General features: G+C 31.6%; 3 protein-coding genes, 2 non-coding genes and 1 pseudogene across 11 annotated transcripts in view; 2 read left to right on the plus strand and 4 right to left on the minus strand.

The window, feature by feature from the left end:
• Positions 1–7,627: 7,627 nt before the first annotated feature.
• TRNAS-AGA (transfer RNA serine (anticodon AGA)) lies at positions 7,628–7,709 on the minus strand. The gene has a single exon. It is a non-coding gene; the product is annotated as a tRNA-Ser (tRNA).
• An 873-nt stretch (positions 7,710–8,582) lies between these two features.
• Positions 8,583–8,664, minus strand: TRNAS-AGA (transfer RNA serine (anticodon AGA)). The gene has a single exon. It is a non-coding gene; the product is annotated as a tRNA-Ser (tRNA).
• A 4,959-nt stretch (positions 8,665–13,623) lies between these two features.
• Positions 13,624–17,730, minus strand: LOC146880939 (uncharacterized). The gene has a single exon (XM_085668426.1). It carries the CDS (start codon positions 15,534–15,536, stop codon positions 14,385–14,387), a length of 1,152 nt encoding a protein of 383 aa, XP_085524552.1. The 5' UTR covers positions 15,537–17,730; the 3' UTR covers positions 13,624–14,384.
• A 9,605-nt stretch (positions 17,731–27,335) lies between these two features.
• On the minus strand, positions 27,336–39,257 carry LOC114169486 (putative LRR receptor-like serine/threonine-protein kinase At1g56130). Of its 2 annotated transcripts, XM_028054654.2 has the most exons (25): positions 38,962–39,257; positions 37,098–37,281; positions 36,883–36,957; positions 36,367–36,438; positions 36,202–36,273; positions 35,552–35,623; positions 35,118–35,189; positions 34,971–35,042; positions 34,529–34,600; positions 34,363–34,434; positions 34,206–34,277; positions 33,766–33,837; positions 33,604–33,669; positions 33,069–33,134; positions 32,557–32,604; positions 32,190–32,254; positions 31,750–31,863; positions 31,484–31,650; positions 31,158–31,356; positions 30,858–31,019; positions 30,356–30,474; positions 29,327–29,537; positions 28,990–29,218; positions 28,488–28,638; positions 27,336–28,021 (listed from the first exon to the last, which is right to left on the minus strand). In XM_028054654.2, exons 1-25 carry the CDS (start codon positions 39,080–39,082, stop codon positions 27,638–27,640), a joined length of 3,009 nt encoding a protein of 1,002 aa, XP_027910455.1. In that variant the 5' UTR covers positions 39,083–39,257; the 3' UTR covers positions 27,336–27,637. The 2 variants fall into 2 exon arrangements, with proteins under 2 accessions (XP_027910455.1, XP_027910454.1); XM_028054653.2 differs by having other exon boundaries at positions 31,484–31,863; positions 38,962–39,256.
• A 6,276-nt stretch (positions 39,258–45,533) lies between these two features.
• Positions 45,534–46,547, plus strand: LOC146880940 (uncharacterized; annotated as a pseudogene).
• A 12,739-nt stretch (positions 46,548–59,286) lies between these two features.
• AGO6 (Argonaute family protein) overlaps positions 59,287–72,089 on the plus strand; it is a 16,017-nt gene continuing 3,214 nt past the window's right edge. The window contains exons 1-17 of one of the 6 annotated variants that reach the window (XM_028054656.2): positions 59,287–59,476; positions 60,102–60,348; positions 60,423–60,628; positions 60,710–60,922; positions 61,049–61,185; positions 61,269–61,366; positions 61,445–61,542; positions 61,664–61,832; positions 61,956–62,072; positions 62,141–62,248; positions 62,651–62,713; positions 62,808–62,921; positions 63,019–63,184; positions 63,267–63,379; positions 63,485–63,616; positions 63,742–63,872; positions 71,599–71,664. In XM_028054656.2, the coding sequence (XP_027910457.1) occupies positions 60,124–60,348; positions 60,423–60,628; positions 60,710–60,922; positions 61,049–61,185; positions 61,269–61,366; positions 61,445–61,542; positions 61,664–61,832; positions 61,956–62,072; positions 62,141–62,248; positions 62,651–62,713; positions 62,808–62,921; positions 63,019–63,184; positions 63,267–63,379; positions 63,485–63,616; positions 63,742–63,872; positions 71,599–71,664 (2,156 nt within the window). In that variant the 5' untranslated portion in view covers positions 59,287–59,476; positions 60,102–60,123. Of the gene's footprint in view, positions 59,481–59,844; positions 60,023–60,101; positions 60,349–60,422; positions 60,629–60,709; positions 60,923–61,048; positions 61,186–61,268; positions 61,367–61,444; positions 61,543–61,663; positions 61,833–61,955; positions 62,073–62,140; positions 62,249–62,650; positions 62,714–62,807; positions 62,922–63,018; positions 63,185–63,266; positions 63,380–63,484; positions 63,617–63,741; positions 63,873–71,598; positions 71,665–72,089 lie in introns of those variants that run through there. The other 5 variants (XM_028054658.2, XM_028054657.2, XM_085668956.1 and 2 more) reach the window with 5 other exon arrangements.

Consider the following 72,089-nt stretch of genomic DNA (forward strand, 5'->3'; position numbering starts at 1 on the left):
GAGGAAACCAAGGGGAAGATGAACCACAACCCATGGCAATTGAACTTTATAACCCTCCTGAGAACACTGGACCTACATACTCTTAGTTTGAGACAATGGTTCTCTACCAACTTCTAGATCTTGGCACAAAATGCACACCATGCTTATTGCACAACAAGGTTCCAAGACCTGGATGACCAGCTACATAATGTTCATGGCCTTCTCTCCAATGTCTACAACAGGGACAACCCTAGGAATGAGTGAAGGGGATGGCTCATAGGTCATGTATTGCATTTTCGTGCTGCATTTTATGTGTCTATCTGTCTATTCTAGTTTTTCAATCAGCTAAATTCCGATTTCAATCCACTGATTATATCAGTCCTAGCTTCATGATGTATTTTTCATTTTTGTTTTCTTTGTGCTTCGTTTGTATTACATATCAGTTGCTCTAATACAACCTTATGTTACTATTTTAACGAAAATTTCATCTTTCCAAAATGATCCATGCATTTACTTTCATTTGATTAATCCAAAGGGGGAGAAAATTGTGAAATATGAGTAAAATTGTGATAGATTTGGAAAACCTGAAATAAATCTGCTGGAATCATATAATACTGCAAAATTAAGGATAGGGGAGCATATGCATATGTGATATGTATGTATGCTTGTGTGCTTTTACTTGGATGTATGTTTGGTATATTGGTATCTTGTATGCAAAAGCTTTTTCCGGATTCTCTATGGATCTTAGCTCATCAATTCAAATCAAAGGTGTTGGCTTCATCAATTCAAGAGGAGATTGTTGGCACAAGCAAGCTTGAAGAAAAGAATTGATAAATCTATGTACATGAAGATCATAGGTGTTTGATGAAGATTGATGAAGATCCACTTGAAGATTAAGTTTTAGTTTGTTAAATCTGAAAATAACATGTTAAATGTAATGTTTTAGTGTTATATCTTGTTGGTAGGCTATATGACATAGGTTGATTTCCTGTGTTCCCTAGTGTGTCTCTTTTAATCTGTTAAAATTGATTTTAACAGGTTAAAAGGCTTGCTGAATATAGTTTCTGGTATGAATGCACTCAGTCAGTTGAATTATTTTTCAATCGACTGATTTCACTTAAGTCAAGTGAAATCAACTGACTGTACAAAAAATTCAATCAATTGTTTTCACTTAAACCAAACTATATAAGTTGTGTTTTTGCGAGCAGAGGTGTGAATCTGAGTTTTTGAGCACAAAACTGTGTCATTCTTCTCTGGGAAAAGCTCTCTCTCTACAATACACAGTTGTAACTCGTGGTTTGAAGACCTTGGTTGATCTTGGAGGCATTTTGGCTTGTGAGTAGCTTGAAGAACACATGTATGGTTGGCTAGGGATAACGAACATCAGGTTTGGATGTTCTTGTGCCTCTGGTTGGTTTTCCTGATGTGATTTCAGGTCTATAAGTGTGATTCTTGCAGGCTGTACGTCTATATTTTTGTGTGAGTCAAAAATCTTGTGAGTTTCTTTGTTCAAAAGTGTAATCTTGGTGTGTGATTTGTAAAACTTTTGAATATAGTGGAAAACATGTTCAAGTTGTCTTGGTAAACTGGATGTAGCTCTGTGATTGAGTGAATCAATATAAAAACAATTGTGCAATTCTCTCTCCCTCATCTCACTACCTTTGAATCTCTTTAAAAGTTCAAGAAAACCAAGCAATTCGTTCTTTGGTGTGATTTAATGCATTCTTGTGTAATCTGAGGCTTTATACTTGTTATAAATATTGTTTGGAACAAGTCTTGTATGTAAAAGATTGTTGTTTGAGTTAAATTTGTGAATTCTGCATTCTGCATAAATCTTTAGTATTTTAGCCGACTTATTTGTCTTTATAAATGATTGTTTTATAGCTCCAAGAATAAATTAGTCTGCTGTTTTATATTTTAATCGACTAAAAGTGTGTTGGTCTGCTGCATTTACATCCAAACTTTCCAGTCTATTTGATTCAATTGAAAAGAAGTTTAAGCTTTCAAAAAAAAGTTATAAAGCCAATTCAACCCCCTTTCTTTGTTAAAATCACTATTTCAAAACTAACAGTTGTCAATTCTTGTTTTAACTAATTATTTTGAGAGTTTAGCTTTATTTCAAGTCACGCATTGCATTCATAAATTTAGTTTAGCATTCTAAACTCTTTTGAAGTCTTTCAATAGCATCCTAGTTTCTTCCATCTTAGTCATTTTGTATATGTTCAAATTGTGTTGCATTGGATTCATGACAGTGTCTCACATAAAACCACATTGTGATATGTTGGAGTTTCTTTTTGTCATATTAAATTTTGCACCTCTAGCATTTTAATTCCATTGCATCCCCCATCTTTATTGCACAAATATTTTCAATTGTCTACACTAAATCAAAGTACTTGTGGGTTAAGAATTTTGTCTTTGGCAAGTGAATTACACATGAAAATGAGCTGAATTATCTTGCTGATGCAGTTTGAACCTTAATTATGTCCAGAAAATTTGTACCACACACATTGGTTGTGTATGCTAGAATCTCCAACATGATCATTTGACATTCAAAGTTTATTATCACTTCAATCTGGTTTAGTGCATTGTGACAAGTATGCTTGCAATTGATTCTGTGTACATCTCTTAATTGTGGATACTAGTGGCACGTTTTGAATGTATGAATGGATTTATCTTGCCTTGTCATGCTTTGTTCTGAGTTATCTGTGTCATGGTCAGGTTTATACATGAATTATGTTAATGTGTGAAGCATAATCAAATTGGTTACAATTCTCATTTCATCCTAGTATTTTAGAATTGTGCTAATCATGCTAGAAGCATTTTGCATCAGTTTTCTGTATATGCTTATAAAGTTCATTTCATGTTTGCATTGTGTTAGGCCACATCCAACATCTAAGATTAATTTCAATTCTGCATTCATATTTGTAAAGTGACCATGTTGCTACAGTTTATATCTTTGTTCTAATATCATGCCATGCATACTTTCATTTAACTTTATGCAACGTTCATGATTCCCATCCATTCATCTTCATTGTAAACCACTCTAGATCATCTTTGAATCTTCATATTATTGCATTAAATTTTTTTGTTACAATTTTGTATTGAATATAAATGTCTGATGTGAATCTGGCTAATTATGTTGTTGTTATGAGCTGAATTCTGTCTAGAAAAATCCATATTGCATTTTGAAACATCTGGCATATTGGTCTATGTGAAAAACATGGTTGCATCTGACTTAATTTTCAGCTTGGGAACACATGAGTATCATATTTTAATGTCTTATGTAGACTAGTACATGGTTTAGTTCATCCATTCACATGATCATGGACAACATGCATTGTATCACACCTTTCATTTAGACACTTCTTCATTTCATTTAAATTCAGTTTACCATTCCCGTAGGATTTCATGCATTTTTGCATTTAGCGTTAGACGTATATCTCATAATTTAGTTTCAATCATGCATTTAAATTGGTTTAGTTTAATTAATTCTGCACTTTCTTAGTTTTAATTTATTTTCCCTCTTTTAAGTGTTTTATTTTATATTTAACAAGATTTAAATTATGCCAAGTTGAACATAATACGCAACATTTCCTTGGATTCAATACCTAGGGTTTCCCTATACTACATTAGGGGGATTTCGGATTGGTTTGATAAATTCTAGTGGGACAAAAAAGTTTAACATGCACTCTTTCAAGGATGTGAGGGGATAGAGAGATATATCTTTCTATCTGTCGAGTGAATGTTGTAGCATGAGCCAATCAATGTTTTTGTCTCACATTTTGCAGTGGTACTGAAGTATGTTATTTTTTCTTTTTATTTAGCTTGGTAATATGACTCTAAATGCATACAAGTAAAAGAAACCAACATGTGGGACCCACAATCTATTTGAATATTTTGTTTATCATTATTGCATGAAATTGTGTGGGGTCCATGACCTATATGATAACTTGGACTACCATTCCATTAATGTAGCATGAAACTGTGATGAGGGATGTGATCCTCAATTGCAACCATAGAAAATAAATGCAAACACATGCATGTCACTGATATTTAAAAAAGCATATGGGATTTGTACCTGTATATTTTTTCTCTTAAAAATTATTTGCCATATGATATTGACTAATATAAAAAATTCAAATAATCATTTGTTTTAAGTTTAGTATATGCATTGATTATTAGTTGTATCGTACCGAAAATGCATAAATATTTAGATGACAAAAATGGCATGGTAGCAATTGTTGAAAGGCTGACAATAGAACTACTCAACTTGTGATTGAAAGTGGTCTTGAAGGGTAAAGAAATCCATATGATAGATACTTGAGCTCTTATGACTACTTTGTGGAGGTAGAATAAAGTTTTACCTAAGCCTCACGATGGGTGCCAAATGTTCTTACCAGGATTCAAAACGTAGACCTTTGTATAGTGACAAGATTCAAGTGGGACTTGAATGCTCCTCATGGCTGGAATCAAATTCCTCGTTCTCCAAATAGGGAAGATCCACCTGAAAAAGACTCTCTGACGCTCAAATTAGTAAGAGAGTTTGAATCTTCTGAGTAAAGGAGAGTGAGTATCAGAGAATTGTCACTTCAAGAAAAATCACTATTACCTACTTCAAAAATCCGTAGGTAAAGCAGTTTTACCTACGGAAAAAATTCATAGGAAAATTTGTGATAGTTAACATCACCCGTGGAATTATGTGTAGATAATTACTTATTCGTAGGTAACCTATGAATTTATCTATATAGGTAACCTATTGATTTATCCGTAGATTACCTATGAATAAATCCATAGATAATTACATACAGATTTATCTATAGGTAATTACCTATGGATAAATACGTAGGTAATGTGCTTGTTTGCTTTGATAACAATGGTTTTTCTATAATGCTTATACAATCTTAAACATTGAAGTTCATCATAAAAGTTCATAATATTACTACATTGCAAAGAATTTACATAATACCCAAATATGCCAAATTTTAGACGCCTAACATAGGCAATGCAGGAGAAAAATATCCAAATATCTCAACAAGGCAATGCAAAAGAGGATGATTGTAAGAGTTCACTGCCTCCAATTCCAAGACCCATATGAATTAGAATCAATAAAAACAAATATTAAGAAGCATATTAGATAACACTAGTCTACCAACTAAAGAAAAAAGCTCTAATCATTATAAAATAACTATTTAACCTACTATAAATATGTAAATGCCACAAAAACTAGTTACATTCAAATGCCATAAATGAGAGACGAAGCATTACTTAAAACATAATTTATAATTAAAAATGTCTATGTAAATAGACAATGGGATGCTCAATGGGAAGCTCCACAAGCTGATCAATAATTTGACATATTTTTCCAGAGTTCAACTTTTTATCTTCATTTCTGGATATGTAGAAGTTATTGGATGAAGCAATTGTAAGCAAGCCTGAATCTGCAACAAACTCTACTCTAAATAACAATAAGGTGCATAACACCATTATGAAAAATCAAGCAACAAAGAGAGAAATTTTAATATAAGCACCAAGAAAATAACAAAGCATTTGGAGTTGTGCAACTATTTTTAGAATGTTTGAATAAAGTTAGTCTCCGTCCGAAAATACTTTTCGGACCAAAAAGATTTAACAACCCAGGGTAATTCTTAAAATGTGATCCAAATATTATCAAACGAGAAAAAACTTCATTCACAAGCTCCAAGAGATTAGGGTCCTTACTTGGATATTCCAAGCTCGATTATCTAAGTGGAAATTTTAAACATGTTCTGAGATTCTAAATGCAAAGCATAAAAATGTAGAAATTGGAATGAGATTTCCTAATTCTATTTGCATCAAAAAAAGCATATATAATAAAGCAATTATTTGCCTGCAACATTTCTTAAGTTGTCACAAATAATTGAAGTAGCCAGCACATTCATACACACAAAATTGTCATTAGAGCACACACCTTTTTAAGCCATACTTTGAGCTAGCGCAGATCATCCTTATAGCGCTTTGAATGCCAAAAGGCATACATATTACTCAAAAATCACCAGTAGCCCAAAATTGTCTCCACCGGGAGGAAATGCCTCCTCAACCCACTTGATACACCTTCAACATTAAAATAAATTCAATAAACCTTGGATATCGAATCAACATTCAAGTCTAACACAATGTTAAGGTTTAGTTTGAAAAAATCGAAGACGGAGAAAAAACTAGACTGAAAATGAAAACTTAAATCGAAAAGGGAAAGTGTTACTTATGTGGGTGGACGTTTGTAATTGCATGTAAGCAAGCACACGATCGCTTGCCTCCAGAACCTAAACGTTCAAGAATGAGGTGAATGTGACAAATTAAGGTGTATCTTTATGAAAAGAGTAAAACCTAAAATATTTTGGAAGAATGGAAGGTCGAAAAAGGAAATATTCTAACTTGTCTATCAATTTATACATGCAAATTATTTATTATTAATTAAAATATTATTTTTTTCAAATCGTAGGTAATATATTTATGTAAATTTAATTTATCTATAGCTTTTAATAAGTAACTAATATCCATATGTAAAACTCAATTTACCTACGAATTTATATCTGTAGGTAATAATAAGTAAATAAATCATGATTTTCTTATAGTGTGTGTATTTCGTTATGTAATACCATGTGTATTTATAGAGTTTCTACATCTTGTGAGGATTGTTGTAAAAACTCAAAATATTAAGAGAATATCAAATAATAATAATCAACAAATATAATAACTTACCATATGTATGACAATTAGTGGAATATTAACAATAATGTGATACATTACATGATATACCATATATTTTGTCGATATATGGTATTAAAGAATATCAAAATGTAATCAAATTACTAAGATTAAGTCATATATAATGTTAATATATGAATATTGGCACCATCAAATATATCTCAGAATATCGTCAAACCACGTTAGGTTAGTAAAGTTGAATGGACCTTGTTGGACCACATTACGTTGCATATTTGTTATGTCGAGTATGTACGATTATTATTATTATTATTATTATTATTATTATTATTATTATTATTATTATTATTATTATTGTTGTTGTTGTTGTTGTTGTTGTTGTTGTTGTTGTTTTTGTCGGTTGTCGTTGTCATTGTCATTGTCGTTATTATAGTTTTAGAAACTAATTTAGAAACTAATTAAAAAATAGTCAAACAACAAATAGTCAATGTCAAACACATAACACAACCCCTATGACATATAAGTGAATTTCCTTGAGCTAAGGATTCAAAAAAAAAGAACATTTACATACCTAGTCATTTCCTCATAAACCCCAAATAAAATTACTCACATTCAAAAGCTTGCAATCACAATAAGGTTAAAAATGTTTCAACAATAACCGAAACAAAGACAGAATTGTAGTTTCAAGTCTAAAGTATCCCCAATTATGATTTACACATAGAGGAAACATAAAAGAAGAGAAGAGGGAACAATAATTAACCCTAAGAATTTGAAGTTTAGTACAAACAGCGGGCCCAAACCGCACACTATTTCGCGTCGAATGTCCGATGAGTCAGCTTGTGTCGAATGTCCAATAAGATATTTAAAAAATTAATATCTTTTCATCTTTTAAAAAAAGCCCATGAGTTGATCCTGAGCTACAGAACTAAAGAAAAAAACCAAAAAGCGTGAACGGCAGGATTTGAACCTGCGCGAGCAAAGCCCACATGATTTCTAGTCATGCCCGATAACCACTCCGGCACGTCCACTTGATGACATTAACATATGTATGTATTAGAAAACTTTTGAATGTTTGAAAACAAATACAAGTTTTTTTTAACTATTCTGTATCCATATATGATATTAAAGAATATCAAAATGTAATCAAATTACTGAGATTAACTCATATATAATGTTAATATATGAATAATGGCACCAACAAATATATCTCAGAATATCGTCAAACCACGTTAGGTTAGTAAAGTTGAATGGACCTTGTTGGACCACATCACGTAGCATATTTGTTGTGCCGGGTATGTACGATTATTATTATTATTATTATTATTATTATTATTATTGTTGTTGTTGTTGTTGTTGTTGTCGTCTTTGTCGATTGTCGTTGTCGTTATTATAGTTTTAGAAATCAATTTAGAAACTAATAAAAAATAGTCAAACAACAAATAGTCAGTGTCAAACACATAACACAACCCCTATGGCATATAAATGAATTTCCTTGAGCTAAGGATTAAAAAGAAACATTTACATACCTAGCCATTTCCTAGTAAACCCCAAATATTAATACTCACATTCAAAAGCTTCCAATCACATCAAGGATAAAAAAGTTTCAACAATAACTGAAACAAAAATAGAACTGAAGTTTCAAGTCTAAAGTATCCCCAATTATGATTTGCACATAGAGGAAACATAAAAGAAGAGAAGAGAGAACAACAATTAACCCTAAGAATTTGAAGTTTAATACAAAAAACGGGCCCAGATCGCAGACTAATTCGCACCGAATGTCCGATGAGAGAGCTTGTGTCGAATGTCTAATAAGATATTTAAAAAATTAATATCTTTTCATCTTTTAAAAAAAGCCCATGAGCTAACTTTAACCTACATAACTGAAGAAAAAAACCAAAAAGCATGAACGGCAGGATTCGAACCTGGGCGGGCAAAGCCCACATGATTTCTAGTCATGCCCGATAACCACTCCAGCACGTCCACTTGATGACATCAACGTATGCATGTAGTGAAAAACTTTTGAATGTTTGAAAACAAATACAAGTTTTTTTTAACTATTCTGTGTCCATATATGGTATTAAAGAATATCAAAATGTAATCAAATTACTGAGATTAAGTCATATATAATGTTAATATATGAATATTGGTACCAATAAATATATCTCATAATATTGTCAAACCACGTTAGGTTAGTAAAATTGAATGGACCTTGTTGGACCACATCACGTAGCATATTTGTTGTGTAGGGTATGTACGATTATTATTATTATTATTATTATTATTATTATTATTATTATTGTTGTTGTTGTTGTTGTCGTCGTCATCTTTGTCGATTGTCGTTGTCATTGTCACTGTCATTATTATAGTTTTAGAAACCAATTTAGAAACTAATAAAAAAATAGTCAAAAAACAAATTGTCAGTGTCAAACACATAACACAATCCCTATGGCATATAAGTGAATTTCCTTGAGCTAAGGATTAAAAAAAACATTTACATACCTAGTCATTTCCTAGTAAACCCAGAATAAAAATACTCACATTCAAAAGCTTGCAATCTTCATCAAGGTAAAAAAAGTTTCAACAATAATCGAAACAAAGATAGAATTGTAGTTTCAAGTCTAAAGTATCCCCAATTATGATTTGCAATAGAAGGAACATAAAAGAAGAGAAGATAGAACAATAATTAACCTTAGGAATTTGAAGTTTAGTACAAACAGCGGGCCCAGACCGAAGACTATTTCGCGTTGAATGTCCAATGAGTCAGCTTGTGTCGAATGTCCAATAAGATATTTAAAAAATTAATATCTTTTCATCTTTTAAAAAAAGTCCATTAGTTGATCCTTACCTATAAAACTGAAGAAAAAACCAAAAAAGTGAATGGCAAGATTTGAACCTGCGCAGGCAAAGCCCACATGATTTCTAGTCATGTCCAATAACCACTCTGGCACGTCCACTTAATGACATCAACATATGTATGTACTGGAGAACTTTTGAATGTCTGAAAACAAATACAAGTTTTTTTTTTAATTATTCTTTGGATAGTAAGAAACATACATAGTACAAAAAGATAAGATAATAACTTAAAATATAATGGAAATAATATAAATTATAATTATATTCCCTGTTTTAATGATTTTTCACTAAAATTATATATGTGTAATAATGAAAATCGCGGTTAACATAAATTGAAGATGATCATTTATGCTTTAGTCAAACCATGTAACTTTGTGTGTTGATCTTGTTTTTACATTTACTTTATACTAATCTTTTGCTATGTTTTTCTCTTATTAGCTTGGTGTTTATGTAGTAGATGGTCTTGCATTGAATAATTTTTACAAGTTAATTATTCATATTGATAGCATGCAAAAATTCAATTTCACTAAAATAAAAAAGGTTTGGATTGAGAAATAAAAGAATAGAAAAAGACCCTATGTTAGCCTCATGTTCATTGTTTAAGCTACTCCATATAAATAAGTTTGTCTTATGTCATTATGAACCACTAATGTAACAACAAAATACAAAAAGTAATTCTTAGTTACAACTCAACATGGAGCATGAAATTTTCAATTGCAGTGAGACCATAACCATAACCACAATTATTACTCATAAAACTCTTATTGAATTTAGCAACATAGATTCTTTTCAAGTGAATTTTCCCTTTGTGACTTAGAACTCGACCATATGTCAATCCCCACCTCGGAGATTGTTCTACCAAACCCAGTAAGAATAGCAATGAATGAGAAGCACTTAATTATGTGCAAAATATTTTATCTTAATAGTATAAACAAAAAACTTCTCCATTTAATTTTGTTAACTAGTATGTGATCAATTTTCCATACAAAGCGGATAACTAATACTATCAAATCTGAAATCAATTTTGTAATCTTATTTATAGTAAAGTTTTTCATGAAAGTTATCAAAATAATTTTATTAATCCTTTATGTTAATTAAAAACTTAATAACTTACTTGATTGTCGCATTGTTTTTTTAAACTCCATTTTATATAATTAATTGTATTAAAGGACAAACAATCATATTTATTTAAGTACATTAAGTCTATATTAATACATCACAATGGCATCTTATCAAAAATATATTCATACATCAGAAAAACATTTTATAAAAAAGCAAGTTTTGCAACTTCCAACTTATATTTATTGAAAAATAATTTTACTATCATTCATAACAAAAAAAACAATACTACAGGAATATAACACTACAGTGCCAATCAAAAATAGATAGGACAAGGAAAAAATTGTCAGCGTCTCTATTTTTCAGTATTTTACTCGACTATTTTTCTGATTCAATCGATTGATTATACTAGTACAGTATCTGTCTAGTAAAATCAATCGACTAACTCTGTTTTTAATTGATTGAAAGTATATTGTCCAGAGATTTTTGCATCCAAACTTGGTGATCGAATTGATTTAATTAAAGATAGTTTTTAGACTTTAAAGATTTCCTAATTTTTTAACAAGCCAATTCAACCCACCCACCCACCCCCCCCTCTCCCTTTTTGGCCTTTCAACCATTTCAAAACTTACAAGCAGGACATCCAGATCCTCTGGAAAAATATTTTAGATCATCCTCAGCTTCCTGATATAAAATAAAATAAAATAAACCATCAAGACATTTTATTTGTTAAATCAGGGGATACTATTCATGAATAGTATATAATTTGAACAAATAGAGAACACAAAAAACTGATCAATTGTACCTAAATCATTTTTTTTCTTAAATCAAGAGTTGATATTCCAATTTTATTGTTGTAGTCTGGATCCCACATGACAAAATTGACCAAACCACTTTTATCCATGCAAAAAAAGACAAAAAAAACACAAAAAATAAACAAATTAATCAATTAATATGGCATTTAATCGATTAAGACAGAACCTACAACACATTACAATGCTTCAAGAAGAACAAACGAATGTGAACCAAAATTTAAAGACATGACGAAACAAATGTATCTCTCAACACAAAATAATATATAGATGTGTAAGGAAAATAGTAAACAACACGAAATTGGATCAAGATCACTTATCTCTCGAAGAACCATCACTCTGATACCAAATGATGGAAAGTGACTTCGTGAACTTGAAGTTTCTCCATGTTGAACTACAGAATTGAAGAAGAACAAGATTGATGGAAGTGGAAGCAACATGGATGAAGAATTAGATGTGTTTGAAGAGTGGATTGGAGTGTTTTCTTGAGAGAGGTTCAACAAACTCTCAAGGAAAAGTTATAGGAAGGGAGTCTGGAAGAAAGACTATCAATTTAAGATTGTCTAAAATACAAAGCAAAGAAAATAACATTGGCCCTTGCCATTGGCCCATGTTGCAGCTTCTTGGATGGGTTTCCATCCATTTTCGTGGTCATACATATGCTTGCAATCAAGAGCCATATGCCTAAGCTTCCCACAAATTTGGCACTGAACACAACTAGATAGGCTTGCAATCGATTATTGTTTCTATATGAGCCTCTGAAATTTCTGGTTTGAAAATTCCTGAACCTTTCACCTATGTGATCTATAGAGTTTTCGTGAGGATTTTTTGTTAGTGGCAGCAACATTTGCTAGAATGATTTGTCGTTCTTGAAGCCTGTGTTGTTCAAATTTTTCTTTTTAGTCTAAAAGTAGAGCTTCAACACCTAAATACCTTGTAGGATGAGAAGAGAGAAGGAACTAATTTTCATATTAGGAAAAGAGAAAATAAAACGACTTTTTCTATTTTAATTATAAATAATTTAATCATCTCATATTTGGAGTGCAAAAAGAAAGGACGGTTTCAATTTTCTAGTAATTTTTGTTGTCATTCTTCTACTGATACTACAAGAAAATTTCTAAAGAGTGACCATCTTTAGTGACCAATAATTAGTAGTAACTATAGTGACCAATAATTATTAGTAATTATAGTTACCAATTTAGATACCAACTTATAAAACTAAAAGTTATTGGTTACTAAAATAGTCACTATTATAAATAAAAAATTATAATTGGTCACTAAATTGGTCTTTAAAATTAGTTACCATGGTTTTAGATACCAAAGGAATTTGATCACTAAAAATTAGCTAACTAGAATTTTGTTACCAAAATGAATTAGTTTTTAAATTAGTCTCTAATTAATTAGTGACCAATTTAGTTACTAATTATAACTTTTTATTTATAATAATGACTATTTTAGTAATCGATAATTTTTAATTTTGTAAATTGGTATCTAAATTAGTCAATATAGTTATTAAGTATTTTTGGTTTCTAAAATTGGTTTCTAATTGAGAATTTTCTTGTAGTGTGAACTTCAATTTAGTTCATGGGATTTTAAGATGCATCGCCTTATGTCCACACCAAGCAAATGGGAGCTCTAAATAATTACGTTGAAGTTTTATTTTTTTAACCATGAAAGATTTTTCTATATTTTCTGGAAAGTGAATAACAAATTTAGTTTCTTTCCCTTTTAGAGCTAAAATTAGTGAAACATGTCTTCAAATGGTGTGCCACAAAAGGGTCTTATGGTTATGGTCTTACTTAGAGTTTCATATATAGTACATTGCCAGTAATGGTTATGGTCTAATTGTAGTTGAAATTTTCAAGCTCCATGTTGAGTTGTAACTAAGAATTACTTGTTGTATTAGGTTCTTACATTAGTGGTTTAGTGATGAGTCCATCTTCAAGAGTAAGGAAGCCAAGGAGAAGCCATGCGGAATTGATGGAGCTTCTATGGAGAAGGATGAAGGTGCGAAAGCTAGAAAGGGAGAGGAGAAGTGGTGCGACAATGGTGTTTGGAGAAGCTCTCAAGTGAGGTTGGGCCAACACTCAAGGAAGGAGGCTAGAGGAAACCAAGAAGGAGAACTCTAGCCTAAGTTGATTCAGAAAAAGAGAGGAGTCTGGAGTCATCTCAACAGAATTTCTCTATTATATTCATGAATGAAAATACAAGGGTCCTAAGCTCTCTATTTATAGGCTAAAATGAGATCAAGGAGTCTCCAAAAAGTGGAGGGAAAAAGGAGTCTAGAAATTTGAATTTTGGAGCCAAAAAGGAGCATGTGGGAGGTGTGACTTGCCACCTAAGCAAGTCACACTTGTCTTGCCATGGGAAGCTAACTCTCATCCTTGGAGAGCAAGTTTGAGAAGCTTCTGGGCTTTTCTAGAGTAGATACACTACTCTTGGCCCATTTGGCCCAATTCCCCTTTTTGGTCCAAAATTACTTCTAAAGCCCAATTTCCTCTAAGGCCCAATACATGGCCTAAAGAAAACCCTGTTCTACTAGGCCCAAAATACAAAGCCCAAAAATAAACCGTATTCTAATATTTACAAACAAAGAGTTTTAGGCTAGGTCTTCACATCTTCCTTGGCCCATGTAAAGTTCATCTTGGGCCTTGTATGTGCATTGGAGGCCCATTCCTCTTGTATCCTCCTAGCCATTGCTCTTTTTGTGGGTCCCTTGGTTAGAGGCATCTCATCATCCCCTCCCTCTTGAGAAGGATTTGTCCTTAAATCTGAAATTTCTGCCTCATCATCTGTACCACTCAAATATTGGGTTGATTCTCTTTACACGTTCAACTAGCTTAAGCAAGCTACTGGATACAATGAATCCACACTAAGAACATTAGTAGGCTACTGGCAGATATTGTAGTCTAGGCCCAAATACACTGCATAATAAAGCCCATTTATTAGACTAAAATTAAATCATTCAAAAATATGTATTTATTTAATGACAAAGAAAAAACTAAATTGGCCAGGCCATTGGCCCAAGCTGAAAAGCCCTGTAGGGTGATATTCATCATCCCCTCCCTCTTGAAGAAGATTTGTCCTCAGATCTAGAGGATTCTTTAAGGCCCATAGCTTCGAAAGCTTTATTCCTCCCGGATCAAAAACACATCTACAAAAATCATCAAATAAATTTTCATTAAAATTATGGACATCATGTAGACTATGTTTTCCGAAGACACATGACAATGGGATTTTATGTTTGGAAATATTTTCAATGAAACCCACTTCACTAAAACATTGATTTTCACTTTGACCTAATTGAGTCCAAAAAGGTAATTCTAGGTCAGAGATTGACTCTTGCAAATCTCTTGAGGAATATGGAATGATGCGTGAAGATGGAAAAACAATTTTAGGGAGAGTTAAAACAAAAGTATTAATGATTAATAAAGAAGAGTTGAAAGATGGAATTACTCCCTTGAAGTCTATGCAAGGAGCCGTAGGATGTTGTTCCCTAAGCATTATTTCTTTCCTCTCAATCTCTTCCTCATTTCTTTTAAACTCTGCCTCTTGTCTTACTCTCTTTTCCTCTTCATATTTTATTCTCTTTTCTTCCTCCTTTTGTTTTCTCAACTTTTCCTCTTCTTCTCTCAATTCTTGCTCAAATTTCTCTCTTTCTTTTTGCTCTCTTTTCTGAATTCTTATTTTTTCTTTTTCTTCCAACTCCCTCATCTCTCTTAAGAGTATTGTGAGTTTTTCCTCCTTCCTTCTTGCTATCTCAATTTTGTTTTTCTCTATCTCACGATCAAAATCAAAGGAAGGTGGTATGAATGTTTTTCTCATGCATGCTCTCAACTCACTCCAATTTTGAATGGGAGATTTTCTTCCTTTTTCCACTCTAAACTGCCTATAATCCCACCACTCTCTTGCATGTCCTACAAAACTAGAAATGCACAAAGTAAGAAAGTAGTATTTACTATGTCTAAGATGGAATGATTGCACCAAATCATCTATTTCCCTCTCCCAAGATATGTATGATAATGCACTTATGTCCTCACCAAAGAAAGGGAATGTACTCTCATGTGTATGATGCATTTTATCTTCACTATGACTACCTAAATGTAATCTATTGTACAAACGATAACTCATTTTGGAATACACTTTTGAAACACTTATCTAAACAAATTTTCACAAAGAAACTTTAGGAATTTTAAAGAGAATATAAAGGAAAAGATTTCTAGAGATGTTCCCAGGAAAGGGAGGTGAGTCTCATGGACAGGCTTAGAAACCAAACCTTTCCTAGCCAGAAATCTCTAAATTTCTTTCACAAAAATTCTCAATAAAATTTCCCAACAAGACAGATCTTAATTGTGAAAAACAACTTCCAAAGTGTGTGAAATCTTATGACCAAAGAAAGGTCAACTAAGTGTTTAAAGATTTGCACCTAGATATCACGGTGACCTAAAACATAGAAGCAATCATACAAATTACATAAAACCTGGACATTTAAAACATAAAGGCAAAAAATGTAAAAACTGAAAACATAAACTAGACGAAAATCCTAAGTGAAAATTCAAGTGGCCTTTGGAACCCCTTGAACCTCACACTACACCTTAAACTATTACAATTAAATGCTAAGGATGGGATTGCTCTAAAGCATTTTCCCACCTAAGCCAAATGAAAGGAGAAAACTGAAAGGAAGAAAATTACACAAAATCTGTGACATCAAAACAACAAAAACCAAAATAAAACTATGCTATGCCAAGCTATGTCTCTCAAACTCTTGGTCCAGCCTCCAAAATGTGTCTCCCTCAAGTGTTTGCTTTGAATTTTCTCCTTTGTGAACTTCACTTGTAGCTTGGAGTTCCACTTTGGTTTCCACCTCCTAGGATGCTACCTTGAGTATTTGGTTACCTCCAAAGAAATCTTCCACCAAGAATGTAACACCAAACCAAAGAAGCCAATAAGGAAATACAAGAAAAGCTTAAATGAAAGAAGAGCTAAACTCAAGTGGAATATACATGAAACATACTCAAATATTTAACAAAGAAAGACAAACTAGAAATAAGGCAAAGAAACAAGTTAAGCACTCAAATGAATTACCTAAAGAATGACACTAGAATTGAAGAGAAAATCTGAAAAAGAAGTGCTCAAACATGAAGCTTATAGTACTCATTGCAACAGTGCCAAATGAAGGGAAGAATCCACTTGAAATTAAGGCAACTCAAGGCAATATAGAGCACACACCTAAGCCAAGAATTATATCAACAAAGAGCACTTAAAACACAGTAAAACGCACACAAAACAGCACTGAAAATGAATTTTTCAGAAACTGACAATCCAGAAAACGCTGATTGATGTCTCAACTTCACAGATTTTTCATATTTTTTGTACTCAACATTTTTTAGTGATTATTTTTTTTTTATTTTCGTCTATCTCTCTTCTTTAAGAGGAAAAATCATAAAGTTTTTTTTTTTGAACCATGTGTTCAGGATAAATCACAAACAGTATGTGTGTGTGCAGTAAAAACTGAAAACAGAGACTAGAGCATAGTTGCTCACGGAAATTGAGAAGATGTTCTATGAAATTCAAGTAGAATGAACTTGATTATGATCTAGAATCAAGCATGAATCATAGAAGAACATCTAGAACACACAAAAGCAAGAATCCAATTGGTGAAATGGATCAAAAACAGTGAGAACATGTCTTACACATCCACAAGCATCACTTTGATGTTCATTGCTCTTTTGTGTGGTGTAGGACTTGGTTCTCATCAAGAAAATGCAGAAAATAGCAAATGAAACGAAAATGGAGATGAAACAAAACACTTAAACATGACTTAAGACAAAACACAAGATGATAAATTGAAAATAAATGGAAACAACCGAATGAAAATGAAGAACACTAGGAAGTAAAGAAAATGTTGCTGGAAAAATAAATGGAACTTAAGAACAAATGCGAACCAAAAATCATGGAGATCTACCATTTGAATCCATAGAATTCATGTAGACTCATAGATGTTCGGTTGATTTGAAGGAAACTTGAAGAAAACTCAAAGAAAATGGAAGAACAACACAAAAAATGAAAGAACACAAAGAAAAATGGATGAACAACACGAAAATTGAAAGAAAAACCACAAGGAAGATGAACTTATCTCTTGACATCAAGCTTGATCAACCAAGGCTCTAGATACCACATGATGAGTCCATCTTCAAGAGTAAAGAAGTCAAGGAGAAGCCATGCGGAATTGATAGGGCTTCCATGGAGAAGAATGAAGGTGCGAAAGCTAGAAAAGGAGAGGAGAAGTAGTGCGGCAATGGTGTTTGGAGAAGCTCTCAAATGAGGTTGGGCCAACACTCAAGGAAGGAGGCTAGAGGAAACCAAGAAGGAGAACTCTAGCCTAAGTTGATTCAGAAAAAGAGAGGAGTCTGGAGCCATCTCAACATAATTTCTCTACTATATTCATGAATGAAAATACAAGGGTCCTAAGCTCTCTATTTATAGGCTAAAATGAGATCAAGGAGTCTCCAAAAAGTGGAGGGAAAAAGGAGTCTAGAAATTTGAATTTTGGAGCCAAAAAGGAGCATGTGGGAGGTGTGACTTGCCACCTAAGCAAGTCACACTTGTCTTGCCATGGGAAGCTAACTCTCATCCTTGGAGAGCAAGTTTGAGAAGCTTCTAGGCTTTTCTAGAGTAGATACACTACTCTTGGCCCATTTGGCCCAATTCCCCTTTTTGGTCCAAAATTACTTCTAAAGCCCAATTTCCTCTAAGGCCTAATACATGGCCTAAAGAAAACCCTGTTCTACTAGGCCCAAAATACAAAGCCCAAAAATAAACCGTATTCTAATATTTACAAACAAAGAGTTTTAGGCTAGGTCTTCACATCTTCCTTTGCCCATGTAAAGTTCATCTTGGGCCTTGTATGTGCATTGGAGGCCCATTCCTCTTGTATCCTCCTAGCCATTGCTCTTTTTGTGGGTCCCTTGGTTAGAGGCATCTAATCATCTAGCATATAACACAAATTTATTTATATGGGGTAGCTTAGACAATGAACACGAGGCCAACATAGGGTCATCTTCTATGCTTCTATTTGTGAATCCAAACATTCCTTTATTTTAGTCCAATTGAATTATTGCAAGTTATTATTGATACGATCCTATCCAGGAAAGAGTATGATCGTTTCTGAATTTGAATCCTCAAGAGGCACAACATGAATAAATCATAGAAGAACGCGGAATAAGACAAAGATGGAGGATGCCACAATCTAGTAGATTGATAAGTCAAGTGAAGATTCGCCACAAAGATATTAATCTTTGATAAGAACCAGAGGCCTAAGCCAAGAACAAAGAGAATCCTCTCTTTAATGAAATCAAATTCAATATATGACTAAAAGTGTCTACATTGTTTTTGGTACCTCTATATATAGGCACATAAGTTTAAGAAAACTTGAGAACCCTACAATAAGGCCCAAGCCCAAAACATAAAAACATAAACTAATTTATAAAAGAAAGTTTAAAGCCCAAAAACATAGAACATAACTAATTTCTAAGAGGAAACCCAAAGTCTAAAAACATAAACTAATTTTCCTAAAAAATATTCTTCAAATGTGCTTCAAGTCATGATCTTCATATTCTTTGAATTTCAGATTGCTTGTAGCATCAGGAGCCTTGAATAGTTTTGATCTTTCAATCTCTTGGTCATTGCCCTTGTCATAGGTCATTTAAATTGTAAAGGTTCACCTTCAAGTTCTTTTTGTATGGAATCTTGGGATAGTCCTCTATCATTCTATCCTTTTTTAAGAGAATTTGTCCTCAAATTTGTACCACTCGAAGTTTAGGAGATAGTCCCCTATCATACCCTCCTTCTTAAAATGAATTTGTCCTCAAATTCGTCTCACTTGAAGATTTCTTGTCAATTATTATGGATAAATAACTTTTAAAATTTATTCACTACAAGGCCATGTACTACATAAACACCAAGCTAAAGGGAATATAATTATAATATTGTATTATATGTTATTAGTTTTTTTTTTTACAATGTTCTTACTATCTAAATTTGTTCTAAACTTGAAACATTTTACTACATATATATATGCACATGTCATGAAGTGGACTTGTCGGAGTGGTTATCGGGCATGACTAGAAATCATGTGGGCTTTGCTTGTGTAGGTTCGAATCATGTCGTTCACGTTTTTTGGTTTTTTTCTTCTAAATATGATTAATTAATTCTATAATATATATATATATAGTATTTTTTTGGTTTAATTTCTCATATGTTCTCACTTTGGTATGTGTGTGTCAATTTGGTATTCGCTCTTAAAAAAATGTCAATTTTTATGTCTCAACATTTGAAAAGTGTCTCAATTAGGTTTCTTTTAGAAAAAAATTATTAATGTCATTCGAGTAATTAAACCTTTTTTTATATTTTTAAGACATTCTTCATTACTCTTTTGTAATATATTAAGGAAATTTTGACTGTTTATTTTACAGTAATAGGTATATATAGTTTTCTTTTATTGGTTAAAAAGTTTTATTGCATGCAAAATTAGTTTTTTTTTTCTTTCAAGAAAATGAGACTATACCTTCTAACAAATAACTAATTCAATACAATACAAATCTATATTGGTTTAGGTTTATACAAGCTCAAAGGTTACATCCATATTTGAGGATCGCAAAAAAAATTAATTTATAATTATCTAAATCCATATTACTTTTAAGTTCAATTTATTTAATTGAATTTGAATTGGATATAGACGGGCGAATTTTTTAGATTTTGAAAATCCTAAAATTAAGTTGAGTCTAAGTGAGTTCAAGTTATGAAATGTAGGTCAAGTCATATCAGGAAAGGCAAGATTAAGTTAGATTGGGCCTAACTCATGGAAGTTCAGTTGGGCTAGGCAAAGTCATGCAAAATCGATTGGACCAAGCCCAATACAAATTGGATCATGTCCCACCAAAGTCAAGCTAGGCTAGAAAAATCTAGGTTAGGTTGGGTTAACCAAACACACGTCAAGCTGGATCAGGTTGGGCCTAACTTCAAATTGGGTAAAACATAAGTCAAGTCAAGTCAGACCCAATTAAGTTGGTCTAGGCCATACATAAACTAGTCTTGGTTAGATTGAGCCTAAGTCTAATTAGGTTAGGCAAAATCCATGTTAATTGGTCGAGTTGAACTGAATCCAAGTCAAGTAAAGTTAGCTCGTGTCCAAATTAGGTCAACCATGTTAAGCTGATTTAAGGCTAATCCATATAAGGCTAATTTAGGTCGAGATTTGGTCAAGCCAGGTAAATAAGGCCTTGATCGACTTGATAACAATCCAATTGAGTTGAGCCAAGTCCACGTCGAGCTAAGTATGCCTGGGCCTAATCCACTTAAGATAGAATTGATGCAAAACCATGTTAGGCCAAGTCGGGTCAAACACAAGGAATGAATTTTCCCTACAACATAGAATAAGCCTATAGATATTTGGGAAGTACGATGTTAGCTTAAACTTATGTGCATATCATTTGAGCATATTAATGCTTAGCTAACGTAAAAATAAGACTACATAAAGTTATATTGTTTCACAAACAAAACACTTACACCTTTCATGATCTATTATTTAAACAAAATTTGTGTCTTAAAATGAAGAATGACCATGTCTAATGCTTTCTCGTTTTTAGCATTTAGTAAAAATCATGGGTATTGGTTGACCTATCAATTTGGCTCACCCCATAGGGCATGGCTCTGGCTCACGTGGACTATGGACAAAAGAATCCCTCATTTAAAAAGCTCAAATGGCCAAAATACACACAAAATTCATGTGAGTCAAGACCAACTCATAAGATTTTTTAAAAGATTAAAAAAACATTAATTTTTAAATACCTTATTGGACATTCGGCACGGGCTAACTCGTTCGCAACATTCGACTAGGGACGGCCCGTCTCGACCTTCGGCACGGGCCGACCCGTCTCAACCTTTTGTACAAACTAGCCTGGTACAAACTGGCCCATTTCAATCTTTGGCCTTGAACGACTTCTCTCGACCTTCGGCGTAGGTCGTTCCATCTTAACCTTTCGTGTGTGCTAGCATGTGCTGAAACGTCTTGACCTTTAGCCTTGATCGATCCATCTCAACATTCAACCCAGGTTTTCTAGCTCAAGCTTTGAACCAGGTCAGCTCGTCTCGACCTTCAGGACGTGTTGACCTGTCTCAACCTTAGGCCCGAACTGACCAGTCTCGACCTTCGACACAGGTTGTCATGTCTCTCGACCTATGACTCAGGCCAACACGTCTTAACCTCTAGCCTGTGGCGTATAGTATGGACTTTCAACCAAAATTGGTTCTATGAACCTAGCCTAGATTGTGCTATATTGACCTTCGGCCTGGGTTGACCCATCTTGACTTTCGGCCAAGGTAGCCTCGTCTCTACTTTCGTCCTGATCCAACTGGTCTCAACCATTCAGTTTGGGCCAGGTTGTCTCAACCTTTGGCCTAGGCTTGCTTGTCTCGACTTTCGACTTGTTCCAGCCGGTGTCGACTTTCAGTCTAGTTCGTCCTGTCTCGATCTTCAGGCTGACACGCCTCGATCTTTGGCTTGAGTTGGCATGTCTCAATTTAGCCTGAAAGGGCTTGTCCCATTTTGTCCTAAGATAGCTCATCTCAAATTTTGGCCCGAAACGACCCTTTTGACCTTACCTTGGGTCGCTATGTCTCGAATTTCAGTCTAAGACGGCTCAACTCGACCTTTTACCCATGTTGAAGGTGTTGTTTTAAGAGATAATTAAAGTCTTGTAATGGAGCCAAGCCCACCTTGGCCCTAACCGTAACCCATTTTAATGGGGGCTTTAAGGTTAGGGCTTTCTTTGCCCCCTAATTTAAGGAGCCCCTTAAAGGAGGTCTTATTCAAAGATGAGTCAAGGTTAACCCATGGGCTATGGGTCAAGTTGACAGCTTTATGTATTGGATTTTTCCTTAACACATAGTTCTAAAGGTTTTAGAAAATATATGGTTAAATGATAATGGTAAAGGTAATATTGAGATACCATAAGATCTTTTAGTTGAAAATAAAAAAATCAAAACACCTTTATTGTAATTGGTTGAATTTGTTTATCATGATTTCTTGCATTATATAATGTCTTCTAAGTTTTTTTTTTTATGTTGGAGCAATACTTTGTTCTACAATTGAATACGTAGAGCAAGTGAATGACTTCATTTTATCTTGGTGAAGAAAAAATTTGAGTTCAAACACACCTTTTCAATAAGATGAAAACCCATAAATTCAAGGTGAATATTCATGTCAACATTTTTTAGTGACATTAAATGTCTATGGATTCCCAATCACATAATTAAATTTAAAGTTAGTGCTTCGTGTAATTTTTTTAAACATTGCTCAAATAAGTGGCTTTGTAATAGGACAAGGGTACAAGTGAATAATTAAGACAACACATTGCCTATATTAATGGTATTTAGGTTTGTTTTTGTGTTGTTATTTGTCGAGGTGTTCCAACAGTGTTTTTCTTGGAAGATTGTAATAGACAAGACTAGACATTTTTTTTGGATAGCCAAAAAGTGGGTAAGGTCAAGATCTTCTTGAAGTGGTTCAATAATGGATAGGGTAGAGATCCTCTATGGTATCTAAAGAAATGTTCAGGTTGATATCCTCTAGAGTGTTGTAAATGTTTTATTGCTTTGCACAAACTCATTTGTTATTATGGAACAAATTTTTATTAAGGAAAAAGTTGAGACTAGATGTTAGATTACCGATGATCAGAACTAGAGTCGAAGGACCAACCACAAGAGCAATGATAATTGCATACAAGAAGAGGGCGTTTTGGCTTAAATAGGTAGGCCCAAGCTCTTATTCTCTTGGGTCACTAATTATTGTAAATTTTAGAGTATGTTTCTTTTGGAACTTTTATTTGGGTCTTGGGTTAGTAGTGTATGGATTTTGGGCCTAAGGTTATGGACTAGAGTGTGACGCCTTTAAGGTTGACTTGAGCAAGGTTGGACCACAAGTCAACCCCATATATGCGCATAGCTTGCTCTCGAAGTGTGAGGGCATGATGTTCTTTTGCGCTTAGGTGCATGAGAAGCATGCTCTTGCCTCTTGGCAAACCTTTAGCCCATGACTTTCTCTTGGTCCCCAAGCTAGAGTAAATTAAGGTTTTGTTCCCCTTTTTGTGAGAAACATATAGGGTTTCTTGGGCTATAAGTAAAGGCCCTCTCCTATTGTAAAAAATACTTTTTAAATTAGTAAAGAAACCTTAGATGTGGCTCACAATAAGGAGAGCAAAACCCTAATTTACTCTAGTTTGGGGGGCAAGATAGAGTCATGGGCTAAAGGTGACTTGTTAAGTGGAAAGTGTGACGATAAAAAAAATCTATTTATTTATTTATTACAGTATACTTATAAAAATTTAGAGGCAAAAATTTATACACTAATATATAATTATATTTAAAATATTCACATTTATATATATATTTACAATACTATATACTTCCTATATCCACATTGTTTAGTACATTTTATATTTCCTACACTAGAAGAGGAAGAAGGGTTATTTATTTACAGTTTCCCCCTCATATGCGGTTTATCAAACAGGTGGAGGGAAAAGGTTATGGATAGGATTCACTTGGACTGTTGGGGGTAAATAAAAGGTAACTCCGATTTGTCCTTCGATGACAATCGGTGCATTCGGAGCAGAGAGAAAAGTAATGGTAGAGTTTTCCGTTCCCTGAAATGTTACAGAATTATTCACTACATTGGTTTGCCATGCATTTCCCGGAAAAACAGCTACAATGTCGGCGAAGAAGGGATCAGACGTGTTCGGAGCAGCCATCTATGATAATGTTGTAAAATTTTGTTTTTCGCACACAATCAAAAGAAATAGGGAAGTGAGACAAATATCACAAAAAAAACATATCATAATAAAATAAAATGAAATAAAAATTCTCCCAAGTTCATGAAACTGAATTTTTATTATACTTTTATAAAGATATTGATTAATTTTGTAGTGACTAGTCAGGATAAATGAGCTCATGGCCAACAAAGTAACTCAAGAACATCTCATCTTGAGTAATACTAACTCGTTTAAATCCCCAAGGTCATACCTCCAACTACAATAATCAAATCTTCATTTATCGTAAATTTTATTTCAATATTAACCATTTAATTATTTAATTAAATAAACATGATCGATGCATAATTAAAAAGAAAAATAATATATATAAATAATTGAAGGAGACCAGTATATAACTGGAGATATAAATAAGTAAATGGAAGTAAATATAAATAGGATCAGTGCTCAATTAGAGATGAATATAAATAAATAAATAGGAATGAGAACTAAATATAAACTAGAATGAGGTTAGGGACACCTCACTTAAGGTAAATATAGAGATAAAAATAATTATGAACAGATAAAAAAATAATTAAAGTAAAAATAAAATGATAGATATCTCCTTCCCTTACCTTAATTATTGCGAAAGATATATCCCAAAGCTTTGTGAACGTTTTAACTTCTTCTTCTATTTTCTTCACTGTCGACTTATACTCACAAATTCCTCTTCTCCCTTTTTTTTCTTTGGTCTTAGTGTCTCTATCTCGTTTCACTACCACTACTCCTATTTATACTATGCACCTAATCATTACATTTAGTTTATTTGGTTTGTAACACTGTTCAATTTTGTTTTCTTTTTTCAAATTCTAGTTACCGTGGTTTGTTATGGATTAAGTTTTCATTTCATCTTTCTTTTTTCTTTAACATGTGATTTTACATGCATTTATTAGCTTATGATCTCATCTCATGACGTAGAGTAATTGAACAGATAATAGTGAAGGCTTTTTTTTTCTTTTCTTTTTATTTTTATTTTTATTTTTTTATTATTTTTTTATTATTTTTTTTATAACCTAATATGTTCAGTTTACCTAACCATGTTTAATTTCATACTTACGTAACTTAAGATATTAATTTTTACGTTTCTTCTTTTATAAAAGTATTCTTTTTATTAACATTCTAAAATATTTAATATATATATTTGTAATAATAATAATAATAATATATAATAAAATGCTTATAAAGTAATATATTATTTATTGATTTATGGATGTTACAGAAAGAGCATGCTTCTCATGCACCTAGGCGCAAAAGACCATCATGCCCTCACACTTGGAGAGCAAGCTAGACGTATATGTGGGGTTGACTTATGGTCCAAGCTTGCCCAAGTCTACCCTAATGGTGCCACACTCTAGTCCACAACCTTAGGCCCAAAAGCCCTACACTACTAACCCAAGGCCCAAATAAAATCTTTACTACTTGGGATAAAATACAAGGCCCAAAAGAAACCTACTATAATATTTACAATAATCACTAGCCCAAGAGAATAAGAGCTTGGGCCCAACTATCTTAATTGAGGCCCATTATTCTTATATGCGCTTAGCCCAGACTCTTGTGGTTCGTCCCTTGACACGTCCCTTACACGGGGTTTGCCATCAGCTACAGTGTGAAATTCTGGTTTCAACACCAGCATCATGATAGGTCACGACCAATATATTTTGTGTTGGATGTCCAATTTTAGTTGCAGGACATTGCGTTATTTTCCAAGGTTGATTTGAGATTGGGTTATCATTAGATTTTGGTAAAGCCAAAAGATATGTAGAAGACAACATTCAACTCTTGTTATGGACATTATGAGTTTGTGGTGATGTTGTTTGGAGTGACTAATGCTTCAGTGATATTTATGAACTACATGAACACAAATTTTTTTCCTTATTTGGATAAGTTTTTTCGTTGTCTTCATCGACGATATTCTTATTTACTCTAAAAATCGTGAGGAGCATGAATAGCATATAGAGGATAGATTTAGGCGTACTTAGAGAGCATAAGTTATATAGCAAGCAATCTAAGTTTGAATTTTGGTTGAACAAAGTGCAATTCTTAGGCCTGTTATTTCATCTCAAGGAATTTTCGTGGATCCGACGAGGGTAGAAGCTATATTGAAATGAGAGTGTCTCAAGACAATCGTTGAGGTAAACTTTATGGGATTGACAAACAGGTGGTTAGTCGATGGGTTTTCCAAGATAGTAGACCCTTTGACTCAACCATTCACGTGTATAGAAAAAATGTGAAGAAAATTTTGAAGAGATGAAGAGAAGATTAACCAGTGTACTAGTTATTCTAGACACAGATAAATGTTTTGAGGTTTATTGTGATGCTTCTAATCAGGGCCTCATGTGAGTTCTAATGCAGGAAAAGCAATCAGTGACCTATGCATCTAGACAGTTAAAGGTGTATGAGAAGAATTATCTCACTCATGATTTAGAGTTGGCTATCGTAGTCTTTGCATTGAAAACTTGGCGACATTATTGATCACAAGAATTTGAAATACTTCGTTTACTAGAAGAAGTTACAAACAAGACGAATGTGGTTTCTTAAGAATTATGATTTTGAACTATTATATCATCCCGGGAAAGTCAATGTGGTAGGAGATACTTGAGGAGGAAAATAATGCAAACAACTTAACTTTCTATTTTCTTTCTGCCGGAATCCATGCCATTTCATTTCGTCAAAGTCATCCTCATTTTGGTGACGTGTTATAGTTATTATTATTAATAGAAATAATAAGTTTGATGAAGAGAAATAACTAGAGAGACGAACAACAACAAAAAGAATTAAAAAGGACAAAAGCAAACAAATAAAATAAAATAAAATAAGAACCAAAATTAAAAGCACCTTTTATTAAGGAGACTATAAATTTAATCAAGTTTCTAATGTTTATTTTTTGGTTTAAACTTTTCGTGCTTGTTCTTCCTTTCCTTTCCTTTCAATTCTAGAATTTGGTGTTACAATTTTAAGTCTTAAGGAATATAGTTTCCCAAAATCATGAAAATTTTAACACGTTTAAAGGCTAATCTCCATAATGGATTAAATACATCTACATTCTAAGTTACAGAACATCCATCAATTACAACGAATAATTTACTCTATAATTAAATTTATAGAAAAGGTGTTCTAAAACCAAAATTTCAACAACGAAGAAAATAGTGTGTATACAAAAAAATACCCTATAAACATTCCCGGTAGAGGCCTATATCACCACACATTCTTCCGCATTCCATTGTAACTCAGGGCTATTTACACCACAAATTAAGTGAAAAATACAAGAAATGGCTAAAGCAAATGCAAAACAAAGAAAAAGGAAACAATTTTTGGAGCACAGTGACATGACCATTGTTCTACACTTGGTCTGAAACAATACACCAATTCTTACCTACCCTCATCAAGAGTATCCTCAAGGATCGGTTTAGAAACACTTATTGGTGAATAGTCTGCACCACCCACCATGCTGGTACTTCCTGATGAAGACTGGTAACTTGTATTCAATCCTTTGATTGCATTGTCAGTCATGAAGCTGCTCACATCGTCAAATTTCCAGTCAGTAAGGTATCCAGGCTTTGAAGTCACAGTGCTCACTTCAATATCTCCTGAAAGCATTGCCACCACTCGTGACATTGATGGTCTTAATGATGGTGATGTTTGAGTGCACAGAAGTGCTATTCCCACAATACGTTTTACTTCTTCCTCGTTGAATTCTGAGAGTCTAGGGTCCACTAGATCCATTATGAGGTTGCTTTCATGAAGTTGCCAAGCCTAAGAAACAGAAAACCAATGACAGTAAGGTAAAACGATATATATGTTTTTGAATGTTGTTCAACGCACAAATTGTTTGTCAAAGAGGAGGGGGTCGTAAATTCAATTCACTAGCATTATGTAGTTTATCACATGACATATATTTGGTAAAAAGAAAAGCAAACTAAGCACTTGAAGAATTAGTAATCATGTGTGAAGAGACTCGTTTATTGTGCTATTAAATGAAATATCAATATTAGTTATAAAAGTTGCCCTGTAAACCAGATGGTATTTTCCTTGGTTAACAGTTAATGAGATTAGATTTTAACTCGGATGCAATACCAAAATCGAGATGAAAAGGTATTAATCAGTGGATTATAATTCTTCACAAATACTATAGGTATAATTAAGACAAAAACCACAGATTTAACATTAACCAATTTTTAGGAAGATTAACATTCATAGGAAACAGAGGCAGCGTGCATACCCATTCAAGAAGATACACCTTTTCTCCTTCCAAACTTGAATCAGAATTTGGTCTCCCACTAACTAACTCAAGAGCAACAACACCAAATGAAAATATATCTGCTTTCTCTGTAAGGTGTCCACGCATGGCATACTCCGGTGCAAGATATCCACTTTATCACAAGAATTAAGAATATGAACAGTTTAGAATTATTTAGAACAAAATGAACTCCAACATAAAAGGTTAAATATCTTTTCATGGAATCAATGAAAGATGATTAAGGATTTATTTGGACGAACATCTCCATAAGGGCTTTTAAAAAAAGCATGAAACAAAAATGAAATTGACTTCTCCACAAATTCATCTTGGCTTATGCATAATTTAAAAGTAAAAGTTCAGAGACACTGAGATTTTTATCAAATTATCTTGTAATTTTAACTTATGATTATGAACAAGTCAATTTCATTTTCTTTTTCTTTCAAGAGAAGTTTGTACCAATATGTCTGAAGTATTGATGACTCACATTGTCCCAGCTACACGGGTGCTTATGTGGGTCTTTTTATCATCGTACAATTTGGCCAACCCAAAATCAGATATTTTGGGTACAAGCTCATAGTCAAGCAAAATATTACTGGCCTTCACGTCACGGTGTACAATACGGAGACGGGACTCTTCATGCAAATAAGCTAAACCTCTGGCAATACCCACGCAGATATCATAGCGTGTGGACCAATCGAGGGTTAAAGAATTTCCTGCCCAAACAAACCACATTTGTCCTTAGTACACGTGAAAATGAGAAAACAATAAACGTTCATAAGTTTACATGCAGATAGACAAAACTTATATATTCGTTTTCATACCAAATAATCCTTGATCAAGACTCTTATTCTCTAGATATTCGTACACAAGAAGTTTCTTATTTCCCTCAATGCAACATCCATACAGTTTAACCAGATTACGATGTTGTACAGCTGATATAGTAGCAATCTCAGTTATGAACTGGCTCTTTCCTTGATGGGATGCCACTGACAGTTGTTTCACAGCAATAACTCTTCCATCACTAAGTGTCCCCTACAAGAGCAAAAAAGAAAAATGATATTCTCTTGAAGAAAACATAAAGAACCTGTTTGGTACAACTTTTTCTTTCAGAAAATTCGCTTTTAGATTTTCATGCATTTGTTTCATGTTTTAAAAGTAATCAGAAACTTTAAAGAATCTAAATTGGAAGCTATTTTTGAATAACTTTCCATGGAACAATCTACTACTTTTAGAAAAAGAGTGATTTTATGAATGCAAATACACATAAATTAGCTTCTGTTTTATAAAATATCTAAAAAATAATCGCCAAAATATTTTACACTAGAATAACTTCTTTTTCAATTTGTAACAAACTACCCTTTACTTCTAATATTTTCTAAAAAAAATATATATTTTCTAAAAAAAAAAGAATATTAGGATACAAATTTACTTTCATATTAAACGTATGGCTGAGTTATACTGTGCCTAGGGGAAGCACAACAAAATCTCCGTTTGTCTTTTGAAAACTAAAACGTAATTATCAACTAAGTAAATAGTTATATAAACAAGCCAAAGGCATATCCAAAGATATGAAGAACCACAAGCACTAAAGTCATATAAAGTCTTACTGATATTAAATGCACAAATACACAATTGAAGTGGGTAACATTTATGGAGGCATAAAGGCCTATTAGTTTTAATTAAATGCATTCTGGTTAAATAAAATAATCAAAGGAGAGTTTAAGCTCCTCTAGAATGATTGTGGTCTCAACATTGACTACCAGTTGCCAAGAGAATTATTAGAACCAGTATTGACAATGATAACTTTTCATGTAGAATATAACCTTCATCTAAAAGGGACAGAATATTACCTTATAAACAGGTCCAAAACCTCCCTCTCCAAGCTTATTTTCGAGATTAAAGTCATTTGTAGCATTCTTCAACTCAGAATAACTGAAAGTGTATGGCTTTGTATCAATTCCTGAAAGCTCTGCAAAATCATACATGAATAGGGTTAAAGTAAGGCAACCACAGACTTATTTTGATGAAAGTTGGATGATGCAGGCTTTTCTTGCTTTTCAAGTTCAGAAACATCCTTTCTCTAAATTGGATCTGATTGGACAAATTCTCTATAAAAAATTTTAAAACAGAAAAATGAGAACAAAAAGAAAGTAAGCTTCTCCATTAAGTTAAAATTAACTTATATGTTAAAATATAAAAACTTAGAGAAGCTATACAAAAAAGTTTCGAGAAATTAATTTTAATATGTGAAGAAACTTATTTTATGTTTTCTTCTTAATTTTCTCTCGTAGAAGTTGTTACAGCTTAAATATCATGCGAGCATTACTATGCAAATATCTGCAGTGTATTTACCTTCATCCTCATGCTGACGTTGTTTTCTTCTCCTAATGATCCAGAAAATCAAAAAAACTGATAGGAAGCTTACAACTCCAACTCCAACAACAATTCCAACAATAAGGCCTGTTCTATTACTTTTATTGCTTGGAGGTTCATTACTGACAGTAGGTATAAAATCTGTACAATAAAGGCACATTCAATCAAAATCAAAAACTAAAAATTTTGAATACTTTACTGGTAAGAGACTATACATTGTTAAAGGTTAGTAGTTAAACAACTGAATTGCCTACATTTTTTTTTCTTTTATAGTTTTACCTGGAATAGCATGGATGGCTTGAATCAAGGGCCCATAAGTACCTTGGGCTGGTATGCAACAAGTCCCCTTTCCAGCCCAAAAGAGATGGATGTCAATATAGTTTTCCGTCACTTCAAACCTAAATTGCCTTTGGACAGCTCTGAACGAGATGCCCCCAGCTTCCTTTTTTATGTCGAAATCTTTCAAAACAAGATTCCCCTACAATATTCAAATGGAAAAATAAAATGAAAGTAGAATAAAAAGCGAGAAAAGATTCCCCTAGAATATTCATTATTGTTGCACTATCATCTATGATTTCCAAGCATTTTGATAAGTACAAAAGTACCTGAATATATATATCAAAGACTCGTCTCCCAAGACTTTGCCATGATGTAGTAGAATCCTGAATAGCTGTTTCAGCAAATTGAAGGGTGATGTTGTAAAAGCCATTTTCCAGCCCTAAGCCATAATATCTTAATGATGAAGGAGAAATTCGTGCTGTTTGGAAGAGCTCTGGATTCAAAGTGTTAGTGAATTGATTAGACACAAATCTTGTGTATACTGGATTATTACTGCCCGTAAATAATCCAACATTACTAACAGCCCATTTACTTGTATCAGTAACAAAGTATGTAGCAGAACCAAGTGTCTCATTCTCCCTTTCATATGTGATTCCTTCTGTGGACATAATTTGGGTTCCTCCACACTTGATTGCAAAGTCAGAATCTGCAAAACACAATGGATAGAACCAACTAAAATTTTTATGCTGCGGATAAAAATAATAAAATAGTTAGATTTTAGGGAAGGTGAAAACTTGAAGGAAACAAGATAATTTTCAATGGAAATGTTGCCAAATGTTACCATTAGTAGATACATGTGATGGTCAATTAACTCTGAAACATCAAAATTTGCCTTATTTGAGTTCAAAATTTGGTTTATAATGGACCTATAATGGTAAACAATTTGTTTCTACAAAATACTCTCTTATCAGTTTTAGTGCCTCGCACAACTTACAAATCACATGAAAAAAATTAGAATAAAGTCAAACTTACATCTTCCAGCACCTCGATTGCAAGGAAAATTTTTCTGGAGACAGTTGAGCCCAAATGGCAAGCCACTACAAAGGAAAAGTTACCAAATAAAAAGATTGGTCCACAATTGAATTTTCCAAGTCATATAAATAGAAATCAAAGACTTTTAATCTCTTTGAGATCTGAATGCTAATGCTTTTTGCTTAGATCCCCAATACAAATGAGAACTGCAACTTCAGGATTCTTGTGAAAAGATCTTCCAAGTTTAGGAAAATCAACCATCATTAAAAGATCATAATTCATATTATAGCCAAAAATAGGTGATACGCGGTATGGTTTAAAAGAACTATTAAAACAATCATCATTAAAGAAATTGTATAATAATCACCTGGTATCTGAACCATCATCTATCGACAAGTTGTTAGCAACTAAATTCCTGCATGTCAAACCCAAAAAATGAGTTTCAGAATATATAATCCCTCTCCCTCACACATATAAATAAGGTTCAAGTTACTCCAAGATCATCACCTTTTATTTTCTTGAAATCTAATAATTTAAAAATAGTTACTCATTAACACCAAATGATGAAAAGAAACTCTTAGAAAACACACAAGTGTACGCACACACATGTACTTCAATTATAATGTTAAAATTTGAACTAAAATTTAGTTAAACATTTAAAGGTGAGAGGAGACAATTTTACTATTTTAGCAAACTGTAGGAAGAGAATGATTTATTAAAAACTCCTTTATCTTTGGACTCATGTATGTATGTGATACAATAACAAAATGAATTCAAGAATGAAATGTTCAACTTCTTCTGTCTGTTTTCTAAAATACTTAATTACTTATCTAACAAATTGATATGTAAAAGGGGAGAAAAAAGAATCACACTACTTACAGTTGTAAATTTGCTTCGTTTACCCAAGAGGGGAGGCTGCCTGATAGATCATTGTATGACAGGTCTCTGCAACCATGTTAAGTTGTACTAAAACAATTACGACATGTGGACACATACTTAAAATAAATACAAATAGAAAATTGACAAGTAACGACATGGAAAAGCACACGCTCTTTCCTCTCAGTATGATAATACATTTTTCTTCATTTTAATTTTTAAACTTACAGGACAAAGTTCCAATTAATCTCTTTTATATTCAGATGGTGAAATTTTTCAAAATTTAAAATAGCAATTAAGTTTAAAGCTAAAATTTTGGGCAGAACACTAGGAATCCCATCGAGCTATGGGTCATATGTAAGCAAAAAGACCTTATTGATCAATAACCGGAGTTTGGAGAGTTTAAGGAATCGTGTTTGTGAGATTCAAAGCGTATGCAACGGATAGTTTAGGGGCACCTTGGATTTTGCCCTAGTATTTTGAATCGTAAAGTAATGAATTTCACTCTCCATAATTCAAATAAGTCAATCTTACTCACATATTCTGAAGTGATGAACGTATCTGCGTCGGAAGGGTGCCATTTAGTTTATTATTTCCAAGAAACCTGCAATTTGATGAAATCAACCAAAACATCCTTTAAAATATGTACCATAAGCGTATCAACAAATGAATTTACAATTTCTTAGAAATGCATTATTACAAGGTAGTGAGCGAGCTCAAATTGAAAATTGAACCCGGAATTTGTCCTTCGATGTTATTGAAACTTAAATCCCTGCAATAACCAACATAAATATATAACTCTCTTGATTTGGAAAAGGATAAAACTTTAAGACAAGATACATGTATTCTCTTTATGAAATAAAGGAAAGAACTATGTTATCCGTATGATAAATTAGTGGAAAAGTCGTATCTTTCTACCACAACAATGAAAATACGAAGTAAAAAAAATAAGTGAACACAAGTCAGTAACGAACATATTGAGTACTACTTATTTTAAGATATCCCTCGTATAACCAGCCAGTAATCAGATTGGACACATTTGGAATCTCAACAAAGAATTAACTAATTTGTTGCTTCGTAGTCAACAAGTTTTACATAATTTCATTTGAATATAGTTTAACACAAACAGGTGATACTCACAGTTGGGTCAAATTGTGTAACTCTCCAATGAAGGATGGAATCGAACCAGAAATATTGTTGTTCCTCAATTCTCTGCAAGAATTGTAAGAAATAAGTAAAAAAATTAAGTCTGAAAAGCAGAGTGAGTCATGGACATTAGCAAAGCTGGGGGCCTTACAAGATAGTCAAAGATTTCATATCCTGTACAAATTCCAGTGAGGAGCTCCCATTAGATAAACCACTTATTCGCCTACATTTATATCATACTTAATATATTAGGTTCCGTCAATCAATAATTATAATACCAATAAAAAAAAAAAAAACCAACTAGTGGTGGTACTCACAATTCTGTTAAAGAAGTCAAGTTGGAAAATGATGAGGGTATTGAGCCATTAAAAGAATTGCCTTGAAACCTCCTACCAAAGCATACAGTAATTCACCAAAACTGTCAGCACACTTTTGGAATAGAATACGAAAGTAACCATAGAAAGAAAATTTTCTGGTAGCAGAATACTCAGAAGGATAATAAATCACAAGAATTGTTAGTAAACACTTCTGTATAAGAAAATGAAAGTGGCTATAAAAAGAAATATTTCTGGAACAGAATACCAAAACAGAACCATTCACGAAAAATTTCAGTACGCCCTTTTGAAATAGAACATGAAAGTAACCATAAAAGGAAAATTTTAATTCCACACACAATATAATGGATTTTACCAAAAAGTGTTGCACCTACTAAATTAAAATTAAGGACGAAAACAGAGTTGACTGGTAATGTTGTCTTACAAGACTTGAAGCCCAGTCCAATTCCCTATGAAGCTTGGTATATTGCCTGTGAATTCCACGTCTGAAGCCCATCTGAAATGAAAAGAAAAATCTTTAGTGCTGCAGAAGTTTTCTTTCTTTAGGCATATCAAAGTAAGAATTTCTTACACTGTCACCAAACTCCTAAGGTCTGCAAATGAGGATGGAATTGGACCACTAATTCCGGCACTATCAATGTAGCTGCAAGGAAATATTGTGAAATTAATATTCTCTTGTGCTGGCAACAAGGGTAAGCAATTGCGTAAATATATGTAAATGATGGGTTATTTCTCTCATGGGTTGTCACTGAAAGATTGTGATTTTATATATGTGACATTAGTTTTTACACACACAAGGCATTTGACGCCACTTTTAACCAAAAACCTTGAGACAATAGCTTCATGGGTCTTTCATCTTATATAGTGTTTAATTTTGTCTTTTCTACCCAACGTCAAACTTTGACTCAGGATTATTCCCAACAGTTAAATAAGAACTCCATATGAGCCAAGCTTGATTAGAAAATTAGTAAAACAAATAGAAGCTAAGACTGCTGAAATACTTACAGTTGTTGTAAACTTGTGAGTTTCCCAAGTTCGGATGGGAGAGATCCTGAGAAATTGTTTGACGAAATACTCCTGCAAATTTAACAAATAACAAATCTCACTAGTGCCATCAAGAGAAATTTCACATGCACACCATCATGTATCCACAACAGAACAATATTGGATTATTTAAGGAGAACAATCCTTTCATGCGAGCAAATTCTTATAAAAAACATTGAATTTTGCTTTTGTCCATTAGGTACTCATAACATATATTGTGTGTCTAAAGGAAAAAATATTTTCAAACCAAAATTTTCCATGTGGGTTTCTATGAATTCATTACTCAAATTTTGTACAATATCCAGATCACTTTCACACCATTAATTAAATTTTTAACTAGCATCCAAGACTCTGAAAAGTGAGAGTTATTCAAAGTACTTCCAACTTAGATGTGTATTATGGATCAGCATTACAAGAGACTATAGTGTGACTTAGGGACAAGGAGGGAGCTTAACCCAATACACTAATTCATTATGTGGGATAACCCCATCGTATGAAATGTAAGACTCATAACCGACACTAAACATTTTTGGTGACTACTTGATCCTGAAAAAACAACTCAATGGCAATTTCATAACAAGAAGAAGAAAAGTTCAAAGTAAGCAACATACAGTACTATTAAGTCCGTAAGATTTCCCAATTCCTTTGGAAGCTCCCCTGATAAATTATTGATTCCAAGGCTCCTAAAAAAGGGAAAACTTAACTATTAGAAGATATGTTTCACAGCATTAAATTCATAGAATATTATGAACTGAAATCGGGTCGAATTGTCTTACAAGTATTGCATACGAGTTAGATTTCCAATAGCTGGAGGTAGAGAACCCGTCAAGTAATTTTGCCCAAGATTTCTGCTTGCAAATTGATGGAACTTAGTACATCAAAACATGTAATTCTTGCTAGAGAACAGCAAATCAAAAGTTAAAAATGCATGAAAATAATTTTACATCCTCACTCAATCATAACTTTGATAAATTTGTTAACTTTCATAACAACTACCCAAAAAGTCATAAATGATATTATTTTAAATTGGTCGCAGATGCATTGATAGTGCACAAAAATTAAATTTATACTAATCTATATCAACATACCAAGTTTTATATGCAGATTTTTTTTTCACAATTTTACTCTTATCATCATAACAGTCTTTTTATTGTTTTAAGTGTTATTAATGTAGTAACCCTTCATTATGAACAAAATGTGAACTCCCAATGAATGAATGAATGTCTGAGTATCCTCTGGTAATAATAATAATAAAGCATGTGCTGAACTCATGAATGAGGAAGAAAGCTTACAAATTGGTGAGATATGTGAGAGTCCATAGCTCTTCTGGAATGTCACCAATCACGTTGTCCAGTGCATAGACCCTCCTGTGCCATTCAAAACATAAAAAGCCGAAAAAAGTGAAAATGATATTGCTTAGAGTAATAGTAAGCTTCAAAATTCAATGTACAGCAACACAGAAATTGAGTGAAAATTGAAAAAGTAAATTTGAGAGAGAGATATATACAGTGCTGTGATGCGGCAAATAGTTCCACTGTCAAAGGAACAGTCACATCTGATAAATGGATTGTAACTTTCAGGGGTGGAGGTACTATCGATGGCACTTCCACTGCACAGTTCACCGCTTATATTCCACACACTTGTGTCTGCAGAGATACCCCATCTGCTGAAGATCGAATTTAAAGCTCTTGCTGCATTCAGAAGTTCACTTTTTCAGGGAAATGCACTCACTTTAAAATTAGAAACAAACCAACTCAAAAAAAAAAAATTGATAGATTTATATATAATAGGAAACAAATCAAAATATAGAAGTGAGGTGCAAAATCCAGCTTAAAGTTAAGTTCAAAATCCATTTTCTAAAATCTGTTTTACAAATTCAGTTTGATAGATTTTAGGGTTTCGGATTTAGTTCATATCAGCAAATTAAAGAAAAAACAAATAAAACTATTTAAAGTTGATAAATTTTTCATTTTTCTTAAATTACTGTTTTGGTATATTAACTCTTCCGTTAATATACGGCTTTTGTTGACCGGGTCAAAAAAAAAAAAGTTTAACATTGTTCCAGGACATTGGATTTGTCTCAATTTCGTTCCGTTTTTCTTTATAACTTTTTAATTAGATTTTTTTTTCATTTTTAAAATTCGTGACCTTAAAAAATGTAAATGTAAATAATTACTATTATTATTAAATAATGATAAAATTAATTTATTGTTAATATTTTAATGAAATTAATTTTTTTTATTAACTATAAATAATTAAACGAACTAATATTCTCAAAATTGGGAATGAAATTTTAGAAATTTTTTTTAACAAGATATATTATCTCTTTGTATTTGAATTTGATATATTATGTCAAAATTTAAATAAAATAATAATAATACGAGCTTAAGAAAAATATGAAAAAGAAAGGAGAGAGCTATTTTAAAATAGGCAAAATTAAGTTACGTGACTCGTTGAACAAAGTAAACTTATAAAAAAATCTCCAAAATATCCTATTAAAATTCTGAGTGTGAATTATAAAATGAAGAGTGAAAAGTCAAATATATATATATAAAAAATCAGGTTTGAGAATAAGATAGAGACAGAGACAGAGACTCTATCTGGTTTTTGGAAGGTACAAGTACAACTACCAATTAAAAAGTTGATAAATAAAAAACATACAAATATTAAATACCAGATCATAGAGCAATACTGCAAATTGCTTAACAGAAACAGAATAAGTGTTGCAGAACATGCAAACATACTGATATGTACTGTACCCAATAATTTCCTTTTTCTCTGTTATCTTACCCATTAAACAAAAGAATTTGCACCACACAAATTCTTCACTAATAAATTCTCTTTTCACCCTTTTCTAAGTTTTTCTTTGATAAGGAGTTAACTTTGTTTCAAAAACCCAGGTTATAAGCTGTTCAGAGTCAGAGATCAGTGAAATGAGCTTTGAAATTCCAATAAAGGTTTTACACAGAGGAAAAAAACTATGTGTGCTCCATTTCTTTTTAGTGAATTGGAGCTAAATAAAAGAAAAATAAGAAAATATTTGATAAAAATGAAACAAAATAGATGTATATCAATGGCATGGGTTATGTTCATACCATAGCTGTATCAGTAATGTGTTAGTTCAAGTGATATGAACTGAAAAACATAATTAGAAGTAAAGATTCTATTAAATACCATCAACCTCGTCTTTCCAAAGAGATTATTAACCTTTGACAACATCTTAATTCGATACTATTGATGGATCGTGAACATGTTTAAATACAAAGTTAAGAGTTTTTCTTTTCTGAGAATTTCTCTGCTGAAGAACACCATGACAGTCTGCAGTAGAAAAAGCTTGTCCCAGAAAAGAAAAAAAGAAAGCAGTTAATTACCTTCAGAAGGGTCAGTGGTGGCGTTCGAAGATTGAGCTTGCGCAAAGCTAACGAAGCAACTGAAGAGACAGAACAACACAGCAACAAGTGCAAAAGCCAAACCATGTGACATCCATCCCATGATACGAGGAACACGATCACCCCAGAACAACACAATCTTTGAAAAAATTTATGAAGTGGTTGCAAACTTGGTCGATCGACCTCGCAGATTAATGAGAACGCTGGTAATGGGGAGCAATCGCAGTGTTAGGGAGAAAGAAAAATTGGAACTTTGCTTTATTTTATAAGACTTTATGTGCAAAAGAGAGGCAAAAATGGCGTCTCTGACCACAATTTTTAACGTGTGTAACTATGAAGTTCGCTTGAGTTGAGCTATGTCAAAGCTTATGTCATGTTCTATCATGGCACACCAGATGGCCCACGTGTAGCTCAAAGGTCAACATGATCAACTAGGCTATATACCAATAAATAATTTTACTGGACCATATCTTATTGTTTAGTTAACATGCAAATTGTGGACACACCATGTAGTGTTCCACTACCATTCTTTTTTATTTTAATCCTAAAAAAAACTCTATACAATTTCTCATGTTTGTTATGCATTATATATATATATATATATATATATATATATATGTGTGTGCGCGCGCGCGTGGTAGATTTCACCATGAATGGAAGTAGCTTTATTTTGAACACTACTATAAATTCTTATATTACATAGAATTTTTTTTTCAAATTTGTTAAAAAAAATTGTAAGAAAAAACTTTTTTCTATCATTTTTTTAAGAATCTTAATTGGCATATAATTATTTTGTAGATAATTATTTTCTACAAAATTATAAAATTTACAAGTATTTCTTACAAAATTTATTTTGAAAAGTATTTTATACACAATATTTTGCAAAAAAATTGATAGCAATTTCTTGCAAATTTTTTTTTACAATAAAATGTGTAAGTATTTCCTCCGAAAAAAATTTCAAAACAAAATTGATAAGAAATATGAATTTTTTTAGTAGTGAAAATCTCGTTGTTGGATTCATAACTTTTTACACATTATTAAAAAAATATATATTTTCTGTCAATTTTGTTTTGAATTTCTTTTTTTAGAAAATCCTAGTAAATTTTGTTATGAAAAAATATTGTAGGAAATTGTTACCAATTTTTTTACAAAATATTTTGTATAAAACATTTTTTACAACAAATTTTGTAGAAAATATTTATGAATTTTATAATTTTGTAAGAAATAATTATTCATGAAGGAATTATCTGCTAATTAAAATTCTTAGATAAAATAGTAGAAAAATGTCTTATTTTGTAAATTTTTTTAACAAATTAAAAAAAAAAAACTCTTATAATATAAGAATTTTTAGTAGTAACATTTCTTTATTCCTACTGTTATATTAAGAAGGATACAATTTATTTTTCCTTTATTGGTTCTGTATCATTTGATTACATGTGAGATGGGCTTGTTATAAGAATTTGGATTTTTTTCTGATTTTTTTGTTTTGTCCTCTGTTTTTAAAATATTCTAATTTTTATATTTTAAAATATGTTAAAAATCTTGTTAATATATAAGAAGTGTGTATTTTGAAAGTATAACAAAAAATAATAATAATAAAAATCAACAGAGAAACTAGAGTCGTGTGAAAGTGTAAAAGGAAGGAAAAATTGGAATTCTAGTAATTTTGTGCGGACGGAGATTACACATTAAACTTATGTTTAGTTTAAAAATATTATTTTGATCCTTGAAGTTATTAATGAAGATATACGTTGTTATGTGTGTTTAAATTATGAATATATCACTTTCCATATCTTTATTTTGACTATAATTATGATTAGAAAGAAAATGACATTAAAAGTGTAATATACAAATTAAATTCGTTACTAATGTATTATAATTAGTAGTTGATATTTATATTTAGAACTCTAATAATACAAACAAAGAATTGGAGCACTCAATCCATATTCATTTAAGAGAAATGTTAAATTTATCGAGAGGTTTCTTTACTCTCTTTTTTTATACATTTATTACTTTTTAATAAGATCTCAACAAACATGTATTAATGTCTTATGACTTGTAGATAGTTCTTTTTTAAAACATGTGATAACTTTTTGTTAATGAAAATAATTTATTTTAAATATGTTTTTAATCTATAAACTTGGATGTAAAATTAGAATTTGTTCATGTTTTCAATTTTGCCAAAATTAAATAGATATAATTATTTTAACTCAAGACGTTTTAGGTTGACTCATGAACTATTTAGACTATTTGATACATTTCAACTCAAATGTTAACCCAAGACACGGTTTAACTCGTAAAGAATAAGTTCATGTCGTTGAGTTAAAATGACTATATTCATTTATTTTTTAAGTTTGGATACCAAAATGTATCAAAGTTTGAGACAAACAAATTATAATTTCTTATTTAAATTTAAGAACTAAAAACATATTTACCAAAATAATTTTTATACTAAACAAAAATTTGTCTATCACATTATTATAAATTTCAAATATTTTTCCAAAGATAAAAACAAAAGAGTGTAAATATAATATATAATAGGTAAGTTTGCTTGTGTTTATTTAAATTTCAAAGTTTGTTATTTTAAAATTAGTATTTTTTTTTTAATTGCTAAATTTGTTGTATAATCACAATTCATTCTCTACATTATGTGTATTAGTTCAAATAATTGTAGATTTGTGTTATGTATGTTTAAGATGATTTACACTTCGATTAGAAATTAATTTTAGATATAAAAAATAGTTAGTCACTAGTGACCAATTTACAAAATTAGAAATTATTTGTTACCAAAATAGTCGCTATTATAAATAAAAAATTATAATTGGTCACTAAATTGACAACTAATTAATTAGAGACCAATTTAGTAACTAATTCATTTTGGTAGTCAAAATCTAGGTAGCTAATTTTTAGTAACAAATTTCCTTTGGTAGCTAAAATTATGGTAGCTAAATTTAAAAACCAATTTAGTGACCAATTATAGTTTTTGATTCATAATCATGGTGCCAGAAGGGTTTTTCTCCTCCATAAAGGAGTTTCTTCGATAGTAACACCTAGAGTGTACAATGTGGGTCAAAACCCGTGGGCTAACTCGACCCACCACGGGTTTGGGCTGGGTTGGGATGCAATTTTTTTACAAATTTCAGTACGAGTTAATTATTTACTCGACCCACCAAGAACTCGACTCACCCCGGGTTGAACTCGAGGTGAGCCGAGTTGGCTCACCAACCCACCCGTAGATAAAGGGTCACACAATTTCTTTTGTATTTGGTTTGGGTTGGGATGTTTTTTTTCAGCCAACATATTGGGTTGGCAAATGCAAACCTAATATTTTTGTGATTTTTGTTTGCATTTGGGGTTGAACATTATTTTGGATTGTATTAAAGTTTATTTAAATTTTAATCACAATTATAATTTAGTTTTTTTTTACTGAAGAAAAAAATTGTATTTTTTTAATTAAGTGGGTCAGTAAGCCAACCCATTTAACCCACCAACCTGAGATAGGTCGGGCCTATTTTAATTTTTCTTGACTCGTTAATAAGTGAGTCGGATTAGGTTGGTTCACTAAATGGTCAACCCATAATGAATTGGGTCGGATTATCCGTTTTGAAATTTCTAGTAACATTGATAAGGGTGGAGGAAAAGTATGATCCCACAAATTCACTCTTAACAGAAAAAGAGTTTTTGTGGCTCTTAGGTGTAGAGTCTTGATCAATGATAATAATGTTTTTTATAAAAGAACTTTCAAAACTTATCTTTACAATATTTGTTAAACTTATTAGACCATCCACAAATATCTAATTTCACATATAAAATATGTGTCTTATTATTAAAGACGTGTGTTGAAGATCAATTTACATTTATAAGTTAATTCTCGGTACAAACTAGATTTATAAAAAAGAATTAAGCTTAAACTCAATTCATAATAACTATCAAAATACATTATAAAAAGTTATATTTAAATGCCAGAAAAAGAGATGAAAAAAAAATTGTAAAATGAACCCAAAAGTTTAAATATCGAAAACACAAATCATCTTATTCATTTAACAATTTAATTTCCTTGGAGAAGGAAATAACAATTGTCTTAACTATGTATCGTTTTAGGTTTTATGAAAACCTCTCGTTGAAAACATTAATAGTATCTTTTGCAACGATTATATGTCCATAAATGAGTAGTAAATAGTTGGTCCTTAACGTAGATAGAGAAACAAAGAAAATAGTTAGTCATACATATTTTTCAATAAAATATAATATAATTAAATTTAAAGTATTTACATTATTATCGTTGTCCAATCAATTACCAAAAAGAGGTTCTTCTATGCATAGTTGGGGTGTTCTCCTATCTTGTCACCCGAATTTGCCTTTGTTGATTTTTAGTGGTCCTTTCGTATGATCATTTAACTCATTTTTTTTATCTATTTTTATCTTATTTATTTAATTAGATCATCACATTACATTATTAAAAAAAATAAAAATAAATCATTTAATAGTAATTAAAATAATAAATTAAAAGTGAATAAAAAAATGGATTAAAATATCATTTTCCTTCATAAAACTATACTCATTATACACGTATACAATTACTTCATTCATTCATAAATAAATAAATTAACTAAATTGATAATAATTATAATTTGACTGACAAAGAAAGAAAGAAAGTTATTGATATTATCATTTCAATGCAACAACGGGTGCTTTTTAATCCGATACATCTAGGATTAGGATTAAATTAAATATATTTTTAAGTACGCAAAATTAAATTTCCTTCTTATTCAAAATTTTGATAATGATTATCATTAAATTTTAAAAATAAACTAATATAGTAATTGATTAAACTGTATATAATATATCAGAGAGATGGATGAAAATTAAATTAAATATATTTTTATTTCTTTTGTAAAGTACACAATTTAATATTAATAAAAAACATAAAATTAAATATAATAAAGAATAAAAAAAATATTAAAATATTTTTTTTCAAATTCTTTTGAATTTCTTAAATATTGTACTCATATCTCATTGTCACATATATTTTTTTTGTTTTTAACAAAACAATTGTTCTCTTCCATTGTTAAAGAAAGAAAATAATTTTATTTTGTCTCATTTGATAATAAAATATTAGTTTAATAGTTAGTATTATTTTTTATCTCATAAGATTTTTGTATATTAATTTTTTATGAATATAGAAGAAAACATTATATATTATGTGTTTTTTCGTATCTAATTTTTTATTGTGACTTAGTTATCATAAATTTTTCTTTTAGTTATTGTATCTCTTATTTTTTTTATTAGATTATGGTAAATTATTTTTTAGTCTTATTTTTTTAAAAAGTATATTCATGAAGAATAAAAGAATATCATTTTTTAGTCTTATTTCAAATGTGATCCCTTTTAAATGCAAATTCAAAACTATCATTTTTTATTAGGAGAAACATACAAGGAAATTTCAATCTAATGGGTTTAAAATGCTTCTTTCTTGGCTATGACTAGATTATTCTTCAACTAGTGATGAAACTTATTGTTGATATGTTATCTATTATGTACTCATTTTTATTGTATTGGTTATAATAATAAAATATGTAAATTTTTAGCGGCTTATTTTTTGTTCTTTCAAAATTATTAGTCGAAATTCACCGATAGATATGATTAACGGCGTTATAACATATGTGTTTCCATGTTGATATGTGTGTGTTCACATAAACATGTAGACACACACACATGACAACACCATGTGCCACATCAGTCAAATTTTAAAAGGTCTGAAATCATTTATTGTAGGTTTTTTATTTGAATTAATCAATTCTTGAGAATAAAATCAGAAAATAAAATTTTAATTAAACTAAACTATTATCTTTTGAGTAATAATATTATTTATTTTTTAAATTTAAATAAATTATTATTAATTAAAAAACAGTAAATTTTTAGAAATACATATAATTTTATTTATTTATTTTATTATTATTATTATTAGAAATACATATAATTTTATTATTATTATGAAAAACAGTATACATTATTTTGTAATATATATATATATATATATATATATATATATATATATATATATATATATATATTCAGAAGTTGATTGGGCAAATGCTCGAATCTAGGATTCCCAAAGTGGTGACTGATGCTCGAAATTGTTCACCATGCTCACATTGTCCCTCTCGAAATCAACCGATTCGCTAGGTACAGTCCCTACTAACCTTGCACCACTTGTCACGACGATCTTGGTGTGTCAGCGACGGTGAGGTGGTTGTCGTGGATTCAACCTACAACGAAAAAGGGGCATAGCAGTGGTTGTTGTCGACGTTGGGATTAAGAGAATGTGGAGAGAAATCGGCGAACTAAAGAATATAAGGAATGAAAAGTAATGAGTGAAGAAAACTATGATAAAGTTAATCTGAGAAAAAAATTGATAATTAAAACGAAGAAAGACAATGAAAGATGAGGAGTTAATCAATAAACTTAAAATAATACAAACAATTTGTAGCGGTCAAGAAAAAATTAACAGAAATGAAAATAATTTTAGCGGTCTATTTAACCGTTAGAAAATAATGGCTACTAAAAAATGGTTTTTTCGTAGTGTTAGTCGTGTTGCTGTCGACAAAGTTAGTTTGGGTGGGTCGAGTTCCTGCATGCGGGATGAAGGCGAAGTTGCTGCGACGGAGGCACGGTCCGACGTCAATGTAGGTTTGGAGTAAGTGCGGAGGTTTCAAGTGACTTCAACGAAGGTTTAAGTTATTGAGTCGTAAAAAAAAATTGTCTAAAACAAAATTAGTTATAGCATCTTTAACTTAAAAGACATTATATATTTAATAAAAAAAATATAATTTTTACATACGAACTATTTTCGTGTGTAGTTTTTTTTAAATATATTTTAAATATTTTTTTATGATATTTGTTATCTATAGTGAAAGAACAAAGAAACTAAAGACTGGAGAATGGGTCAATGACAAGACTCATGACCTTGCAGTATGTTTAACATTTAATGTTATAATTTAGTGATTGTTGTGTGTTTCCTTCTTTAGAATAGTTTATGTTATTATTTTCAGGAAAAATATAAGCAGCGCTGAGAAGAAGTCCAACAACAACACATGCATGAAGGCTCATCTTCACAAAACTCTCATGTTCCCTCTATTGATGACAATGAAATATACTTTAGTGTTGTTGGAGGTGAAAGTAAGAAAGGGAATGTGTATGGACTTGGTACATTAAGCAAAAAGTTTTATAGTTTTGCAGGTGCTCACTCTTCTACTAGCCAAGCTCCAGTAGTACATCAAATAGAAGAAATGTGTGACACTATTCAAAAGTTGAATATTGAACTTATGGCAAATAATGCCAAGGAGAAGACACTTGAAGAAAAGGTTGAACACTTGCTGAAAAATCATGTTGAGCAGAGTGAACGTATGCATGAACAAAATGAACGTATGCGCCAACAAGATGAACAAATGAAACTTATTTTGCAACATATTCATTTGAAGAATGTTGTGTCAGGTCCTACTGATCCTCCTAATATTGGAGAGGATAGAGTAGACCATATCAATGATAGTAGACCAGACGATCATTAGTTTCATGTTTAGTTATTTGGTGTGTTTCAATGTTGCACACTTTCAAACTTTTTTTGTTCTGTTCTTTTGGATCATGTTATATATTTACCACTTGTGATGTATGTACTACACTTTACTATATTATGTAATGTAGTTTGTTATTACTTAGCTAGATCAAATTTTATCATTCATAAACAGGTAAAAATATTGTTTTTAACTAGGTAAAAATTGTAAATAATATAAAAAAAAAATCATTTTTTTGCTAATCAACGACCGATTTTATGGGTCGTTGTTAGTCTCCGAACTTTGCCACCAATTTAGCAACCGACAAATATTAGTCCCTGTTCACAAAACTTTTTGTCACCATTTCAGCGACCAAAAAAATTGTATATTACTAAAACAATCATACTTTAACGACCGATTTAATTGTCGATGTTTGTCTCATAACTTTGCCACCAATTTAGCGACAAAAAAAATGTACATAAATATAATAATCATACTTTAGCGATCGAAATAGTTGGTCGCTAACTACCTACATTCTGCGACCAAACTAGCAACCAAATTTAATATCATTTATGGTTGCTAAATTGGTCTCTTATGCTTAGGAAAGTGACCAACTTTTAGGGACCAAATAGCGACCGATATTTCAGTAGCTATTTAGCGACTAAAAAAAATTGGTCCCTATTGTTTTTGCCACCAAGGTTTTTGTTACCCCATAAATTCGGTCGCTAATTCAGTCGCAGATGATTTTAGCGAGTGATTTATGTTATTTAGCGACAAAATTCAGTGGTCGCTAAAATACATTTTTTTTTGTAGTGAAAACCTACACTATTTTATAGAGGTTTAACACTAAACCTTTGGAATTTAACGGAGATTTTAAAAACCTCAGTTAAGTTAATCCATTGCTAAGGTTATATTAACCTTTGCTAAACAACTCCCGTTAAATACAATTTTTTTTTAGATCAATTTACATTTATAAGTTAATTCTCGGTACAAACTAGATTTATAAAAAAGAATTAAGCTTAAACTCAATTCATAATAACTATCAAAATACATTATAAAAAGTTATATTTAAATGCCAGAAAAGAGATGAAAAAAAATTGTAAAATGAACCCCAAAAGTTTATATATCGAAAACCCAAATCATCTTGTTCATACCCTATTTTTAACCTCATATTCATTTAACAATTTAATTTCCTTGGAGAAGGAAATAACAATTGTCTTAACCATGTGTCGTTTTAGGTTTTATGAAAACCTCTCGTTGAAAACATTAATAGTATCTTTTGCAACGATTATATGTCCATAAATGAGTAGTAAATAGTTGGTCCTTAACGTAGATAGAGAAACAAAGAAAATAGTTAGTCATACATATTTTTCAATAAAATATAATATAATTAAATTTAAAGCATTTACATTATTATCGTTGTCCAATCAATCACCAAGAAGAGGTTCTTTTACGCGTAGTTAGGGTGTTGTCCTATCTTGTCACCCGGACCTGGCCTTTGTTACTCTTTAGTGGTCCTTTCGTATTATGCGAACAATAATATTTTAACCTATTTTTTTATTGACTTTTAATTCATTATTTTAATCATTATTAAATTATCACATCACATTATTAAAAAGAATCAAAATAAATAATCTAATAATATATGAAATAATAGATTAAAAGTGAGTTATAAAAAATAGATTAAAATATCATTTTCCATCATAAAATTATACTCATTCTACACGTATACAGTTACTTCATTCATTCATAAATAAAGAAATTAACTAAATTGATAATAATTATAATTTGACTGACAAAGAAAGAAAGAAAGTTATTGATATTATCATTTCAATGCAACAACGGGTGTTTTTTAATCCGATACATCTAGGATTAGGATTAAATTAAATATATTTTTAAGTACGCAAAATTAAATTTTCTTCTTATTCAAAATTTTGATAATGATTATCATCAAATTTTAAAAATAAACTAATATAGTAATTGATTAAACTGTATATAATATATGAAAATTAAATTAAATATATTTTTATTTCTTTTGTAAAGTACACAATTTAATATTAATAAAAAACATAAAATTAAATATAATAAAGAATAAAAAAAATATTAAAATATTTTTTTTTTCAAATTCTTTTGAATTTCTTAAATATTGTACTCATATCTCACTGTCATATTTTTTTTTTAACAAAACAATTGTTCTCTTCCATTGTCGAAGAAAGAAAATAATATTATTTTGTCTCATTTGATATTAAAATATTAGTTTAATAGTTAGTATTATTTTTTATCTCATGAGATTTTTGTATATTAATTTTTTATGAATATAGAAGGAAACATTATGTACTATGTGTTTTTTCGTATCTAATTTTTTATTGTGACTTAGTTATCATAAATTTTTCTTTTAGTTATTGTATCTCTTATTTTTTTTATTAGATTATGGTAAATTATTTTTTAGTCTTATTTTTTTAAAAAGTATATTCATGAAGAATAAAAGAATATATTCAGTTTCTAAAAGTGATAGAAGGGAAACTACTGTGAATATAAAAATAAGACAAAATCAACTTCTTCCATACTTTGTGATGCATGCCATTAATTAGAGGAGTCATTTCTTAAGATTCAAAAAATTATAGGTGAACATTTTTATATTAATTATTATTTAGAACGAGATCCGAGAAAACGTACTCAAATACGAAAATATCTAATGAGTCGAAGAGATGAAGTTAGAAGAGCTTATTTCAAATGTGATCCCTTTTAAATGCAAATTCAAAACTATCATTTTTTATTAGGAGAAACATACAAGGAAATTTCAATCTAATGGGTTTAAAACGCTTCTTTCTTGGCTATGACTAGATTATTCTTCAACTAGTGATGAAACTTATTGTTGATATGTTATCTATTATGTACTCATTTTTATTGTATTGGTTACAATAATAAAATATGTAAATTTTTAGCGGCTTATTTTTGGTTCTTTCAAAATTATTAGTCGAAATTTACCGATAGATATAATTAACGGTGTTATCACATGTGTGTCACGTGTTGATATGCACCTCAACACATAGACACACATACATGACAACACCATGTGTCACATCGGTCAATCTTTAACACTATTTTACTATTCGATCATAAGGACTACATATATTCATTAATAAAGTTTAGATATAAAAATAATTAAAAATTTGAAATGAAAATGAAATCCAATTTTATTTAAGAGACTAAAAATATTTTTAACTCTAAAAAATAATATTAAATGTTATAATTGTATTCAGTAAAATTTTAAATATTATTACTCAAAAGATAATAGTTTAGTTTAATTAAAATTTTATTTTCTGATTTTATTCTCAAGAATTGATTAATTCAAATAAAAAAACCTACAATGATTTCAGACCTTTTTAATTTTGACTATAAGACCGTTTCTTGCAGACTATTCAAATGAAAATAAATAATCTCAAAATTGGGTGCTTTTAATCTTAGTGTGTACATAAGAATATATTTCCATTATTTTTCATCTAAATATTATTTCATACGATTTATTATAGGAATACTAAAGTCGTTTTTACAATTCATTAATCGAATGATTTATTATTTGTACTAATTATATTTATTTTATTTTATTTTAAAATCATGGTCAACTATTCATAATTTGAACATACAACTTTTTATGAACACTGTAGTAGATATTCAATATATCTTTTAGACTTAAATAGGTTAGTTTTTAGACTTAAATAGGTTAGTTTTCATAAAATGAATGTATATGATTTTGTTTTATGTAAATTTCTTTCTTAGTTTGATCTCTTCAAAATTGAAAAAAAAAAAAAACTTTTTTTAAGTGTCTCTTTCTCATGGATATTATTGGTGCTTGTTTTCTTAACCTTGGAAAATCAAAACCAGTTCCACTTCTGAAAGAAAGGTTAGAAATCAATCAGGCATCTTTATAAGAAAAATGAGAATGTACTATTTGTTGGGATTTTTAGGACTATTAAAAATACGAGAGATATGAAATATATGAGAGATATATGTATATATTATACGGAGGAACATGTTTTTGTATTTTATTGATATACTCTATATATATAAAACAAAATATAACAAAATATCAAGTATAAAATATTTAAAATATCTCACTTCTAATCTAAAATAATAACTAATTTTCTAAAATTGAAATATATATCTAAAACTAAAATATTTTTTAAAAACTAATTTAAATAAAAAAGATATTAAATAATATTCTCAACACTGTTCATTACCATAACCCAAATCACCAATAATATTCAAGAAAATGGTGTTTGTTTCATGGAAAAAGAAAGAGATAAGAATATAAATAAAGAAAGAGATAAAGTGAGGGAGAGATTGGTCACAACAAAAAGATAATGATGGTATTGATATAAATTATTTCTAATAAAATATAATAATTAACATGGTCGGAGATTTTGATATAATCCAATAATTAAAAGTACACAGTTACTTTTAAATTATTAACACAACAAATGGTATTATTGTATTTCTTGTAATAACTATTTTAAGAAATGCATCTAAGTTGTTGTAAACAAAATATCTACAACTTAATTCCTAATTGGTTAATATTTTTGAAAACTATGTTTCATTTATCATTCATAATGTAAAATATATACTTTTCAATCGTATTATTTTTTTCTTTCATCAATTTTATATCATAGTTAAAATGATTCTGAATGAGGTACCACTGTGTATATACCCTGTAACTCACGGAATTTTTTAATAAATCTAAATTTAATTTATTTCATTTTCATTTTTTTAAACAGTTGAGTATGAATTTATAATTTTATTAATATATATATATATATATATATATATATATTATTTTTTAATTTTACTTTTTAACAAATAATATTTTTTTAAATAAAATAATCATCATATTAATTTTATTGTTATTTTTTAAAATTTTATTTATTTTTAAAATTTAAATTTAAATTATTATTAATTAAAAAATTATTCAGAAAATAAATAAAAATATTTTTTCATTTTAAGAAAAATTATATTTAATATTATTAGTAAAATTTTATTATTATTATTATTAGAAATACATATAATTTTATTTATTAAAATTTTATTATTATTATGAAAAACAGTATACATTATTTTGAATTATATATATATATATATATATATATATATATATATATATATATATATATATATATATATATATTTCTATATATATATATATATATATATATATTTCTATATTCCGATAATGCATCGTATACAAATAATATATTCTTTTAATATATACATTACTTATTCAATTTTACTTTTTAACAAATACTTTTTTTAAATTAAAATAATTATCTCACTAATTTTACTGTTAATTTTTTAAATAAACTAATTTTAATAAATAATTATTTTACTAATTTTACTGTTAATTTTTTGAATTATATTTATTCTTAATAATACATATATCTCAGTTATTATAAATAAAATATATAATAAATCAAACATTATTGTTTAAATAAATGCTAAAATATATGATGGTTAGAATGTGAATTAAAATAATTTAATAAATAAAAAATTAATATGAGTAATATATTATTTATAAAAAAATTAATTTGTATAACTATTATGATAATATATATATATATATATATATATATAGATATATATATATATATATATGTATATGTATAATACGTAATATAGATAATATATTGTTTATGTTCAAATATATAATTTTCACAATTAATTTTATTGAATATTTATGAAAAATAATGTTCCATTTTCTTAAAAAAAATATTTAATAAATCACTGCAAAGAAGACGTTAGAGAGAATGAATAATCTAATCATATATTTCCACCACAATATTAACCATAAAACCCATAAAGCATTCTAGATAATATAACCCACAAAATTAGGTGTAACTTAGTTTCAATCCATGGATGCAACATGCCTCTTAATAAACTAAATCAAAGTACAAAGCATGAGATTCTCTTAATAAATCTAAATTTTATTTATTTATTTATTATATTTGAGTTTGAGTTTACAATTTTTTAAGACAATATAATTGTATATGAAATTATTAAATAATAATTAGTAATAATTAGTAATTTAACAATTAATATTAAATTGTTAATGATTTTTTATCAATTAATATATGATATAGATTTAGATATAGATTACTCATCTTTGTACATAATGATCACATAACAATTTTATTTTAAGATAAATTAAAATATAAAGATGATCATAAATTTTCACTATTTTTGCTAAGAAATAAAAGTCTAATTCAATCCCAGAAAATTAGGCTCTTAAGTGAAGTTTGTACCTATCTCTAGTAATGTGGGACTTCTAACACATTTCCCCCACGTCGAGGTATATACATCTTATGCGTGAGACTAGACATTAATGGGTAGTCTGATAATGGGTAGAATGATATGTCCAACAAATAGAAATCTTGCTAGGGTAGGCTCTAACCCATGACTCTAATATCATATTAAGAAGTTATAAGGTGAGGTTTGCATCCACTTATATACTTTAAACTGACTCTAGTCGATGTGGAACTTCTAATACACACCCCTCATGTGGAGGTATATACTTCTTGTGCGTTAGACTAGACATTAATGGGTGGTCTGATAGCAGGTGGAACAATAAACCCAACAAACATCAAATTTCGCTAGGACATACTATAACTCATGGCTATGATATCATGTTAAGAAGTGGACTTTAAACCTAACTTAACCTTGTAAAATCAGCTTGTAAGGTGAGGTTTGCACACATTTATATACTCTAAATTGGTCTTATCTCTAGTTGATGTGGGACTTCCAACAATTTTCACCTTTTAATACCATTTATCTTATTTCTCATCCCAAGGAGAAAATAAGTGGTTGAAGCATAAAAGTTCATCAATGTGAGAATAATATTATTGGATTATGAAATGAATGTCTTATCTAATGTTGAAATATAGGTTGATATAGCTAGGCACCGAGTTAAGCACTAACAATAAAGTCCTCCAAGCGAGGCACCGAGTTACCAAGAGCAATAACAATAAAGTCCTCCTATCGAGGCATTGAGTTACTGAGAGGAGTAACACTAAATCTCTCCTTGCGAGACACCGAGTTACTAAGAGCAGTAACAATAAAGCCCTATCCCAAAGAGGCACCAAATTACTGAGAGTAGTAACAATATATCCCTCATAGTGAGACACCAAGTTATTGAGAGTAGTAACAATAAAGCCCTCCTAGCAAGACACTGAGTTATTAAGAGCAATAACAATAAAACCCTCATAGCGAGACATCAAATTACTAAGAGTAGTAACATCAAAGTCCTTTTAGCGAGGCATTGAGTTACTTGGAGAAATAACAATAAAGCCCTCCTAGCAAGGCACCAAATTACTAAGAGTGGTAACATCAAAGCCCTCCCAATGAGGCACTAAGTTACCAAGAGTAGTAACATTAAAGTTCTCCACATGACACCTAGTTACTTAGACACGTAACATTAATGAAAAACCTTCCAAGCAAGGCACCAAGTTAATTTAAAGCCCTCTAGACAAGGCACCGAGTTACTTAGACAGTAACATAAGCAAAGCCCTTAGAAGAGGCACTGAGTTATCTAAACGATAACATAAATGAAAGCCCTCAAATGAGGCACCAAATTACTTAGATAGTAACCTAAACAAAACCCTCAAACGCAACACCCATGTTACCTAGATGGTAACATAAATTAAGCCTCACTTCATAACACGTACTAAAGTCTGCCTAAGTTGGAAACATACACTAAAACCTCACCCAACATTCCAACCACACATGTGATCTTATCCACACAACAATTCAAAACACAAGTGATCTTAATGCAAGATATCGGGTCACACAAAGTCATATAATAAACTACTTTCACAATTATTACACTCTCTCATAGAGTGTCCAGTCTTTGACTCTCCATGAACAAAACAAGTATCATGTTTACAACTCCAATTCACACATGTAACTTACTAGTAATTCACTCACCACTAAAGCTAAAAATCCTCATTATTCTCAAAGTCTTATGGATGAAATCCACTCTCTACTGCTCTCCCATATAGACTTACGAGTGAAATTCACTAATTGTACTATTATTTATTTAATTTATTTTATATATTTTATATATTTATAAATATAGATTTTTCTGTCATTATAAAGCAAAATCAATCAGCAGATACCAAAATGCTAATAAAAATACATTCGCATTACCCAAATAAAACCTAGCAAGTGACACACTTAGTTGTAATAGGCTTAATAAAGTAAAAAAAAAAGCCCTCCTAGCGAGGCATTGAGTTACTTAGAGAAATAACAATAAAGTCCTCCTAGCGAGGCACCAAATTACTAAGAGTATTAACATCAAAGCTCTCCCAATGAGTCATTAAGTTACCAAGAGTTGTAACATTAAAGTTCTCCACATGACACCTAGTTACTTAGACACGTAACATTAATGAAAAACCTTCCAAGCAAGGCACCAAGTTAATTTAAAGCTCTCTAGACAAGGCACCAAGTTACTTAGACAGTAACATAAGTAAAGCCCTTAGAGGAGGTACTGAGTTATCTAAACGATAACATAAATGAAAGCCCTCAAATGAGGCACCGAATTACTTAAATAGTAACCTAAGAAAAACCCTCAAACGTGACACCCAAGTTCCCTAGACGGTAACATAAATTAAGCCTATCTTCACAACACGTACTAAAGCCCGCCTAAGTTGGCAACACACACTAAAACCTGCTCGGATCCACAATATAAAGCAACATCAGACTTTGTCCAAATCAATGGCCCAAAGCAGCCAATCCACCTACAAGGTCAAAGACGACCACATATAGTCTGGCTAAATGACCTATCCCTCTACAAAATCGTAAAAGCCGACTACAACTAAGCCAAGAGGCCAATTAGTGCCACAACAAGCACACCTTACACACCATTCAAACTCTTAAGACTATGGAGGCTTATGTACCTACCCAACCCAATAGATGATGCTAAGTAATGCAATCCAATAAAGTCCCATTAGCATCATCACCAAAAAGACTACAAAATATTTTAAGATACATCGATATGGACATACATTCACATATTAACAGTAATTATGACAAATCTCGGTAGTTTGATTACATCTTGATATTTCTTGATACTAAATATTTACAAGATATTTGATATATCTGTTAAGGTGTCACATTATTATTATTATTTCTTATTTGAGGTAAGTCGTTATTTTATTGATATTGATTTAGATTACATTACCTGTTTAATTACATGGATCTAAGGTTCAAAAGGTCCTATAAATACATCACTCTCATATATATTCATTCATTCTTATACAAATTATAAAAAGATCCTTACTCTCTTACTGACTTAAGTATCAGAGAGTCTTTTGCAGGTGGATCTTCCCTTTGTTTCAACTCTTAGGAGCATATATTAGGATTCTCCAATCCACTCAGATCTTGCCACATGTTCGAAGGGTCACCTCAAGATCCCAGTAAGAGTAGGTTGCATGAAAAGAAATAAATGTTGACATCTTTGACCTCTAATGCTTCTCTAGTCTATAACTTTCTCCATAAAGATCCCATCGAATGGATTCTTTTTGCAATGGATTCCTAATTCAATTACCTTTGATTTGAATGCAAGAATGTAACTTTTGAATTTTATAAAACATCAAGCCTTACAATCACAATTCACCACAAAATAATAAGAAACTCACATCAATTGCCTCACCCAACATTCCAACCACACATGTGGTCTTATCCTACCATTCATATCACATGTTGTCCCGCACAACAATTCAAAACACAAGTGATCTTAATGCAACATATCAAGTCACACAAAGTCATCTAATAAACTACTTTCACAATTATTACACTCTCTCATAGAGTGTCCAATCTTTGACTCTCCAAAAACGAAACAAGTATCATGTTTACAACTCCAATTCACACATGTAACTTACTAGTAATTCACTCACCACTAAAGCTAAAAATCCTCATTATTCTCAAAGTCTTATGGACGAAATTCACTCTCTACTACTTTCCATGTAGACTTACGAGTGAAATTCACTAATTGTCCTATCATTTATTTAATTTATTTTATATATTTATAAATATAGATTTTTCTATCATTATAAAGCAAAATCAATCACCAGACCAAAATGCTAATAAAAATACATTCGCATTACTCAAATAAAACCTAGCAAGATTGCATTACCCAAATAAAACCTAGCAAGTGGCATACTCAGTTGTAATAAGCTTAATAAAGTAAAAAAAAAAAAAACTGCACACCTTAAATGCAAATCCACAATTTTTCTAGAAAATGAAAACCGCAATTGCCCAATTACACCAAACTTTAGCTTTTATATTATTTATACAAAAACCCAAATTACGTTTGAAATAAAAAAATACAAGTCGCCCACTAATTTGTAAAACACTAACTATATTACCTAAAATGTTTCTAAATTCTTATAGACAATATATTATTCTATTGTCTTTAACCAAACACACAATAATACCTACCATTTGGTCATTTTACTTATTTTAAAATTATAATTCAAACTTATCTAATCATTTTCATTATTCTACGAAATTAAAATTGTTTAGAGTCTTACAAAAAAAAACTGAATTAATTCTATTCACCATAAAAAAACCATTCTAAAAACACATATAAGCCTTCATAATCATATTCAATCTTCAATTTCTTCAATAAAATCATTAGATTTATCAAATACACCATAACTTCAACAAACTCCCCCGATTTGATGAAGCAACCATCCAATGCAAGGAAGAGAATTGTGTGATATAATAATCGTGTGATTGTGTGTTGATTGGAGTCAAATCCCTACACAAACAAATGACCCTAACCAAAAGCAATATATACCAATATGCAAACACAAATATAGTATTTTTTTTTCTTCCCTTTTGACTTCATCAAATTGGGCTTATACATGAAATGAACAAGTTCAGCATAACAATCACATGAAACAACGAAAGCAACAAACAACCAAACAAGTTTAATAAACAAACAAACAACAAAGTGAAAGATAATACTAATGAATGCAAGAAAATATGCCTAATTATCAAACTGAAGTTCATTAAGCTCATTCTGAATCCCTTCAATCTGGTTGTCCAAATGTCGAAACCTTGCACCATACAACTCATGATGATTTCTTGAATCACCAACTGTTATGAATTTTATTCATAAAAACAAAATTCTCTTTGCTCAATGTAAGTTATAATTACTCCTCCTTAGCTATGACTGCCATGTTATGATAAAAAAAATTGTTAAATATATTCTTGATCCTTCAAGTTTTAGTAAAAATTAAAATTAGTATATTTTGGAAACTTTGAATCAATTTAGTCCCTCATATTTAGAAATGCGTGAATTTAGTCTTTTAAACCATATTTTTTAAAGTTTATTTGACGTTTTAAACACGTTTCTCCATTAACATTGAAGTGAACATGTATCAAACGGGATAAACAAACTAAAATACTATAATGAAATGTGTTTGAAATGTCAAGTAAATTAAAAAAAAATGGTTTAAATGATTAAATCCACACATTTATAAAAATGAGAAGATTAAATTGGTTCAAAGTTTCTAAAAGGGTCTAATTCCAATTTTTAATAAAAATTAAAGGACAAAATCATATTTAACCCAAAAGAAAAGAGTTAATCTTATCTTTCAACGAAAAATCTAAATTTAAGCGAGAAATAACATAAATACGTCCAATTGTATGATTTATAAAAATAAAAATTGGCAAAATTAAGTGACGCATAACTAAAATTTCAAAATAAAATTGTAAAAAATTAATTATTATAAACTTACATAAACTATTATTGTACATAAGCATACAAAAATAAAATAATCTATATTTTTATTTTCAATTATTAATCATACATGAATATTTTTTTTTACTTCCATTAAATTTTATCGGTAAAAAAAAAATAGCTTCTTCTTACCTATTTTAAAATAAAAGAATATTTACCCATACTTCTGGATACATTATGTCATTTCTACGTGTTAATTACAGTGGAACGCGTTCAGACCAATAAGTATTGTTTTGCGGTATTTTAAATCATTATTAAAAGCAAATGAACAAAATTAATCCTAACTAATGTAGGTAAAAGTATAAATAATTAATATTTAAAACATTAAAAACAAAATTAAACTTTTATAAAAATAAGAAGCTAGAATGAATCTAGAAAGTAGTATAAAAAATCAAAATTGCATTTCAACCTTTAAAATCTTGAAAAGAAATAGAATCTCCATTTTTGTTTAAAATACAGGAATGAGAAGCAAAAAAGTTGCCTAATTACACTATAAAAACGTAAATAAGCCCACATTTGTTTTGCTAGTAATTTCTAAAGTGTATTTTATAAAAAATAGTGAATTGTAATATAAGGTTTATTAGTTTTTTTCTTTAATGTTATTCCACAAATTTATAATTTGGTTATATTTTTTACATTGATGATGGGTTATTAGTTAGTCATATGTCATATCTTATTATTGTAATGCTCTTATTATTAATTTGATATTTGACAAAGTAAATACATTAGTTTATTTTAAAAAAGTGAGATTAAATAAAAAAACGTTTAAAATAATGAGAAAAAATTAAATATATATATATTTTAAAGAAACACTATCAAACCTAATACAAAACTATTGTAAAAATAAATAGATTTATGCTCTGATTACATTTTTAGTGTTAAATTCTTCTGAAAATTAAAAACTTAAAAAATAAAACAAGGGTTTTTCGGAAATTAATTAATTTATCAATAGTTAATGGTATGTTCTGTCAAGAATGGAGGAGTAGAAAGTGTCTCTGTGGTTTCCCTCCTCTCTCACTTCGAGCTCTTTAAACTCAAGGAACACTCATTGGTGCAATTTTCAAATACTCCCCTTCTCCCAAAACCCTACCCTACAACTGTGAACGGTTTGTCTCCTCTGTATTTGGTTGATCGCACCAACTTGATTGAACTTGTAGGTTTGTAATGCATGCATTATCTTTGTTTGTGTGTATCACAACTTAATTTTGCAAAATGCTGGTAACATACAAGATGTTATTGTTCTTCTATAGTGCGTTTTGGAACATATTCTTAATAGTTTTTTTCTCCAAGTTCAGTAATGGGTTATTCACTGTAAATGGTTTGTTTCTCGTTTACAGAATTGGTTCATATTGATATGGATTATGATGCCCTAATTTGGATTTTTTAATGGAAATTTATTAGGAAATTTGGTAGTAAAATTACCGTAAGGATGATTGTAAAAAGCACAGGATGTCCATCAATCAATACTAAATTTGAGCAATATGTTCTTCTCTTTGATTACTTACCCATATTCTAGTGAAATAGTTCTGTTTATGCTACCAGTCAGAGACCAAATAAAGACGTGTTTGGATTAGTTTTCAAGAATGGGTTGCCTTAGAGAACTATCATGTGGTGTTTGTCTCAGATAGCAATTGACTTACTATTAGTCAGAAAAGTTGAAAGCATATTTCTGATAATTGTACAGCTGGAGCACCTCATTGTAATCTCTGGAAATCCTTAAATTGTAACAGAGTATATTGGTACTTCAAATTTTAACATGGTCTATTCGTTTTCTTCAGTGTCATTTTAGCCAAAGAAAGAATGACAGAGGTTGTTCCTGGAACTGAAGAGGCTGCTGAACCTCCAGCATCACCTCAACCATCTCCTGATGTGCCACATAATATGGAAACAGAACAATTTACTCCTACAGAGTACTCTATTATGAGTAGGAATGGAGTTGGGACCGTAGGAGAACAGATATCTTTACTTGTGAATCTCTTTAAAGTTTCTGTTAATGCTCCGGACACACTGTTTTTCCAGTATAGTGTATGTTCTGTATTTCTGCCTCAGCTATTTTGTTGTATCTTATCTTAGACTTTAGCTTATTGAAGCATTTTTAGGTTGCTATTACTTTAGAAGATAAGCGAGCAGTTGAAAGCAAGGTCATTGGGAGAAAAGTGGTTAACAGGCTTTACCAAATATACTCTTCTGAACTTGGTGGCAAAAGGTTTGCCTATGATGGGGGAAAAACTTTGTACACAGCAGGTCCTCTGCCGCTAAATAAGTATGAGTTCAAAGTGCTTTTGGAGGAATCATTTAGAAAACGGTATGCCTTTTGTATAACGATTTTATTTATTTGTGCTGTGTTTTTCTAATTTCCTTTAAGCTTATACTGTTCTAACTCTAGCCGTAGTGCTGGTGCTGATGGAAGCCTTTGCGAGGAAAGTAAAAGGTCAAAACATTCTTCTCAGCTAAAGGCATTCATGGTGGAGATAAGTTTTTCTGCAAAAATACCCATGCAGTCCATTGCTGTTGCTCTCAAAGGGGTTGACTCAGATGCCAATTCTGAAGATGCGTTGAGGGTGCTTGATACTGTACTGAGGCAGCGTGCAGCTGACCGGTACCTATACATCTTCTAAAGATATAATTCAAAGAAATATCTTCATGTCTTTTTTACAGGAATTTAAATTTTAATCATAACCTCTTTGGTCTAACTTATTTGAACCATTTTCTTTTGAATGTGAAGTGGGTGTCTTTTGGTAAGGCAGTCCTTTTTTCATGATGACCCAAGAAATTTCACTGATGTTGGGGCTGGTGTAACAGCAGTCTTGGGTTTTCATTCGAGTTTTCGTTCCACACAGCGAGGATTGACTCTAAATATGGGTAGAACTGTTTTCATACATTTCTTGGAATCTTATTGTTATAAAAATGTATTTTTTTTGATCTTAACACTTTATTTTTTCTAGACGTGTCAACAACTATGATCATAAAACCTGGTCCTGTAATTGATTTTCTGTTATCAAATCAGCAAGTGAGGGAACCCCGTTATATTGACTGGGAAAAGGTGACAAACTTGTCCATATGGTTCAAGAATCAAAATTAGTAGTTACCTAATATTTTTTTAATTCTTGATAATACGTAGGCCAAAAAGGTGCTTAAAAATTTGAGGGTACAAGCAACTCATCGAAACCTGGAATTTAAAATTTCTGGCTTGAGTGAGAAACCATGCAATCAACAACTGTAAGTTCTTGCCTTTTGAAAGTCAAGTGTCTAGTATATTTACATGAAATAAGAAAAAATGGAAACAAAATCTTGGGTTCTCTTGACCACAACAAAGCTTTGAGTCTGTTATCTTCTGCAGTTTTAGTATGAAGGTTAAAAATGACAAAGGCAATAATGAAGGACAGACTGTGGAGATTACTGTATATGAATATTTTGTCAAACATTGTGGCATTGATCTGCCTTCATCTATATATTTTCCATGTCTTGATGTTGGAAAACCAAATCGGCCCAACTATCTTCCTTTGGAGGTTGGTTGATTTTTTTATAGCGGCTAAACCTTGTTTTTGTTTTTTCTTCAACAGTTTATCCCTTTGAACCAATCATATCTGACTAATTTTTTCTTTTCTTTTTCTTTACTTTTGGTGGAGTAGCTATGTTCACTTGTGTCCCTCCAACGGTATACAAAGGCACTCTCTCCAGTGCAAAGAGCATCTTTAGTTGAGAAATCACGCCAAAAGCCTCAAGATAGAATCAAAATTCTGAAAAATGTAAGTTTATAATTATTGATATGTTGTTCCATTTTATCATTAATATGTAAACTCATTAAAATATATAGTCTGTAGGAAAATATTGCTACGATGATGATCCTGTTCTTGCTGCATGTGGCATTTCTGTTGATAAACAATTGGCTCTTGTTGAAGGTCGTGTTCTTGAGGCACCAAAGGTACACAGTTATTCAATATATATTTCACATTTTTTGTGCAGGATATATAAAGTTGAGGAGAGATATGAAAGCGAAATTGGCATAAAAAAGTTGTTTTCTTACAGATCCATTTGTAGTTAATTTGGTGTCTGTTAGTGAGGTAGTAAGTTAGTTTAAGAAATAAGGCATGTTGCCTTTAAATAAATAAGAGGGGTTGAGGGGGGGTATCTAGCGTTTATGTGAAATATAATTGAACTTGGGACAGACCTGGGTATCTTGAATATTCAGGGATTCTTTGTACAGATACACTCAATCAATAAAGAAATTCTATTTTCTTTCATTTTTTTTCTCCATTTTCTGTCATTTCCTTCAATTATTTGAGAACTAAATGCACACATTGATACAATTCTATTTGAGACACAGTTGAAGGTTGGCCAGAATGATGTTTGCATCCCATGTAATGGAAGGTGGAATTTTAATAAGAAGGTATCCTGTTATTCTTTCACAATCCGTTTTTCAGAGTTGTCTAAAATATGGCTGACTAATTCAGAAAAGATGATACAATATTTCCTTTTCATAGACACTTCTACAACCATCGCATATTGATTATTGGGCTGTTGTCAACTTTTCTGCAAGATGTGATACTAGTTACATATCAAGGGAGCTGATCAGATGTGGAATGAGCAAGGGCATTGTATGTCTCTGGGCATTCTAATATCTATGCTATATTTATCTGTTCTCCTGTTTTTAGTTTGATTAGTAATTTCAAATGTACTTAAATATTTGTGCAGAACATTGAACGGCCATATTCTTTGATAGAGGAGGAACCACAGTTGAGAAAATCTAACCCTGTTGCAAGGGTTGAAAGAATGTTTGACCTGCTGAAATCAAAACTAAATAGAGAACCAAAGTTGATTCTTTGCGTCTTACCAGAGAGGAAAAATTGTGATATATATGGTATATCTTTAGGCAAATGTTTCTAGAGTTTCCTTTACATAAAATATTTTGTATTCATGTTTTGATCATTTATCAACTTTAGGGCCTTGGAAAAAGAAGTGTCTGAGTGAAATCGGTGTTGTTACACAGTGCATTTCCCCTGTCAAGATCACTGATCAATACCTTAATAACATACTTCTTAAAATCAATTCTAAGGTAACTGAGTACTTTATTACTCATATCTGTACAAACATAACTCAACTTATTTTAACTCCGTAACTTCATGTACAGTTTAACTGATTTTTTATGACTTCAATACAGCTTGGAGGAATAAATTCTCTGTTGGCAATGGAGCATTCTGGCCATCTTCCCTTAATTAAAGATACCCCAACAATGATTTTGGGGATGGATGTCTCTCACAGAGGTCAATTAGATATTCCATCAGTTGCAGCTGTAAGTCCAGTTTGGTTTTGTGTTTTCCCGTGTCTTCGTTGTTTCAAAAAGCTTCTTGTACCTTTCTATCTGCATTTTTGTTATCTCTGCAGCATATTATTCTGGTGCATATTGTTGAATTGTAGGTTGTTGGATCTCGATGTTGGCCACTGATTTCAAGGTATAGAGCGTCTGTGAGAATGCAGGCATCTAAGGTAGAGATGATTGATGCTCTATACAAGCCACTAGAAAATGGGGGTGACGATGGTATTATCAGGTTAGAGTAAAATTGTATATTGAGCTACTGTTTTTGTATTTTATAAGGAAAACGTACAAAATACCCTCAATTCCATCTCATTTTGAAGTAACCTGATAGGATCCTAAGTATTAATTTTGTAAAAGAAAATGGCCATGGGGTAGTTTAAGGCAAAAAGATTAGTGATAAATTAGTTTAGTGATTATCTTTTAGAGATTTTGAAAGAAGTTGAAGTTAGTTAGTTCCGTTTTTTTTTACAATTAGAATTCCTTTTGGAAAAGAAGCAATTGATTTTATGAGAAGCTGTTTTAAATAGCTTCTGATTATGGACAGTTTGTTTAAGATTAAAAAAGAATTGGTAAAACAATAATTTATGATTATTTTTTAGAGATCTTAGAAAAAACAAAATAACTCGTGTTTGTTTTTACAATAAGAAAAACATAAATTTTTAAGTAATTAATCTTATGAGAAATTGTTTTTAATAGCTTCCTTCTGATTATACTCAGGTTTCTGATTGTTTTCAGATTCTAATTATTATTAAAATCTGTAATAGACATTATTTTTTTTAAATCATGTGATTCTTATTACAATATGATTCAAAGAAATTTGAAGGAGAAAGAAAGGTTTTATTTTAGTACATATTTAGATACTATGACAAAGTGCTTTGCAAGCTAAGGCTACTGTGTTAACTTAGCACTGATGTGACAATTAACAAAACAGTTGTAACTAAGTGAGATACAGCTACTGATATTAGGATCACCTACTAAGAGGCTATTGTACTGGTGTGGACTACACTAAATGACATATACTAACATTCCTTCCACCTCACAAACATAGGATCATTGAAAATAGCCAATGACCTTGAGTTTGTCTCTTACATACAACAACCAAGCCTTGGTAAGAATATCAAGAAGTTTGGTCGCAAGTAGGCACATGAGTGACTAGTAAGGAAGGATTTAGAAACTTCTTTCGAACAAAAAAGAATGTACAAAACAGCATGTTTACTAAAATTCTCATAGTAAATGATTGGGTAGGCACAATTGACATTTAGTTCTCGAAGCAAGGATTGGATCTAGAGAATTTTAGAGGCTAAGATGGCAATACTTTGATATTCTTCCTCACAGTTGACCTCACATATTGGGTCCAAAGAAAATACAAGCATCAGAAGTAGATCTTTGGTATTTGACACTCTAGTTTTGTCAAGAAGATCACAAATATTTTTATATTGTGAGAAAAAGGAGGTGTTTTACTGAGCCTTTCATACCTAAGGAGAGCCTTTTCCAATCCATAAAGAGACTCCAATGTTTTTAAACAAAAGAGGAATATTCTGACTATGACCTAGATAAATGATCCATGTAAACATCCTCTAGAAGCAATCCATTTAATAATGCATTGTAAACATCAACATGTTGAATAGATCAATAATTGGCAAATCCCAAGGTTAGATTCAGTGTAACAGTTTCATTATTTACCATTGGGGAGAAAGCCTTTGATTAGTCACAATCAAATTTCTTACAAAAATCCTTTGGCATTTCTATACTTGTTAATGGTATCATCCAAATCTTCTTTGATCTAAAACACCCATTTACATCCAATGGTAGTTGTCAGGTGGAAGAGAGGTGAGATGCCATGTATTGTTAGTTCATAGGGCATCATACCCAACTTGCATAACTTGCCTTTGAGGTGGACTGGACAAATCCTGCTTGACAGTGGATGCTTATATGATAGTAAGAATTAATATGTGATCAAGATGAGACTAGACAATACTAGATTTAGAACGTGTTTACCTAGGAGGCAGTGGGGAAGGAGAGGAAGGCGTAGAAAAGGAAGAAGAGACTAGGTCAATAGTGTTGGAAGGGAGAGACCAAGAGGAATAGGGTGAATAAGTTGATTTAGGGGTAGCATGGATGGGAGAGTAGGGGAAAGTAGTTCTATGATCAGTAATGGCTAGAGGACTATAAGGATGTTGTTTTGCTTGCATAAGAGGGCATGTCTACGAAGAATTAAAGTTCACTTATTAGTAGTAGGGCATCATGAGTTGGAGTAGATTGAGACAGATAGTTTCATTAGATTACTCTTCGAGGTCCCACATCGACCAGGGATATGACCAAATTATGGTACATAAGTTGATGCAAAGCTCATTTTAGAAGCCATTTTTGTGGGTTGAGTCAGAGTATTAGAGTATATCCTAGCAAGGTTTGTTAGGTCTATCACTTTACCTGCTATTGAACCACTATTAGACTACACACAAATATCTAGTTTCACACTGTGTATATCCAGTTCTCAACATAAAGGAGTGTGTTGGAGATCTTACATCGGCTAGATATATGACCATATTATAGTATATGTAGTGAGTGCAAATCGCATCTTACAAGATAGTTTTGTAAGGTTGAGTTAGGCTTAAAGTCTACCTTCTACGAATTACTTACATTTCTCAATGAGTTTTTTGAGCTACTAATAGATTCAATCTCACCAAATGGGAATTATTTAAGCTTGGTATTGATGAGAGAAACCAAAGATTCATCCTCAAGAGGAATTCCTTTAATGATCACTTCGAGTTGCTCTTATTCATAAACTAGATATCTAATGCAATTAAGAGAATCGAAAATCCTTGATCCTTAAATGAAATTGGTTAGTTATTTGATCTTAGTTCTTTGCATGTTGAAACTCAATTCACATCTAGCACAATCTAGGTTTATTTTGTAAATGGAAGTGTGTTGACTTTATGACTAGTTGAAAGGAATGCTTGCAACCAATTCCTCTGGCTAAAAGTGAAGTAGAGAGAAACGATTGCAACCATGGAAGTACCAATTCATCTTCAATTTCCTAGGCATGAAACTTGGATTCTCAATCCATAAATCATGATTGAAAAGGGTAGAGAAATGGCAATGGAATTGTAGTACATACTACAAACTTTTGGAGGTGGTGTGCTTTTAGCACTGTTCCTACTTGTTACTTCCAAGCTAAGAAAGTCTTATCTATGATTTTTACAATACTGAATAGGAGAGATGATTGGTAATGTGACATGAGTCCGTAAAGTGTGGGGCATTAATGACGGGTCATGAATCATTTGCAAAAGGGGTGGATAGATTGAGACATGTTCTGCATGAAGAGGATCACTTGATAAATTTTTTGTTTTCTTGAAATTGAATTGTGTTGCTTAGTATCAAAAGCCATAAAAGGAGATTTAAAGCCTATTGATATCATATTACTGTTTAATATTCAAAGACATCAAATAGAAAGAAAGATTTTTAATGAGATATCAAATGAAATACATGTTTATAGACATGATATGACATAAAAGTTAATGAAACACTTGTAACAAACCTAGATACAATTACAAAAATTAGGATCACCTGCTTTAGAGACTATTGTAGTAATGTGGACTACACTAACAATTCTTGAGTGGAAAAAGCTAAACAAATGAGATTTATAATCAAATTTCCTATTCTTTATAGCTTTTCCACTAAGGAAACTTCAACAAATGGGCCTTATATTTTGTAAATGGGCCAGTGGAGGAACAATCATAGTTATTGGACTTAGTGTTATTAAAACTCAGTTATGGCGGCGTCATGGTGGAAACTGGTCGCGGTTTTTTAGCCTGCCGCCATAAGAAGGCAGTGGTGATGTGGGTTTCTCATGGTGGCCGCGTTTTGCATAATGGGTGGCAGGTGTGGAATGGCTATTACGAAAAAGTCGGGGTGGGGTGGGGAAGAAGTAGGGGTAGCGACATGCTGAGAATTGTAGAAATAGTTAGTATATCTAGGCAATCATTATGTGTAAGTTAGGAGGTTGAGTGTGGATAACTTCTGCACCTAACACCTAGTTCTAGCCTTTAATGTTTCAACTTCCCTTGTATCTCCTTTATCATCTATATAAATATCAGGAACAGTAAAGGGGTCTGATTATGCCCTTAGGAATATCTTTTTCTATTTTAATCTCAAGTTGGTATCAGAGCGGGTCGATCCCGCTCTGGTTTCCGTCTGGTCCTATCCACTGACATTTGTTGCTGCCGTTCATGCCTGTCCGCCGCCATCTGCCACTGTTCGTTACTGTCTGTAGCTGCCCACTGCTGTTAAAAACTATCCAAAGCTACCAGCTGCCACTATTCACCAAATCGTCGTCGTCTGCCACTGTTCCGTTGCCGTCTGCCACTGTTCGTCGCTGACTGCCGTCTTTGGCCACCTCAGTTTTTGCCGGCAACTATTGGATTTGGAGCGCCTCTCCAAGTGACAACCCCCCCACCGGTGCTGGAACCAGACACCCGTCCACCTGTCGCCACGTGCTACGTCTTTTCTGTTGTGAACAGGCACGTGTAGTCCACGTGCCGCCTTCTGTTGCTCGGAATGTCATGGTGCCACACCTCCGTAGCTCTCGCCGAAGCCTCCTGTACTTGTTCTGACCCTCAAAACTCCATTTTTGTGAGGTCTAGAAGTCACCCTTGCGGAAATCTCCCTAGGGCGTTTAAAAATCTCCATTATTTTTTTGTGTTTCTGCTCTTTGTTTTTGTTCCCTTAATCAGAAATGGCCTCTGGAAGTGCTGGAAGTGCTATTTCATTCTCTGGAAGTCCTTCCATTACTTTCGAGAAGCTAGACGGACAAAATTACCTCTCCTGGTCCGTTGCCGTCGAGATGTGGTTCCTTGGTCAGGGACATCATGACCATCTTGAGAAAGACGAAAGCCATCTGCTTGAAGAAAAAGCCGAACAGTGGAAGCAAGTAGATTTTAGTTGTGTGCCCTGTTGTGGCAATCCGTGGAGCCAAGACTTTTAATGTCTCTTAGGGCCTTCAAGACATGTCACTTGTTTCGGAAGAGGACTCAGAATATATATATGCCAACAATATCCAACACCTATATGATTCGGCGGACAAGTTAGCATCTCTGAAAATGACCAACCATGATATGATCTCCTTCATGAATGAAGCACAATCAGCAGTGGAAGACCTGCGGATGTTTCTAGAAGTCGATGCTTCTGATGCAATGAAGAAGAAGCTGGACGAATACTATATGGTGATGATTTTTCGCGCCATTCGTCCAGATTTCAATCACATCAGAGATCAACTTCTGACCTCTCATGAGGTCCCTTCCATGGACACCTTGATCCAACACATGATTTGTGTCCCAAAAGTCCCACCACATGAAACTCTAGAATCTCCTGCTCGAGTAGAACCATCTGTTATGGCTGCAACTCGAGGAAGAGGAGGACGTGGACCTAGAGGAGGTGGATGTGGAGGCCGCGGGAGTCATCAATGCGCGTATTGCAAAAGGATGGGTCACACTCAGGAAAATTGTTACTCCTTACATGGTTTTCCTTCCAAAACTGCCAATGTCTCTCCGACTGAAACTACTGAGTCCAAGTTCACTGAGGACGAGTATCAAGAGTACCTACGCCTCAAGTCCAACAACTGGACACAGTCATCTCAAGTTCCAAGTACATCAACAACTTGCATCTCTCAATCCATGGAAAGTCACAATTCATGGGTAATTGATTCCGGTGCTTTTGACTACATCTCTGGTAACACCTCCTTGTTCTCAACCATTTCATTTCAAGACAAACCTCATTTTATAACCCTTGCAAATGGCTCTAAAACTTCCTCAAAGGGAGTCAGTCGAGTCATCCTGTCTCCCTCCTTAAATCTAAAATCTGTCATTTTTGTCCCTAATTGCCCTTTCAATTTAATTTCCTTAAGTCAGTTAACCAAAATGTTAAACTGTTCAGTAACCTTCGATAACAAATCTTTTGTTATACAGGAGCGTGGTTCGGGGAGACAAATTGGAGAAGGATATGAAGCAGGAGGATTATATCACTTTGGATCTCGTCCTCAAGTGTCATGTGTTGCAGTCCCTAGTCCTAAAGTGTTACATGATCGGCTTGGTTACCTTCATCTGTCCAAGTTTAAAAAAATGTGTCCTGAACTTAGTGGTCTCTTCTAGACCTTAGAATGTGAGTTATGTCAACTAGGCAAACATGTTAGATCTGCCTTTCCTAAAAGGTCTCAATCACAATGCAAATCTAGTTTTTCTATCATCCATTCCGATATTTGGGGACCTAGTCGTGTTTCGTCTTTTGGTTTTAGGTATTTTGTTACTTTCATTGATGAATTTTCAAGATGTACTTGGGTTTATCTTATGAAATATCGTTCTGAATTGTTATCCATGTTCACATATGCTTTGTCTGCTGTTTTAAGTTCACATGGTATCTTGCATCAGTCCACTTGTCCACATACGCCACAACAAAACGGTATAACAGAAAGAAAAAATTGACACTTGGTTGAAACTGCTCGTACACTTTTGCTTGGTGCCCACATTCCTGTCCATCATTGGGGAGATGCCATCTTAATGGCATGTTTTCTTATTAACTGGATGCCATCCTCCTCTCTCAATCATAAAGTCCCTTTCTCCATCTTGTTTCCAGATACCCCTCTCTTTCACATTTCTCCTTGTGTTTTTTGTTGTGTATGTTTTGTTCACGACATGTCTCCAGGTCTAGATAAGCTTTCTGCTCGTGCTCTCAAATGTGTCTTCTTGGGCTATTCCCGACTCCAAAAAGGGTATCGGTGTTACTCTCCTGAAACCAAAAAATACTACATGTCTGCCAATGTTACATTCTTTGAACTGACCCCTTATTTCTCTTTCTCTGTTCAAGATGCTCATGTCATACAGCAGGTAATCCCTACTTAGGAGGGGGAGCGACATGCTGGGAATAAACCCTACTTGGGAGGGGTAGCGACATGCAGAGAAGAAAGATGCAACTGAGCGTGGTGTAACCCTAATTGTAGGGCTGAATATGTTATCTTTTCTGTTTATTATGTGGGTTATAAGCCCAATTAATTTTTTGTTAAAAATTGGGCCAAGCCCAATATAAACTTCTTTTAACCAAATACCCCACTAACCCTTCCCAAGTTGCCGCCTCCCACTGTCGGTCATTGTCGTCCACTGTTGGTCACCACCTCTCACATTCTTCTAGACATAATATCATTTTTTTTAATTATCTATATCCATATATTATATTTTTTTTAATTCCAATATTTCCACCATAATCCATTATGGTTTCCGCCATAACTTTATAAACGATTTTTAGGGTCTCTGATATTTTCCTTAACCGATATCAATAACACTGATTGGACTGTTCAACAGTAGTCATGTATTTGAGGATATATTCTAGAATGTAGAAAAATGACTTAGAGGGTAGAGATGCTATTGAGCTGGTTGAAGTTTGTTAACGTAGTGGAATAATTCTTGGGGAGGTTAGGGGAACTTAGCTAATTGTGTGAGAAAAAGCGCAGTCATCTATGTACCCAATGCTAAATAGACATGTGCTTCTAGCATCTCCATAATTTTTTCTGGCACCTCCTATTACAGGGAATAACAAAAACGAAAATTTAAAATTCTTACATTTTCAAAAAACACAATTTGGAATTTATTAGAGAAACATATGAATTGCACATTCTAGAATCATTTTGAAAAAAAAAAGTTTATTTCGAAATAAAGATTCTGGAATGTGTAACCAAAATTTAGAAATAAGAACTTTCGGGATGATGCTTTCTGGAAGATAAGAGGTGCGGAAAGAAATTATGGAGGTGGAAGAAGAAATTGTCCTAATGTACCAATTATAATTTATAACTTATATATGGTGTTTATGCTTCGTGATTTTTTGTACAAGATGTAGTGTGGTCACATTGGTATATCTATTTATCATGGCTCGCACCTCAAACTCTTTGTAATGATTAAAATATTTTCTTACAGGGAATTGCTGCTAGATTTCTATGATTCAAGTAACAGCCGCAAGCCAACTCAATTTATTGTCTTCAGGTGTCATTCTATCGCTATTGTATTTGATAGATAATCCAGTCATATATGTTCTTTTGGATAATTTGATTGTAGGTCAAATGTTATTATAAATTAGAAGATACTTATGTTACATATTATAGCACATAAAAATTTGAGTCCATCAGCATTGTTGAGTTGATTATGAGATGGATATTTTTGGATAGTTATTCTTATTTTAGTATCTTGTCACTCTACTGTTTAGTTATGTATCCATTATTATTGGTTGTATGGGATTGGATTGTTCAGATATGTCATTTGATTTTTTTTTTCATCTTTTCTGTAAAGTTATTCCTTGTGTATAAATGCAATGTAGAGATTGCAAGATTCACCATGCCTTGACGATGATGTTTATATGTTCTTTTAGGGTTTTATGTATGCTTGTTAGCTTGTGTGATCAAAAGTATTTT

This window comes from Vigna unguiculata, chromosome 11 (assembly GCF_037176805.1).
Source record: "Vigna unguiculata cultivar grain cowpea cultivar isolate G323 ecotype 2 chromosome 11, ASM3717680v1, whole genome shotgun sequence".
Lineage (NCBI taxonomy): Eukaryota > Viridiplantae > Streptophyta > Magnoliopsida > Fabales > Fabaceae > Vigna > Vigna unguiculata.

What these genes read in the sequence shown, in the direction of transcription:
- LOC146880939 (XM_085668426.1), bottom strand. Translation starts at nt 15,536, where the DNA reads ATGAGTTATCGTTTGTACAATAGATTACATTTAGGTAGTCATAGTGAA.
- LOC114169486 (XM_028054653.2), bottom strand. Translation starts at nt 39,082, where the DNA reads ATGGGATGGATGTCACATGGTTTGGCTTTTGCACTTGTTGCTGTGTTG. An exon ending in ATGAAATCTTTGACTATCTT is followed by an intron (nt 34,278 to 34,362) that starts GTAAGGCCCCCA and finishes CAATTCTTGCAG; the next exon opens with AGAATTGAGGAACAACAATA. An exon ending in TTACACAATTTGACCCAACT is followed by an intron (nt 33,838 to 34,205) that starts GTGAGTATCACC and finishes TGGTTATTGCAG; the next exon opens with GGATTTAAGTTTCAATAACA.